This window comes from Hylobates moloch, unplaced genomic scaffold, assembly GCF_009828535.3.
Source record: "Hylobates moloch isolate HMO894 unplaced genomic scaffold, HMol_V3 SCAFFOLD_24, whole genome shotgun sequence".
Lineage (NCBI taxonomy): Eukaryota > Metazoa > Chordata > Mammalia > Primates > Hylobatidae > Hylobates > Hylobates moloch.
In genome coordinates this window covers 1,178,454-1,239,330 of record NW_026652299.1, presented here as the reverse complement: position 1 = coordinate 1,239,330, position 60,877 = coordinate 1,178,454, and the positions used below count along the sequence as shown (strand labels likewise).

Genomic DNA, 60,877 nt, shown 5'->3' with positions numbered 1-60,877 from the left:
GTGACAGAGTGAGACTCTGTCTCAAAAAAAAAGAAAAGAAAAGAAATGAAAAGAAAAGAGAAAAGAAACTCCCTGAGCCCTGAGCCCTGTGGTTCTGAGTTCAGTATCCAGGTCTCATGACATACGCATGCTTGGTTAAACCACTGGCGGTTGTGATTTAACTCTATCTCCAGCGCCCCCTCCCCGGAGTTCAGGAGTGGGTAGGTGGAATGGAGTGAAGGTCCAACTCAGTAATCACATGGCGACCGGGTACAGTGGCTCTCACCTGCAATCCCAGCACTTTAGGAGGCCCAGGAGGGAGGATTGCTTCAGCCCAGGAGTTCGAGACCAGCCAAGGCGACCTAGCAAGACTCCATCTCTACAAAAAACAAAACAAAACAAAAAAACATTAGGGGCTGGGCACGGTGGCTCACACCTGTAATCCAAGCACTTTGGGGGGCCGAGGCAGGTGGATCTCCTGAGGTCAGGAGTTCGAGACCAGCCTGGCCAACATGGCGAAACCCTGTCTCTACTAAAAATACAAAAATTAGCCGGGTGTGGTGGCATGTGCCTGTAATCCCAGCTACTCGGGAGGCTGAGGCAGGAGAATCTCTTGAACCTGGGTGGTGGAGGTTGCAGTGAGCTGAGATCACGCCATTGCACTCCAGCCTGGGCAACAAGAGCGAGACTCCATCTCAAAAACAAAACAAAACAAAACCAGGGCAGTGTGGTGGTGCGTACCTGTGGTCCCAGCTGCTTGGGAGGCTGAGGCGGGAATGTGCTGTACTTGAGCTGAGGAGTTCGAGGCTGCAGTGAGCCACGATTACGCAGCCTGGGCGACAAATCCAGACCCTGTCTCTATTTAAAATAAGAACAGGCCGGGCACGGTGGCTCAAGCCTGTAATCCCAGCACTTTGGGAGGCCGAGGTGGGCGGATCACGAGGTCAGGAGATCGAGACCATCCTGGCTAACACGGTGAAACCCCGTCTTTACTAAAAATACAAAAAATTAGCCAGGCGTGGTGGCGGGCACCTGTAGTCCCAGCTACTCGGGAGGCTGAGGCAGGAGAATGGCGTGAACCCGGGAGGCAGAGCTTGCAGTGAGCCTAGATTGTGCCACTGCACTCCAGCCTGGGTGACAGAGCAAGACCCCATCTCAAAAAATAAATAAATAAATAAATAAAATAAAATAAAATAAGAACAATAATCATACGATTGGTTCCTCTGGGGACCAGCCCCTGTCCTGGAGCTATTTGGGACTTCACCCTAAGCCACCTCATTAGCAGAAACTCAGATAGGTGGCTTGTTATAACAAAAGACACTCCTGCCACTCAGAAAATTCCTGGTGCCAGGAACCCAGAACAAAAACCTTATCTATCTATAAAGATACACATTTTTTAATAGAGATGGGGTCTTGCTATGCTGCCAGGCTGGTCTCAAATTCCTGGGCTCAAGTGATTCCCCCGCCTCAGCCTCCCAAAATGCTGGGGTTACAGGTGCGACCCACTGCACCTGGCTCTTTTTTTTTTTTTTTTTTTCAGACAGCGTCTCACTGTCACCCAGGCTAGAGTGCAATGGCATTATCTCGGCTCACTGCAACCTCTGACTCCGGGGTTCAAACGATTCTCCTGCCTCAGCCTCCCGAGTAGCTGGGACTATAGATGCATGCCACCACACCCGGCTAATTTTTGTATTTTTAGTAGAGATGGGGTTTCACTATGTTGACCAGCCTGGTCTTGAACTCCTGACCTCGTGATCCGCCCGCCTAGTCCTCCCAAAGTGCTGGGATTACAGACGTGAGCCACCACGCCCGGCCCCCTGGTGCTGGGATTACAGGTGTGAGCCACCGCACCCAGCCTGTATTTTTTATTATGCTGTGTTATATGGAAATATGGCTCACTGTCCCCAGGGCCTCTTCCCTTGGAAGCAAGAGCACCACGTGGTAAGGACATCCATGCCATCTGTAGACCCTCCTTGTCAGGTCCCAGCCTGTAGCCGGCATTAAGCAGGAATGCCGAGGCGGGAAGCCGGTGAGATGCACCAGCCCCAGCCGTGTCGTCTGCACCTGCAGGACAGAAGTCCCTGGGGTAAGAACCCCCCTCTCACCCAGTCAAGCCAGAACCATGAGAGGTCGTGGCGAATGGCCATTGTAAATAACCCTTACGATGACGAACGCTGATTTGCACTTGGAGTCAGAACTCCTGGAGAGCTTGCCCTCTTCTCCCTATGCTGGTGGTTCCCCAGCCTGGGAATGTCACACTGCACCAAACCAACCTGGAAAGCTGTCTCTGACTGCAACGTCTGAGCCAAAAGTCAGGACACATGATCTGGTGTGAGTTTGTTGTGGCACGACTCAGTGAAAAAAAAGCCATCTGGGAACTGCGATAGGACATGGGTTGGAATTTCTGGGACATGTATTGGCTTATTGGCTTTTTTTTTTTTTTTTTAAAGGATAGTTCGGCCGGGCACGGTGGCTCACGCCTGTAATCCCAGCACTTTGGGAGGCCAAGGCAGGTGTATCACAAGGTCAGGAGATCAAGACCATCCTGGCTAACACGGTGAAACCCCGTCTCTACTAAAAATACAAAAATTAGCCAGGCGTGGTGGCGGGCGCCTGTAATCCCAGCTACTCAAGAGACTGAGGCCGGAGAATGGCGTGAACCCGGGAGGCGGAGCCTGCAGTGAGTGGAGATTGCGCCACTGCACTCCAGCCTGGGTGACAGAGCGAGATTCCGTCTCAAAATAAATAAATAAATAAATAAATAAATAAATAAATAAATAAATAATAAATAAAAATAAAGGAAAGTTCATGAGGTTATTTTTCCCCTTTCCAACATAATGTCTTGGCTCATTGCAGAAAATCTGAACAATGCCCGGTACAATCCCCAGCAGTGTTGGGGAGATTTTGATGCTTTATGGGGACAGTGGGACACAAGATAAAAAATCAGGACTGCCCTGGACAGGGCCAGCAAGATAAGGTCCTGGCTCAGGTGCCTGCCCACCTCGCTCCTCCCAGCCTAGGAAGGGAGAGGGGAGGAGGCAGGGGCAGAGGGGCTGGAGCTCAGGTTCTCGGTCTCTGCCCTCCAGGAGAAGCGCTCTGCATGGCAGAAGGGAGCCTCCCCACACAGCCCCACTGTATGCTGGCTGTGACCTTCAGCTCTCCCAGCCCACGCCCTTGACCTCTGCCCTCCTCTCTCCATTGCTCACCAGTCACAAGGTGCCCCCGGAAGCTTCCATCACCACAAAAACAAACAAACAAACAAAGAGCCTAGGCCAGCCTGTAATCCCCACACTTTGGGAGGCTGAGGAGAGCAGATCACTTGAGATCAGGAGTTCAAGACCAGCCTGGCCATCATGGTGAAACCCCCGTCTCTACTAAAAATACAAAAATTAGCTAGGTGTGGTGGTGTGTGCCTGTAATACCAGCCATTTGGGAGGCTGAGGCAGGAGAAACACTTGAACCTGGGAGGCAGAGTTTGCAGTGAGCTGAGCATTACCGCACTCCAGCCTGGGCGATAAGAGCAAGACTCCACCTCAAAAAAAAATTATATTTAAAAAAACAACAAAAACAAAACAAAAAAACCCGTCAATGCCCCTCCAGGGTCTCAGCCTCTCCAGGGAGACAGTTGGAATGTGGGTGAGAAGCTGGCTGGGCCTGTGTGAGTCCCTGCTCCTCAGTTCCTTCCCACCATTGCACTGGTTCTCAAACTGCATTCCCCAGAACCCAGGGGGTTCCGTGTCGCTGAGCCCAGCAGGGGTTCCAGGCCCCTCCCCGCACTCCAAGGGCACCCAGCTTCAATCTGCCCTGCACTTCGTGATTGACAAGAATATTCTGCATCGTCGTGATTTTTCTTTCTTTTCCTTCTCTTTTGGAGATAGGATCTCACTCTGTTGCCCAGGCTGGAGTGCAGTGGTGCAACTTCAACTCACTGCAGCCTCGACCTTCCAGGCTCAAGCAATCTGCCCACCTCAGCTCCCCTAGTAGCGGGGACTAGAGGTGCACACCACCACACCCAGCTAATTTTTGTATTATTATTATTATTATTTGTGGTTTTTTTTTTTTTTTTTTTTTTTTGGCAGAGATGGGGTTTTGCCATGTTGCCCAGGCTGGTCTCAAACTCCTGGGCTCAAGGGATCCTCCTGCCTCGGCCTCCCAAAGTGCCGGGATGACAGACATGAGCCACTGCGCCTGGCGTTCATGACTTTTCGAAGATGGGGAAACCACAGCCAGAAAACTTTTCTAAACCACAGTTAGAAAAAGGCTGAGTGCGTTTATTTCCGCCCCCGGAGCCCACAGGTCGGCAGCCCGAACTCAGCCACGGGCCTGGCCAAACGCAGCGGCAAGCTTGGATCCTGGAGGGGTGGGAGCTCCGCGTGGGGGTCTTCAGAGTGAGGGCTGCGGAATCCCGGGACATCAGAGCAGCTTGCCTCTCACTGAACAGAAAGGGAAACTGAGGCTTAGAGAAGGGGTGCCCTGCTGAGAAGAGTGAGGGTTCCAGATGGGACCACAGTGTCTCCTAGCCCGGCCCGTCCTTTGCCCAGCACATCCAAGCCTGGGAGGCTGTCCTGTCACCAGCACCCACCTTTCCTCCTGGCAGTGAATTTGAGAGCTGGCACCTGCAGCCCAGGGCAGCCTTTTTTCTTTTTTTTTTTTTGAGACGGAGTCTCGCTCTGTCGCCCAGGCTGGAGTACAATGGAGCGATCTCAGCTCACTGCAACCTCCGCCTCCGGGGTTCAAGCAATTCCCCTGCCTCAGCCTCCGGCCTCTGCAGTAGCTGGGACTACAGGTGCATGCTACCACGCCCAGCTAATTTTTTTATTTTATTTTTTATTTTAGTAGTAGAGACGAGGTTTCACCATGTTGGCTAGGATGGTCTTGATCTCCTGACCTCGTGATCCCAGGGCGGCTTTCTACGCCGCGTTTTCCTGGATGCCTGGGATGTCAGGGGTGAGGAACGGAAGGACTCAGGTCTCTCGGGGTCAGAGGCCACGGACCCCCTCCCTGCGCCGCAGTCTTCCTGCTCCCGCCTCCTGCTCCCCATGACGGGGACTCATTTCCTCGTGAGCCGGCCGTTCTATTTTCAGACAATTGTTGGAAAGCACTTCCTAGTCCCCAGCCAGAAGCTGCCCCCCCACTCCACTCCCCCAGAGCTTCTGCTTGCTGGCGGGGTCTACATAGGTTAGGAGGCTCACTGCCCAGTGGGTGCTGGAATATCAGCCCCAAAAGGGCTGCCTCAGGCCCAGGCCACCGGGGCGCCAGCCCGGCTGGGCACTAGCCCGCGAGGGGCCGCCTGCGACCTGCTGAGCTGCCAGTGGGTCCTGCTGCAGGGCACCTTCTTGGCGGAATCCAGCTCGAAACCTCCATATAAGAATGTCGTTTAGCAGAGAACAAAACCTCCACTGGTGCGTTGATGGGTTCCGAGCTGCCCCACGGGCATCGACGCCCTCATAACTGCTGACTCACGGCTTTGACGCTCGTCACCGCGCTGAGGAGCTTCCAGTGTGGATGAGGCAGTTTCTAAATTTAGTGGGCAGGGTGGTTGGGAGGTGGCCAGCCCCCTAGGCACCCTGTGGCCACTTGTCAATCAGAGGAACGCAGAATCTCTCAATCCCTGGCCCTGAGTGCCCACTCCCAGTGACCGTGGCAGCCGCCTGCCCGCCGTGTGCCCGGGTCCCCGACCAGGGTCAGGGCCGCTTCTCACCGAGGCCCCTCAGCAGCCCCAGGAGAGCGGGACTTCTGCCGCGTCCATTTTCTGGGTGGGTGAACTGAGGCCCAGAGAGGAAACCTGCCCGACAGCCAGTGAGCCAGCCGCCAGAACTCAGCTCCAGATCAATCTCCCTGGGCCAGACCCCATCCTGGGTGTGGGGCAGAGCCGTTCCCCATAGTTCTCTAAATTTCCTTACTTGCAAAATGTAAAAAAAAAAAAAGGTGCCTACAGCGGATACTGTGGGCGTGCGGCTTCCCCATGCAGGTGGCGCACGGGCCCGGCAGCGGCAGCCCGCGACGGTGAACAGCCCCTGGCTGCCTCTTCTCCAGAGAACGGCCTGGGCTGGGGGGCACCACCCTGCCAGAGCCTGACACACGCTCCCAGGGCAGCCCACAGCCTCGGGCAGGAGAGAGTTCCTGGTCAGGTGGAGGCTTCAACAGAAGCACCCCTTAGCCTGGCTTCTTCCTGCCCCATCCCTCCCTCCTTGCCAGTTTCCCTGTAAAGAATGAGGCCCAGGCGTGGTGGCTCACGCCTGTAATCCCAGCACTTTGGGAGGCCGAGGCCGGTGAATCACTTGGGGCCAGGAGTTTGAGACCAGCCTGGCCAATATGGTGAAACCCCACCTCTACTAAAATTACAAAAATTAGCCGGGCGTGGTGGTGCGCGCCTGTAGTCCCAGCTACTTGGGAGGTTGAGGTGGGAGAATCGTTTAAACCCAGGAGGCAGAGGTTGCGTGAGCCGAGATTGCACCGCTGCACTCCAGCCTGGGCCACAGGATGAGACCTTGTCTCAAAAAAACAGGAATGGCACCTGGGCTGGGTGTGGTGGCTCACTCCTGTAATCCCAGCACTTTGGGAGGCCAAGGCAGGTGGATCACTTAAGCCCAGGAGTTCAAGACCAGCCTGAGCGACATAGTGAGACGTTGACTCTACCAAAAAATACAAAGATTAGCCAGGCATGGTGGCACATGCCTGTAGTCCTAGTGGCTCAGGAGGCGGGGGTGGGAGGATCACGTGAGCCCAGGAGGTCAAGGCTGCAGTGAGCTGTGATCATCCCACTGCACTCCAGCCTGGGCAACAGAGCCAGGGCCTGTCTCTAAATTTAAAAAAAGAGAACCAGGACCGCCATGTCACAGAGACCAAAGGCACAAAGCACTGGTGCTCTGTGTGGCCACAGGACCGGGCACTCCGCGGGGAGCCACTGGGGTCCTCAGAGTGGCGCCCGTTTCAGGGAAGTGCCTGGGGCTGGAGCAAGTGGAGAGGCGTGTGGACGGCGGGGAAGTGGAGTTGCAGAGACAAAACTTGGGGCTCTGGGACTCAAAGTGGGGAGGCTGGGGGCTTGGACCCGGGAGGGAAACTGAGGCAGAGAGGGGCATGTTTGTGTTACAGGAGACCCTGGAGCTGGCCTGAGGGGCCCTGGGAGGGAGCCGACAAAGAAGGGGCTGGGAGTGCACATTCTGGGGAAGGGGCAATGGAAGCCGGAGGTTTGAGGTGTGGGCCCAGAGGACGGGGCGGGCAGACCCAGCAGGGGTGGTTTCCACCGCAGGAGGAGAGAAGAGGGGAGGGCCTGAGATCCGAAGCAGGTCACAGGAGACATTTTGGGGGTCTGGGCCTCCCAGAGTCCTTCCCCTTCCTCACGGCTCCCGAATCTCTTTGTCGGTTCACCTCTCTCCTGTGCAGCCTGGGGCTGGAACCGGGATTGGCCCTGCTCTTTGAAGCCAAAGGGTCTGAGCTCTTCCCCAGTAGACCAGGCTCCTAGCAGGGGCTAGCCTGGGGGTGGATGGGGAAGGAAGGCTTCAGGGAGGTTCAGGGAGGGGCCGAGGCTGCGCCCCCAGGATGGGGGTCACTTGAGAACAAGAGCCACAGGTTCCCCGCAAGGGCCCCTGTGTGTAACGAGAAGGCCAGGCCTGGTCTGCGCTGGGGACGCTTGGTCCAGGAAGGGAGGCTGGAGTCCCCAGTCTAGGCCCAGGCTGCACAGAGAGCAGCAGCTGCTTCCTGGCACGGGGCAGTTAAACCACACGCAGCTGCAGGCTGCCCACCGTGCCCGTCTCCCCTTGGGCCCGACCCGGGCCTCTGCTCCCCCTGCCCCCACCCTGCCAGCCGCCCCCAGCCTCTGGCGCTGGTGGGTCTTGGGGGGGCCGCAGTGGTGCCCTGGAGCCCAAACCTGCCACACCGATCAGGTCACGAGGTCGGGTCCTGCTGGGACAGGGTCACCTTTGGCACTCACTGCACTCTGGGGTCACAGCAAAGGGGACCGCGGGATGGTGGCAGTCAGAGGCTTGGGCTTGCCTGTCTGATGGCGTCCCTCCAGGCTGAGGCCCAGCTCTCCCAACAGCCGAGGCTTTTAGCACCGGCTTCCTCCCCGCGGGGAATTCAGAGATCACGTACCTGTCCACGGGCCCTCACTGAACATGGCAAGCCACCTGGACCCAGCAGGGAACTGGGCAGACCAGGCTCTGCTGCTGGCTCTGTCAGGCAGGAAGGCAGGGAAAAGACCAGCCAGGGGCGGGTGTGCACCTGTGGTCCCAGCTACTCAGGAGGCTGAGGTGGGAGGATCGCTTGAGCCCAGGAATTGGAGGCTGCAGTAAACCATGATCACACCACTGCATTCCAGCTGGATAACAGAGCAAGACCCTGTTTCTAAAACATTTTTTTAAAAGACGTGAAGGAAGGGCCAGGCGTGGTGGCTCATGCTTGTAATCCCAGCACTTTTGGAGGTCGAGGTGGGTGGATCACCCGAGGTCAAGAGTTCAAGACTAGCCTGGCCAACATGGCAAAATCCCATCTCTACTAAAAATATAAAAATTAGCTGGGTGTGGCTGAACACGGTGGCTCACGCCTGTAACCCCAGCACTTTGGGAGGCCGAGGCAGGCAGATCACCTGAGGTCAGGGGTTTGAGACCAGCCTGGCCAACGTGGCGAAACCCCATCTCTACTAAAAGTACAAAAATTAGCCAGGCATGGTGGCGGGTGCCTGTAATCCCAGCTCCTGGCGGGGTCTGAGGCAGAACTGCTTGAACCCAGGAGGTGGAGGTTGCAATGGGCAGAGATCACGCCACTGCACTCCAGCCTGGGCAACAGAGCAAGACTCTCAAAAAAGAAAATAGCCAGGCGTGGTGGCAGGTGCCTGTAATCCCAGCTACTCAGGAGGCTGAGGCAGGAGAATCGCTTGAACCCCAGAGGCGGAGGTTGCAGTGACCTGAGATTGAACCACTGCACTCCAGCCTGGGTGACAGAACGAGACTCCATCTCAAAAAAAAAAAAAGACATGAAGGTGACATCCAGGTGCAGGGGGCTGGGGCATCAGTGACTGACCAGAGAAGGAGGCCACTTGAGCAAAGACCAGAATGGGGTGGACAGGGAGTCCCAGGACCAGCTGGGGGATTTCTGGGCACAGGAAACAGCGCATGGAAAGGCAGGCACCTTCCGGAAACAGTGAGAAGGCTGAGGTGTGGGGTGGGTGGCATCGGGGGAGGTGAGCGGGAGATGCAGACCCTGCAGGACCCGGCAGTCCTCAGCGTGGGGCTGGGATGGGGCGAACAGTGGCCTCATAGCCCACGTCCACCGGAGCCACAGGATGGGAGCTTATTTGCAAACAAGGTCTTTGCAGATATAATTTTTTTTTATTTTATTTTTTTTGCGATGGAGTCTTGCTCTGTCGCCCAGGCTGGAGTGCAATGGTGTGATCTTGGCTCACTGCAGCCTCTACCTCCCAGGTTTAAGCGATTCTTGTGCCTCAGCCTCCTGAGTAGCTGGGATTACAGGTGCGTGCCACCAGGCCTGGATAGTTTATTTTATTTATTTTTTTTTTGAGACGGAGTCTCGCTCTGTTGCCCAGGCTGGAGTGCAGTGGCGTGATCTCGGCTCACTGCAAACTCCGCCTCCCGGGTTCACGCCATTCTCCTGCCTTAGCCTCCCGAGTAGCTGGGACTACAGGTGCCTGCCACCACGCCCAGCTATTTTTTTGTATTTTTAGTACAGACAGGGTTTCACCGTGTTATCCAGGATGGTCTCGATCTCCTGACCTCATGATCTGCCCGCCTCGGCCTCCCAAAGTGCTGGGATTTCAGGCGTGAGCCACCGCGCCCGGCCCTGGATAATTTTTTTCTATTTTTAGTAGAGGCAGGGTTTCGCCATGTTGGCCAGGCTCGAACTCCTGACCTCAGGCAATCTGCCTGCCTCAACCTCCCCAAGTGCTGGGTTGACAGGCGTGAGCCACCACACAGGCCTAATGAAGGTAAAGATCTTGAGATGAGATCATCCTGGATCTGGGTGGGCCCTAAGTCCCTTGACAGGTGTCCTCACGAGGCACAGAGGCACAGAGACACAGAGAGAAGACGGCCACATGGAGACAGAGGCAGAGGCTGGAGGGATGTGGCCACGAGCCGAGGACCCCTGGAGTCCCCAGGAGCTGGTCAAGGTAGGCAGGGTCCTCCCCTAGAGCCCTCGGAGGGAGGCAGCCCTGCCCACACTTTGACTTCAGACTTCTGGGCTCCAGAACTGCAAGAGAGGACATTTCTGTGGTTTTAAGCCACCAAGTCTGTGGTGTTTTGTAAGAGCTGCTGTGGGAAACAACCACAGGTGTTTGTTTTACTGTTTGGGCAATAAGCAGAGTCTTTGCAGAATTCTGAGCAGGGGAGGAACATTAGATTATATCTTTTTTTTTTTTTTTGAGACGGACTCTCGCTCTGTTGGCCAGACTGGAGTGCAGTGGCACGATCTTGGCTCACTGCCACCTCCACCTGCTGGGTTCAAGTGATTCTCCTGCCTCAGCCTCCCAAGTAGCTGGGACTAAAGGCGCCCGCCACCACGCCCAGCTAATTTTTGCATTTTTAGTAGACATGGGGTTTACCATGTTGGCCAAGTTGGTCTCAAACTCTTGACCTCAGGTGATCCGCCTGCCTCAGCCTCCCAAAGTGCTGGGATTAAAAGCCATGGCGCCTGGCCTAAAAATTAAATTTCTAATAATTTTTTTTTTTTTTGAGATGCAGTCTCACTCTTGTCGCCCAGGCTGGAGGGCAATGGCACGATCTTGGTTCACTGCAACCTCCGCCTCCCAGGTTCAAGTGATTCTGCTAACTCGGCCTCCCAAGTAGCTGGGATTACAGGCGTCTGCTACCACGCCTGGCTAATTTTTGTATTTTTGTAGAGACTGGGTTTCACCATGTTGGCCAGGCTGGTCTTGAACTCCTGACCTCAGGTGATCTGCCCGCCTTGGCCTCCCGAAGTGCTGGGATTACAGGCGTGAGCCATCGCGCCCGGCCGTAAAAAATATTTTTGAAAAGTGAGCAAACAATTTGAACAGACACCAATAATGCAGATACACAGCTGACAAAAAGATGAGAAAACGCTCATCATTACTCATCGGGGAGACGCCGATGAAGAGCACAGGGCAGACGCTGCACACCCCCCAGGATGACGGAACGCCCGCGGTCCTGCCTGGGCCATCAGCGGAGAAGCCATCATTGGAATCTGGAATCCATCCGGCGGGTGCCACTCAGCAGCCGACAGAAGCCACCGGTGCACGCAGCGCCAGGGTGAGTCTCAGAATAATGACGCCAGGCTGGACGCGGTGGCTCACGCCTGTAATCCCAGCACTTTGGGAGGCTGAGGCAGGTGGATCACGAGGTCAGGAGATCAAGACCATCGTGGCTAACACGGTGAAACTCCGTCTCTACTAAAAATACAAAAAAAAAAAAAAATTAGGCTGGGCGCTGTGACTCACGCCTGTAATCCCAGCACTTTGGGAGGCCGAGACGGGCCAATCACAAGGTCAGGAGATCGAGACCATCCTGGCTAACAAGGTGAAACCCCATCTCCACTACAAAATACAAAAAAAATTAGCCGGGCGTGGTGGCAGGTGCCTGTAGTCCCAGCTACTCCGGAGGCTGAGGGAGGAGAATGGTGTGAACCCGGAGGCGGAGCTTGCAGTGAGCTGATATCGCACCACTGCACTCCAGCCTGAGCGACAGAACGAGTGCAGCCGGCCAGGGAGCACGCCCCGTGTGCTTTCATTCACACAGACTCCAGGAGAGCAAACAGCACCTCTCCAGGGACAGAAAGTGGCGCCCTGGCGGCCTGGGGACAAGGCAGGGGTGGTTTAGGAATGTTCGTTATAGGGTTGAAAGGGATGGCGGATGGGACCACAGGTGCGTGGGAATGTCAACACGCATCAGCGTGCACCCTTTACACACCTGCAGTTTATCAGACGTCAATCATAACTCAAAAAAGCCGTTTTCAAAAAGAGGCAGGGAGAGGGAGGAGGAAGGCAAAGAGGTAGAGGAGTGGGAGGAAGAGGAAAAGGGGAAGGAGGAGGAGGAAAAAGAGAAGAGGGAGGAGGAGGTGGTCAAGGTTGACTCCTGAGTTTTTGCAGGACGAGGAGGAAGAGGAGAAAGAGAAGAGTGAGGAAGTGGTCAAGGTTGACTCCTGAGTTTTTAGAGAAGGAGGAGGAGGAGGAGGAGGAGGAGAAGGAGGAGAAGGAGGAGGAGGAGGAGGAGAAGGAGGAGGAGGAGAAGGAGAAGGAGAAGGAGGAGGAGGAGAAGGAGGAGGAGGAGAAAGGGAGAAGGGAGAGAGAAGGGAGGAAAGAGGAGGAGAGAGAGAGGGAGAGGGGGAGAAGAGAGAGAGGAGGAGGGAGGAGGGAGAAGGAGAGGAGAGAGGGGGGGGAGAGAATGAGATTGAGTGAAGGAGAAAGAGGAGGAGGGAGAGAGGGGAGAGAGAGAGGGGGAGGGAGAGGGGAGGGGGGAGAAAGGGGAAGAGAAGAGGAGGGAGGAGGGAGGGGGGGGAGAGGGAGGGGAGAGAGAGGGGGAGGGAGAGGGGGAGAGAGGGGGGAGAGAGGGGAAGGGGAGAGGGGAGGGGAGAGGTCAAAGTTGACCCTGAGGTTCTGGCCTGGGCCAGGGTGAGGGCATTTGCCGAAGGCACAGGCCTCGCATGCAGGGGCGGCGATACTGGTCAGAGGATGAGGAGAGGCAGGTGGCGGGGCAGGGGAAGCTCCGTGCAGGCTGCTCCTATTCAGGTGACAGGAGGAGGAAGCATTACCCCATCGATCTCCCCTTAGAGAGTTACCCTGAGGGACAGATTGAGAAACGGTGGAGGGACGAAGCTGCACAGCCCTCGCCTGACCGGCCTCTGCTCCCATGGGCCCCACCGATGTCTCCTTCCGGACTCGCTGCCCACACAGCACAGGGTGCAGGGCCCTGGAGCCCTTGGGGTCATGCGGGGACCCGGCTGATACCCACAGCAGTGGGACGAGACCGCAGCGCGTCACACAGCAGTTCTCAGGCTGCAGCCTGGGGCCATGAGCCTCACTGAGGCCGTGGTCGAACAGCCACACCCAACTTCAGGGACACAGGAGGACCATCTCTCTGCCTTGCCGTCCCTGGATGGGGAGATGGGACACACTGGGCAGGCGGCGCTCAGGACTCCCTCGGTGGCGGGGCAGGGTTGAGTCAGTGCCCTGCTAGGAACAGATCTCCAAGATGTGGTTAAGTGGCAAAAGCCAGGTGCAGAAAAGAGGAGCCGTGCGCTACCTGCAGGGTGACGAGGCAGAGGGAGGCACATGGGTGGCTGCCTGAATGCACACGGACAAGCCGGGAAGATGGACACGAATCAGAACACAGGCTGACTCCAGGGGAGGGGCCAGCTGCTCAGGGGTCGCGGGAGACCTTCCACCCTTTGACTAGATGATTCCCCCGCCTTTTTTTTTTTTTTTTTTTTTTGACAGGGTTTCGCTCTGTCGCCCAGGCTGGAGTGTAGTGGCACCATCATAGCTCACTGCAGCCTTGACCTCCCAGGCTGAAGAGATCCTCTTACCTCAGCCTCCTGAGTAGCTGGGACGGTAGGCATGCACCACCATGCCTGGCTAATTTAGTTTTGATTTTTTTTTAGAGATAGGGTCTCACTATGTTGCCCAGGCTGGTCTCAGACTCCTTAGGTTCAAGTGGTCCTCCCACTTTGGCCTCCCAAAGGGCTGGGATTAGAGGTTCATGCCACCATGCCCAGCTGATTTTTATTTTTTTGTAGAGATAGGGGTCTTGCTATGTTGCCCAGGCTGGTCTCGAACTCAACCAATCCCCCAAAGTGCTGAGATTACAGGCATGAGCATCACACCTGGCAACTGTATGATCTTTTGTGTCTTTTGATTTTTGTTCCCATCAGTGTTTCTATTAAAAAAAAAAAAAGAAAAAAAGGTAGGAGGGTGGGGCGGGCGCAGTAATCCCAGCACTTTGGGAGGCCAAGGCGGGCGGACCACCTGAAGTCAGGAGTTCGAGACCAGCCTAGCCAACATGGTGAAACCCCGTCTCTACTAAAAACACAAAAAAATTAGCCAGACGTGGTGCTGGGCGCCTGTAATCCAAGCTACTCAGGCGACTGAGGCAGGAGCCGAGATCGCGCCACTGCACTCCAGCCTGGGCGACAGAGCGAGACTCCGTGTCAAAAAAAGAAAAAAAGAAAAAAGAAAAGGGTGAACTTTGTGGAACACGAGTGCTAGCTCAATAAAGCTATTATTATTATTGTTATTATTTGAGACAGTGTCTCTCGCCGGGGCCCCCCGTGCTGCGCCCCCTCGCCAGTGCCTGCGCCCTGGCCGCCCCCGCCCTCCGGAACGTGCAGAACCTGCCACTTGACGCATCCGCGGATCCCTGACTCCACCCCTCCCCGCCGTGCGTCCTGGAGTATGTCCCTTCGCAACGCCAGCACCACCTGTGCATGGAGAGGCCGGCGCCAGCCCCGCGCCGCGGACCCACCTGGACCGGACCACGTGCACGCAGCGCCGGCCTGCCCGCCTCCCGCCGCCAGGGGGCGCTGCAGGCATCAGGCCGGCGCCGAGGGCCTCTCGCGCCTCCCCGTGGGCCCGCTTCCCGCCGCACTGTTTTCCTTCCGGTTGTTCCGGAAGTCGGGTCCTCGAGTGCGAAGAAATCGGTTTCCGATTCCGGGGTGGCGGGGTGGCGGCGGCGGGGCTCTGGTCGCGATGGGCCAGAGGTAAGTGAGCCGCGGCCTTGGCGCTTCCTCATTGCCGGGCGAGTGCCTGGTTCTCCCGGCTACCCCGCCCGGCCTCGGGGCCGTCCCTCCTGGTTCTGCCGCCTCCAGCCCGGCGTCCGTGCCTCCTGCTGCCGCCCGACAGAGCCGCTCCCGGGCGGCTGGGAGGCGGGGTCCCTGCAGCTCCTGCAGCATCGCCCCGCCGGGCGGGCGCGGGACCACTGTCCCCGGGTCCCAGGCCCAAGCCACATGCGGTAAGGGAGCGAATGAGCGAGCGAACGAGCGAATGAATGAATGAATGACCGCACGCTGGCTCCTCCGCAGGTGACGCCGCAGCCGCCTGGAGCCGCGAGGGACGGGGCAGGATGAACCGGGCCAAGCCCACCACGGTGCGCAGGCCCAGCGCCGCGGCCAAACCCTCAGGTGCGTCTCCCTCCCCGCTCTGCAGCCCGGGGGTCTTTGGGGATCTCAGCTGCTTCGGATCCTGCGTTGGGCTTGGTCGTTCCGCAGCCGCGGCTGTTCCCAGGAATTAGGTCTGGAAACACTGCTCTCGGTCCTCAGCGGCTCTGAGAGTCCCTGGGAGGCTTGGAACAGTGGCGGCTTCCTTCGGGACCACGGTGATCTCTTTTCAGGCTGAGCTGCAAGGCGGCCGACAGTAGTGGAAGGGTCTCCCCAGCTAGGAGGCAGGAGGCAGCACAATGTAGCGTAGCACGGGGTCTGCAGCCAGACTGTCGGCTCAGATCCTCCGGACTTTGCCACTTGCCTGCTGTGTGACGCTGGGCACATCGCTTAACCTGTCTGTGTTTTTGTCTCCCCTGTAAAGTTAGAGTAATAGCACTTCTTGCGGAAACTCGGGGCGGGAATAGGGTACTAACCACACTGATTTGGATAGACCAGAGATGGCCTGGTTTGTGGTTAGCGCTATGTGACTGTCCACCATCACCTGTGCATATCCTGCTGGTCCCAGCTCTGCTGTTGGCTGCTGAGTGAGCTCTGGCTTCTTCCCTGCCTCTTCTGACCCTTGTTTAATCCCCTCTGACATAACAGGAGGTTGGAGTCAGTCTTTTTCCACCTTGGGTATTGCCAATGTGCCCGGCTTTCTCTCTCCTTTCTCTGCAGGGCATCCTCCCCCGGGAGACTTCATTGCTCTGGGCTCAAAGGGTCAGGCCAATGAATCGAAAACGGCGTCCACCCTGCTGAAGCCAGCCCCTTCCGGCCTGCCTTCTGAGCGCAAGCGGGATGCGGCGGCTGCGTTGTCCAGTGCCTCGGCCCTCACCGGTCTCACCAAACGCCCCAAACTCTCCTCCACACCCCCGCTGAGTGCCCTGGGGCGCCTGGCTGAGGCTGCAGTGGCAGAAAAACGAGCCATTTCTCCGTCGATTAAAGAGCCATCTGTGGTGCCAATTGAAGGTAATGAGCCTGTGGATGTCCCCCGAGAACACCCCTCAGTGCATGCCGTCCATCAGGTGTTCAGGGAAGGCCCCCTCCAGGCCTTGCGCTGCCCTTATGGCCGAGGTCCTCTGGGAGAGCGGATGTTTGTGGCTTCTTGTTGGAAGTGTTTCTCACGTAGGTGCCCTTACCCCGTGTGTGCGTCTGCGTCCTGGACTGCCGGTGGCTGTCCTTTGAGAACTGGGTCACTACCCCGTTGAGTTGTTCGTCTCATGTGTCTGTTGGACGCCCCCTTTGTGATGGGCACTGTCTGAGCCCTGGGGGTAATCGGGGCATGGTGACACCCCAGGTGTGTGTCCTCAAGGTTGCCCATCCTGGTGCGTTCCTCTCAACCTGAGCGGAGGCGATGTGTACTTGGTTCCTCCTTCCCTCCTAGTTACCAACAGGGAAGAGTTGATCCCCTCCCTGTTTTCAGTTGAAAAGCAGCAGAACAGTAAAGACATCAACGGGGAATGTAAACTTCACCACCGTCCCGTTCTCGCAGAAATGCCTTTAACTGTATGCCTAGAATCGCCCCTGCCTTTCTGCGCCATTTTCCCAACGACCATTTTTCAAGGCTCCGTGACTGCCCGGGAGTGGCTCTTGCAGCTGTCACAGCAGCCCCAGCAGGCCTCATGGTCTGCAGTGTTTTGTTTCTGTGGGAGCATCTCTTTTGGGTAATTTCTTTGTAGGAATCAAAAAGAACAAGCGTCCTGATGACTTTGGTAGTGAGGTGTCTGTTCAAGCCACGCCACCTCTAGTTACCGAGTTTTGTGCCAGACAGGACCCAGGGGACTTGTGGGCTGTGGCCTTGCCCTCAGGGAGGGACCAGGCTGCTGCAGTGCAAGCCTGTGAGTGAGTCCCCGACGGCCCTGGAAGGGATGAGGCCTGGCAGGGAGTTGCAGTATGGGCTTGGGCCTGGAAGCACAGGCGATGAAACCGGGGCAGGCAGGAAAGGGAGATGCCAAGCAGAGAATGGACCGTGCCCAGGGAATGGAGGCCTGGCCTGGCCTGGGCAGCACACACTAGTGAGAGCCGAGGCTGGGCGCTGTGTGCTGGACTCAGTTGGCATCAGGGAGCCCTGGGGGCCAATGGCACAGGATGGCACAGCTGGGGGACTGCTTTAGGAGGTCCAGCCTCCTACCTCCCACGAGGCCTGTCCCTGGGCAGCTGGTGCCGGTCAGGATCGAAGACGGAGACCACAGGCCCCACCCTGGCCCAGGTTCTCGGCTGCCGGCTGCTCGGTGCTTTATTAATTTTTAGCACCACCTCCTGTAGCAAGGAGATTTTGAAGATGAAAGGAGATGTGGCTATGAAAAGCATATTCTGAGTGGTAGATCACTTTACAGTATTATTCTCAGCAAAACAGAGAGATGGCTGCATCCAGCCATTTGTGGTAAATGTCCCAGGGTGTCCCTCCGTGCCAGCAGCCCACTTGTCCCCCAGCTTGTCTCAGGGCATCGGGAAATTTCTTCCAAGTCTCTGTCCCGGGTGCAGTTAAGGTGGATCACAACGCCTCTGTCCACGTGTGTGCGTGGATATTTATTTATTATTATTTTTATTTTTATTATTATTTTTTTGAGACGGAGTCTTGCTCTGTTCCCCAGGCTGGAGTGTGGTGGCACGATCTCGACTCACTTCAGCCTCCGCCTCCTGGGTTCAAATGATTCTCTTGCCTTAGCCTCCCAAGTAGCTGTGATTATAGGCATGCACCACCCCGCCTGGCTAATTTGTATATTTTTAGTAGAGACAGGGTTTCACTATATTGGCCAGGCTGGTCTTGATTTCCTGACCTCAGGTGATCACCCGCCTCAGCCTCCCACAGTGGTGGGATTACAAGTGCTAGCCACTGCACCTGGCCGTGTGTGGCTATTTAAAAACAGTCCTAAAAAACTCTTGGGACGAGAAGAATCAGAATGAAAATGAGAAAACCTCCGATCCAACAGTGGCAAACAGGGCGATAGCAAAGGTGTGTGCTGGCCCTGGTGCTCCTCGGAGGATGTGGAAGGGTCAGGCACTCGTCTGGAGGAAGGCTGTGAGCCGAGCACCCATGGAAAGAGGGAGGAAAAGTGGGGAGAAGGGTATGCTGGAGACTGGAGCTGGGATGGGTGCGGAGAGAGGGCCACTGTGCCACCGTGCCACGGTCCACAGTGAGAAAGAAGCCGCCACACGGAGCCACGATTCAGTGGAAAGTAAAGCTGCAGGCGGCCTGGCTTGCTGGAAAATGTCTGTAGCCTTCGGGGTAGCCGTGTGGGACACAGCGGAGCCAGGACTGGAGTGGCTGGCGGGCCAGTGCTGAGGCCTGTGGGGCAGCCTGTTGTGTTGAGGGGACCATCTGGTGGGGTGCTTGTCCCCTGTGGGAACTCTCCTGAGGGTGGATCGCTGGTCCCTGGCAGGGCCGACCCTGAGAGCTCCGGGTTCGTCGTGGTCTTCCCGGTGTCCCAAGGCTTTGGGGCGACCCTGCCTTGGCCCCACTCTGACCGTACTGCCTGCCCCGGCCAGTGCTGCCCACGGTGCTGCTGGACGAGATCGAGGCGGCCGAGCTGGAGGGCAACGACGACAGGATCGAGGGCGTGCTGTGCGGGGCCGTGAAGCAGCTGAAGGTCACCCGCGCCAAGCCCGACAGCACCCTCTACCTGAGCCTCATGTACCTGGCCAAGATCAAGCCCAACATCTTCGCCACCGAGGGTGTCATCGAGGTTCGAGCCGGGCCCCTGGCGGGAGGCGAGCAGGACTGGGGCCGTCGGCTCCCCTCCTCATCTCCCCCTTAGGTGTCCCTCCCTGCCCACCCCAGCTTTACCTCTGGGGCCAGCAAGGCTCCCACGTGACATGCACCCTCCCTGGCAGGCTCTGTGTAGCCTCCTGCGGCGGGACGCCTCCATCAACTTCAAGGCCAAGGGGAACAGCCTGGTGTCCGTGCTGGCCTGTAACCTCCTCATGGCCGCCTACGAGGAGGACGAGAACTGGCCCGAGATCTTTGTCAAGGTGAGTGGCCTCTCCCGGGACGGTGAAGACGGCAGAGCGCCACGGGGTGGGGCAGGGGCGAGAGAACAGCAGAAGTGTGTTCTCTCCAGAGGGCTGTGTCTGACAGCCCTGGTGGTCATGGCACGGTCCCCGCTGCAGCCAGAAGCTGGAGAGGGCCACCTGGGCGCCCAGTCCCCGGGCAGCAGGTGGGCGTTCCCCAACCTGGCTGCTGCCTGGCTGGGCTCGGGGCTGAGGGTGTGGCTGCCACACAGGTGTACATTGAGGACTCCCTGGGGGAGCGGATCTGGGTGGACAGCCCTCACTGTAAGACGTTTGTGGACAACATCCAGACGGCCTTCAACACCAGAATGCCCCCCAGGAGCGTGCTGCTGCAGGGGGAGGCGGGCCGCGGCACGGGCGACCTGGGTGCGGGTGAGACACACAGCCGGTCGGAGAGGGCGGGTGTCCAGCCCCAGGGCAGGGGAGGAGTGGGAGGTCGGGCGGGTGGGAGGTGCTGCATGGAGTCCTCTCCTTGGTCTGCAGGGAGCAGCCCACACCCCTCCCTCACGGAGGAGGAGGACAGCCAGACGGAGTTGCTGATCGCGGAGGAGAAGCTGAGCCCTGAGCAGGAGGGCCAGCTCATGCCCAGGTAGCTGCGTGCCTGCCTGGTCCCAGTTGGGGAAGGTGGGGGCAGGCGCCTCGGGGCCACCTTCCTCCCTCTTCGCTCCCTCCTTTGGCCTAGGTACGAAGAGCTCGCAGAGAGTGTGGAGGAGTATGTCCTGGACATGCTGCGGGACCAGCTGAACCGGCGCCAGCCCATTGACAACGTCTCCAGGAACCTCCTGCGGCTCCTCACCTCCACCTGCGGCTACAAGGAGGTGCGGCTGCTGGCGGTGCAGAAGCTGGAGATGTGGCTGCAGAACCCCAAGGTGCGGGGTGCCCGGGGGAGGGGGTGTGGGCAGGGCAGGGGCGCCCGGGTGGGGTAGGGTTGGGGGCAGGCTCTGTGTGGCCCCACAGCATGGCCTTCCTGCCGGGGTGGCCATGAGCCCACTGCTCCCTCCTTGGCCCTGCAGCTGACCCGGCCGGCCCAGGACCTGCTGATGTCCGTCTGCATGAACTGCAACACGCACGGTTCCGAAGACATGGACGTCATCTCGCACCTGATCAAGATCCGCCTCAAGCCCAAGGTCCTCCTCAACCACTTCATGCTGTGCATCAGGTGCGCGGCGAGCGGGGGCGGAGCCGGGGTGCGGGCGGAGGGGGGGCGCAGGCAGAGCGGGGACAGAGTGGGGGTGCGGGTGGAGCGGGGTGGAGCGGGGGCGGGGGGGGGGGGGCGGAGCGGGGGTGCGGGCAGGCGGAGCGGGGGCACAGGCGGAGCGGGGACAGGGCCTGTACCCACCCCTCCCCTGGCTCCCACACCCAGGGAGCTGCTGAGCGCACACAAGGACAACCTGGGCACCACTATCAAGCTGGTGATCTTCAATGAGCTCTCCAGTGCCCGGAACCCCAACAACATGCAAGTCCTCTATACCGCGCTGCAGCACAGCTCGGAGCTGGCGCCCAAGGTAGGCCCAGGGTCCCTGGCCTTGCCCTCCACGCCGGAACGTGGGGCTCCGAGCTGGAGGGCACGTGGCGTCTGGGGAAGCCGCTGGGTTGGCAGTGCGTTGTCGGGGAATGCCCCTGGGTCTCGGGAAGGAGTTTTTGAAACCCACTTGGGCGTGAGGTTGAGCCATTTCTAGGACGGGTGCAGCCACAGCACCCAGAGTGTTTCTCAGGAGCTGACACTCTGTCCGTTTAGGAGGGAGCCACATTGAGTCTTAAAAGCCACCCAGGTTTCTGAGCTAAGACCCAGACCTGCTGCCTTCTGTTTTTATTTTTCAAGCTCATTCCTGCTTTTGGATAATAAGATTGTTTTTAAAATTTTTTGTAGAGACCGGGTCTTATTATGTGGCCCAGGCTGGCCTCAATCTCCTGGGCTCAAGCGATTCTCCTGCCTCAGCCTCCCAAAGTGCTGGGATGACGGGCACGAGCCCCTGTGCCTGGCCCAGACCCGCCTCCTGTGCAGTGGGTCCCTTGGTTAAGCAGGGATCCCTGTAGCCCTGGCTGTAGGACCCTTGGATTTCCGTGTCTCCTTTGAAGCGGGCTGGGGAGATGCTCCCGTCGCCACCAGCACGTCACGCCTCCCAGTGGGCTCTGCGGCGTGTGAAACACGAGGGAGGCACGGGCGCTCGCAGCTCCGCGCTTGGTCGTCTTCGCGGCCTGGCATTTTGAGACAGGAGCGCATCTTTTCAGATCCTTTCAGACCTTAGGTGGTGGCCTTTGGTTTCCGTTCAGCCTGTGGCGCGCGGGTGGGCTGAGATGGCGCATGCGCTTCTACGGCTTTGCCGCCTGGTGTCCCACACCCCCAGCGTCCATTAATTAATCCTTCTCCTCATTTCACGAGGACTGACTCCCCACGTGCCGGTTCTCAGAGAGGGGAATCAGATGTGGTCCCTGCTCGCCAAGGGCTGGCAGCCAGTAGAGCAAGGAGCCTGCCACCCCGCGCCCCGCACTGTCTGAGACCCGCTGCAGCGCCCTCGGGCACCATATCATTGGTGCTCCTGGAAGGGGCCTGTGACGGGGACAGCACCGTCGGGCAGCCTCCCACGTGGCCTGTCTCTGCCCCAGTTCCTGGCCATGGTGTTCCAGGACCTGCTGACCAACAAGGACGACTACCTGCGGGCCTCACGGGCCCTGCTGCGGGAGATCATCAAGCAGACCAAGCACGAGATCAACTTCCAGGCCTTCTGTCTGGGGCTCATGCAGGAGCGCAAAGAGCCGCAGTACCTGGAGATGGAGTTCAAGGTGCCAGCCCCCGCCCTGGGGCATCTTTCCCTCACTGCGGGTCCCACGCGCCGCCGTCCCCCTCGTCCTGGGTCCCATGCACGTTCCGTCCCGCGGGTGCTCTGGCTGAGCGTGGGGACAGGGATGAGTGAGGCTATCTGCGGTGACGCGTCCCAGAGGGTAGCATGGGCTCTGTCCTGTGTGAGGACCCACGAGGAGCTGACCAAGCGCACGGCAACTGGCAACCCCTGGGATGGATGGGATGGATTGCTGCCGGGAGCAAGGGGAGCGTGTGAGCAGGGAGGCAGGGTGGGGCCTCGGGCTGCCTGGCTGGGTCGGAGACTGCGAGGGGTGTGGAGGGAGCTGGCGCTGGAAGGCACAGTGAGGGTGGATCACAGAGATGCCAGGTCCCTGCAGCCAACTCGCAGCCAGCCTGCCGGGGTGGCCTGTTTTGCGGATGGGACTTTGTGGATCTCTGTTGACTGAACCTCCCTGCTGTGGCCAGACTAGGACCTTGTGGGCCACTGGCCCTGGTGCCCCTTCTTTCAGGCCCCTCTCCCAACTGGTCCTGGGCTCTCTGGATCCCTGCTTGTGTGTGTGTATGTGTGCATGTGTGCAAGTCTGTGCGTGCTGTGCCCACGTGTTGTGGAGTGGGGCTCCCAGTGTCCCTTCTGGATGCAGACCCTGTGTGTGCCCACGTGTTGTGGAGTGGGGCTCCCGGTGCCCCTTCTGGATGCTATCAGACCCTGTGCTGCGCCCGTGTGGGTGTGGAGTGGGGCTCCCGGTGTCCCTTCTGGATGCTATCAGACCCTGTGCTGCGCCCGTGTGGGTGTGGAGTGGGGCTCCCGGTGTCCCTTCTGGATGCTATCAGACCCTGTGCTGTACCTGCAGGAGCGCTTCGTGGTGCACATCACCGACGTCCTGGCCGTGTCCATGATGCTGGGCATCACAGCGCAGGTGAAGGAGGCCGGCATCGCCTGGGACAAAGGAGAAAAGAGGAGTAAGGACGCGGGGGTGGCCTGACCCTGCTTGGTGGGGGTCTCAGGTCCAGGCTGGTGGCTGGCGGCTCTCCGAGGCTGCACTGTCCCCTGAGCGCCCGGCAGGAGCGGTCACACAGCACGGCCACTCGGGGACACGGAGCCTGGAAGCTGTCGTCCCTGTTCCTGTCCATCCGGACCTCACCCTAGCTGCAGGCTCAGACCCTGTTCCCTGAGCATCCTTTGCGTGTTCCAGTTCTGGCCCAGCATGGGGGCATTGCAGGCATGGTGGCCCCAGCCGTGTGCCGGAGTGGGGAGAGGAGGTGGTGTTTGGGGCAGTCCGGGTGTTTGATCGTGGGTTCACAAGAAGGCTGGGCCGCAGAAGCCCTCTAAGCCATTGACCGGAGCGAGTCACTCACAACAGGAGGATTCCAGTCACCCACGCACGCGTCAGGCTCTCTCCATGCCTCCTGGGGTGTTATTCTAGCTGGGAATGATTCTAGCTGTGGTTGCCCCAAGTTGTCCCCTCCCAAGTGCCAGCCTTGAGCTGGACCCCCAGGGGTGCCTTAGCTTCTCACAGCCCACGGCTCGGATGGGCCAGTAAGCTGCGTGTCTGTTTCAGACCTGGAAGTGCTCCGCTCATTCCAGAACCAGATTGCCGCCATCCAGCGGGATGCCGTGTGGTGGCTCCACACTGTGGTCCCCTCCATCAGCAAGCTCGCCCCCAAGGACTACGTGCACTGGTGCGGCCCGGGCCCTGCACAGCCCCTGCCCCACACCCCACTGAGCCGGGACAAGCCAGGCCCCGGCACAGCCCTTGCCCCACACCCCACTGAGCCGGGACACACCAGGCCCCCGCACAGCCCCTGCCCCACACTCCACTGAGCCGGGACAAGCCAGGCCCCCGCACAGGAGTCTGTCCCCTCTCTGCGGACAGCAGCAGCCGTTAGGCTCCAGGCAGTTCACCCTGTGCATCAGAGCGTCCCGTGGGGCCTCTGTCTTGGTTGGGGCGGGGCTGTCAGGCTGGGGCTGTGTTTCTCTGCAGCAATTTTGTAAAGGTCGCTCGGCCACTGTCCAGCCCGGCAGCCCCGTGAGTGGTCCCTGGGTTCTTTGGTGGTGCCGTGAGGAGGTGCTAAGCTTGGGCACCAGGCAGCCCGGCCTCTGAGCGCTGGGGCCTGTGGGAGCGGGGTCCCTTCCCTGGAGCTAACGGGGCTGGTCTCTGAGCACCCACGTCGTGACTGAGGGCTCTCCTCTGCCCGCCCAGCCTGCACAAGGTGCTGTTCACAGAGCAGCCGGAGACCTACTACAAGTGGGACAACTGGCCACCCGAGAGTGACCGCAAGTGAGTGCGCTGCTGCCTGGGGCTCCTGTGCCCCAGGTCGGGCAGGCCTGGGGGGTGCCGGGCCGGCTGTGGCAGGAAGGGCCAGTGGGAGTTGGGCCGCTGTCCTCATGGTCACATGACCATCCTGTTCCTCCTCCACAATCCTGGGTGCCACCCTTCTCCTACTCCCATGCTGGCGTCCCAGCGCCACTGTAGGGATTCAGCTGCCGCCTGTGTCCACATGACTCCAAGCCCCAGCCGCGGCCTCCCCCAAACTCCCGCCTTCCAGTTGCTTCCAGGGCATCCACGGGCACGCTGCCCTCCACGCACTCCCAGACGCGCTGTCTGCCCCTGCTTCTGTCCCGACAGCCGCACACTGTCCTTCCCCAGCCGGCTGGCCTCATAGCTCTGTCCCCCTTCAAGTCCCGTGGGTGACCCCATGGGTTCTTGGCCCACACTCCCCTCCACCCCCGTCTGGGGCTCCTGTTGGTTCACCCTACCCCCACCTTGTGCCCTGGGCACTCTGCTCACCTTCACTGCAGCCTTCCCTGTTAGGCTTTGGAGGTGTAGGGGTTATCTCTGCCACCTGGCTCTCAGCTCCTTGAGGGCAAGAACCATCTCGAGGCCTCTGTGGGGTGGCAGAGCCTCCCTGTGGTGATTGTAGGAACCAGTGACTGTGTGTGTAGCCCCAAAGGCCTTGGGGTGAGGGTAGCCTCCCCTTCTCCCCCTGCCCAGGCGAGACTTAGAGCCAGGGCTCCTGTCCTGCAAAGGGAGGCTCAGGTTGGAGGGGACAGGCTCGTGGGAGGCAGCAGCAGCCCTCTGCCGCCAGCCTATGGGCTGTGAGGGAGAGGCTGGCCTGTCCTCGGCCCCTCAGGTCTGGCAGGTGTGGGCAGCCCACACCAAGTCACGCCTCCCCCGCCGCCGTAGCTTCTTCCTGCGCTTGTGCTCGGAGGTGCCCATCCTGGAGGACACGCTGATGCGCATCCTGGTCATCGGGCTGTCCCGGGAGCTCCCGCTGGGGCCCGCGGACGCCATGGAGCTCGCCGACCACCTGGTGAAGCGTGCGGCTGCTGTGCAGGCGGATGGTATGGCTTCTGTAGGGGATGGTGCCTGTGCTGGGCTCTGCTCCCCTCGTCCCTGCAGAAACCCCGGCTCTGGCACGCACCTCTGGGGCGCTCCACAAAGCTGCGCTTCAGCTGGGTCCTGGGTCCCCGGGAGGCTCGGGGACCTGCCTTCTCCACATCTGCCCGTTGGGAATTCAGAAGCGTACGTGTGTTTGGCAGTGATGCAGTCACTGCCCCGTTTTTTGGAATTTGCACATTTTTTGGAATTGGCACATTCTCAGTGTGATTTGGCCACGGTCGGATTTCCTGTCTGTCACCTCCTTTAGGAGACAGGTAGAATGATTGTAAATCCAGCTCACGCCTCGTCCATGGCTCTGCCCCGAGGGCTTGCGGGTCCCCACCCTGCTGGCCATGCCCCCGTCCTCACCTCGCTACCCTCTCTTGGCAGCCCTGCCTGCTCTCTAGACCCAGCCCAGGTGTCCCCGAGAGCAAAGCGCCCCGTTTCCCAGTGAGAAGCCAAGCTTCCCCCAGCTCTCCTGCTCAGGCCTGCGCCCCACCCTGCGGCATCCCCCACCCCACCCCGACTCGGCCCCAGCAGGGTCGGTCCCCTTGCTGCCTGTGCCTGATCGTCTGTGAGCAGCCCCAGAACCCATGTGTGGCTCTTTGTCTTAGATGTGGAGGTGCTGAAGGTGGGGAGGACGCAGCTGATCGACGCCGTTCTGAACCTGTGCACCTACCATCACCCCGAAAACATCCAGCTCCCGCCGGGGTAAGCCCACGCCCCGCTCCCCATTCCCGCCGGGGTAAGCCCATACCCTGCTCCCCACTCCCACCGGGGTAAGCCCGTGCCCCGCTCCCCACTCCCGCCGGGGTAAACCGGCTCCCAGCTCCTCACTCCCACCAGGGTAAGCCCGCGCCCCGCTCCCCACTCCCGCCGGGGTAAGCCCGCGCCCCGCTCCCCACTCCCGCCGGGGTAAGCCGGCTCCCAGCTCCTCACTCCCGCCGGGGTAAGCGTGCGCCCCGCTCCCCACTCCCGCCCGGGTAAGCCCGCGCCCCGCTCCCCACGGGTCTGCTCGTGGCCTGTTCCCAGAGACCAGTGAGGCCACTACGGGCCTTGACCTGCTCAGCCCGAGTCCAGCCGTTACCCGGGTTCGAGTGGGCTGTTTCCCCGTCGTCTTGCCCTGTGTCTCCAGCTCAGTCATGCTTTTTTCTCCTATGTTTAACGTGTGTGCGTTATTTCTTACACAACAAGGAGTTTATGCTCTATATTTCACGGCTTTATCGAGAGACAATTCATGGACGTGTCATCTAAAGTGTGCAATTCCATGTTTTCAGGATGTTCACAGGTTGTACAACCTTCATTATAATTTAATTGTAGAATCTTCTTTGGTTCCCCCAAGAGAACCCCATTCCCACCAGCTGTCACTCCTCATTCCTCCCAGCTCAGCCCACAGCAGCTGCTCACCTGCCATCACCTCTGTAGAGTGGCCCTTTTGGGTGTTTTCTGTAAATGGCATCCTACAGTGCATGATCTTGTGACCAGCTTCCTTCCCCGGGCATGCTGTTTCCGGGGTCGCCTGTGCTGTAGCATGAGGCAGTGTCAAAGCCCTCCTCGTGGCTGAGGGCACCCCACTGTGTGGACAGACCATGTCTGCTGCTTCCACTCCCTTGCTGACGGACAGTGCTGCTGTGAGCGTGTGTGGACAAGTCTGTGTGGACGTGTCTTCAGTTCTCTTGAGCAGGTGGCTAGGAGTGGGGTTGCTGGGCCATGTGTTTAACTGAGGCTCTGTCAGACCCTCCCCAGCGGCTGCCCCACCTTGAGTTCCCGCTCGCGTCCCCGCCAGCGCTGCCTGAGGGTTCCCGGTCTCCATCCTCACCCGCACTCATGGCCCATGTTTCTCAGCACAGCCATCCTGCCCGGGTGAGACGGTATCTCACGTTGGTTTCGGTTTGCATTTTCTGTTTTTTGTGGGGAACAGAGTCTTGCTCTGTCTGTCACCCAGGCTGGAGTGCAGTGGCACAATCAACGGTTCACTGCAGCCTTAACCTCCCTGGCTCAAGCGGTCCTCCCGCCTTGGCCTCCTGTGTAGCTAGGACTATAGGCACGTGCCACCATGCCCAGCTAATTTTAGCGTTTGCAGAGATGGGGCCTCACTTTATTGCCCGGGCTGTTTTCAAACCCCTGGGCTCAAGCAGTCCTCCTGCCTTGACCACCTAAAGTGTTGGGGTTACAGGTGTGATGAGCCACACTGTGCCTGGCCAGAAGTTTTCAATTTTGAGCAAATCCAATTTTATCTATTTTTCTTTGGTTTCTGTGCTTTTGTGTCATGTCTAAGAAACTATCGCCTAGTCCAGGGTCATGGAGATTTAATTCTGTATTTTCTGTCAAGGGTTTTATAGTCCCAGCTGTTACATTCAGGTCTTTGAGCCGCTGTGACACAGTTGTTATGGTGTGAGGCAGGGGTCCGGCTTCATTCCTCTGTGTGTGGCCATCCAGCTGTCCCGGCACCACTGTTGAAAGCCTGTCTTTCCCTGATGAGGTTCTCTTGGCTCCGTGTCGGAAGTCGCACCCATGTGGGTTGTTCCTGGACTTCACTTCCGTCCTGTGGACCCACACGGGCAGCACAGAGCTCACCTTTGGGGAGGCCCGATCATCTTCATGCTGCTGCTGGTGTGTGTGCTTTGACGTTGTACCTAGGACGCTGGGGCTGCCCCACGCTCCCGAAGCCTTCCTCCCGTTTTCTCCCAGGAATGTTATAGTTTGGCGCTCAGTCTCCGGAGTCTGTCATCCATGTGGTGTGGTGTTTGGTGGGGCCCCGCTTCATTCTGTTGGTTGGTTCTGGTTGTCGCAGCACTGTTGAGAGGGCTGTTCCTGCGCCTTGGGCTGTCTTGGTGCCCTGTCGGTGGTCTGTTGTGCCTAAGTATGAGGGTTGACCTCTGGACTCTTGTTGCATGTAGGTGAGAGGGTTGACCTCTCGAGTCAGCTCCATTCTGTCCGTCTGCACGTCTGTTCTCTGTCTATGTGTCCATCCTCTATAAGGGCTGAGTTTTACAATTGGGAAGTGCGTTTTCCAACTTTGTTCTTTCCCAGGATTGTTTTGGCTGTTCTAGGTCCGTTCATTTCCATGTGAATTTCAGGGTGAGCTTGTCAATTTCTGCAAAACAGATGACTGGGATTTCGAGGGAGACAGTGTGGAATCCGTGGGTCAGTCTGGGGAGTGCCACCATGTCAGCGAGGCCATGCCCTGTGATTCCCGTGTATCCGGAGCCGACACCCTTTCAGGGGTTCCCGTGTATCTGGAGCCGACACCCTTTCAGGGGTGTCCCTTTATGCAGAGCTGACACCCTTTCAGTAGAGTTTGGAGTTTTGGTCGGACCCACTTCGGAATCCCGCGCTGCACCTGAGCCTCACGTGCTCTCTGATGCTGCGGTCGAGGTTCTCCTCCCTCTCTCTGCTTTGGCAGCTGCTGCCCACTCTGCTTTCTGGTGTGGTCTTTCCCACTCGGCAGCCTCTGCATGTGGCTCCAGGCAGTGTCTCGATTCACATCTGTCTCGTAGCTAGGATCCGTTTCCTCACCTGAGGGGCCCGTGCTTTGATTTAATTGTATCGTTACAATTTCATCTCAATGGTTCCTGGGGTAGTGTCTTTTATCTCATGTAGAGGACAAAAATTATTGACACTTAATGAACATTTATTATGTATCCACCACCGCTCCCGTTTTGTAGATGAGAAACAAGAGACTTAGAAAGCTAAGGACAGAGCTGGAGTCGGGCCTGGACAGGGAGCCCAGAGTCAGGCTCATGCACATGCTTGGACAGGTGTCACTGGAGGGCAGTCCCGGGAGGAGCTCGGAGCCAGTACCGTCCCTGCCCCAGCTTTGCCACCTGGCCCGGCCGATCCTTGGCACTGAGCTTGGTGTGCTGGGCCTGAGTCAGGGCGCCCCTGCCTTCCAGGTACCAGCCTCCGAACCTTGCCATCTCTACCCTCTACTGGAAGGCCTGGCCCCTCCTGCTGGTCGTCGCTGCATTCAACCCGGAGAACATCGGTGAGCCTCTGCTGGCCGCCCCACGCGCGCACGTGGCCCTGCTGGTCCTTATTCCTTTGGGGCAGTTTGTCTGTTGGGACTTTGGATGAGCCCAGCTGGGGATGAGAGGAGGAGCTGGGAGAGGGTGCGGTCACACGCCTGGTGCTCAGGGGAGCCTGGCTAGCTCCGCACCCTCCGGTTCCCTAGGCCTGGCCGCGTGGGAGGAGTACCCGACCCTGAAGATGCTCATGGAGATGGTGATGACCAAGTGAGTCTGCGTGTCCCCTCGGCGGGCCCAGGGCGGGGAGCAGGGCCTGGTCTCGTTCCACTGGGGCTGTGTTCCCTGCTGTCTCCTGGGCTGTGCTGCATCTGCATCTTCTGTTGACTCATGGACCTGAGCTTCTGGATCTAAGCCGGTGCACTTTGTTCTTTTCTCTTTCCCTTGCGGGGAGAGGGGGTGTGGATTGAGGTGGCATCACGGAGGCCAGCGGGGAGGTCCGCAGGCCCCCCCCCAGCTCCTCCTGGGCAGCGCTTATGCTGCCGACAGGAGTGGGGACCGGGCAGGCTGGGGGTGGTGCGACGCTGGAGGGCATGGCAAGAGAATCCGGCCAGAGATGGGTTAGACAGGATGGAGCCAGGCCCAGTGGGCCAGGTGTGACCCTGTGTGGGCTCAGCCGTGGGTGAGCCTCAAGGACAGTTCAGTGCGGGTGGAATGAGAGTCGGCGCAGCCTGCCTAGGAGACGCCCAGGGCTGACCACCAGCTGTGCCTGGCAGCATTGGTGCCCACATAGGGCGAGGGCCGATGAGCTCTGGGGCCAGCATCCTATCTCACCAGTGAGGGCACCACACCAAGGGCAGTGGCCAAGGTGAAGGGGCGCCTGAGGCTGTGGCATCATAGGGACGGGGAGTGTGTGTGGCCCTGCTATTGTGGGGACCAGGTGTGTGTGTCTGTGGCGTTGGGATCGGGTACGTGTGGGGCTGTTGCACTGTGAGGACTGGGCATGTGTCTGCCCGTGGTTTTGTGGGGACTGGGTGTGTGTCTGCCTGTGTGTTGTGGGGAGTGGGCGCGTGTGTGTCCTGAGGTGGGAGACACAGCTGCTTCCCCCCACCTGTGAAGGAGCAGACTGACTTTGGGGCCTTGGGGACAGAGCTCAGATTAGAGCAGCCACGGGGAGTTGGGTTTTGGAACACACCGAAGCCACGTGTGCCTCTGTAGGCAGAGAGTCCCTGCCCTGCAGGTCTGTCGCTGGATGGGGCGGGCGGAGCCTGCGTGGCTGTCAAACTAGGCTGTGCTCCCAGCATAGGTGGCGTGGAAGGGAGGTGGCCCGGGAGGAGGCCAGGTTCTGATGCTGCCGGCGTTGGCTCTGGTGAGGGCAGGCGTGCTGCCTGTGGAGGACGAGGCAGTGGCTGGACCGCGCCTCTGGGCAGCACCGTGGCTTCTCGCCGTGGTCTCAGCTCTGACAGCCCTGTGGATGCTCCTGGGCTCCCTGTGCTCCTGACTGCTGTGCAGCAGGCAGCAGCAGCCATAGGGGTTTTACCCTCCTTGACCCTGAGCGTGGTCCACTGGGAGTGAGCCCACTTCATGAGGGGCAGGGTGACATGCTCCCCCGTCTGGCCCTAGCAACTACTCCTACCCGCCGTGCACCCTGACGGATGAGGAGACCCGGACGGAGATGATGAACCGTGAGCTGCAGACCGCCCAGCGGGAGAAGCAGGAGATTCTGGCCTTCGAGGGGCACCTGGCGGCCGCGTCCACCAAGCAGACCATCACTGAGAGCAGCAGCCTCCTCCTGTCGCAGCTCACTAGCCTGGACCCCCAGTACGCAGCCCGCACAGCCCTGCTCCGCGCCTGCCGTCAGGACCTGTGGGTGGTTGGTGTGGGTGGGACAGAGGCTGAAGGAGCAGGCGGAGCCGACTACTGCGGCAGACCCTGAAAGGCCCGTTGAGCCCCGTCCCCACATCCCTGGCTTACTGCTGTGGGGCCAGGCCTTGGGGACATCCCAGGTCAGGACGGGTTGCCCTTCTCGGGCTGTCAGCTGCCCCTTGAAGCAGGGATGGGAGGAGGAGGGGTTCTGGGGGTGATCCGCTCAGGGCGTGCTGATGCACCATGTCCCCTGTGACCCTCAGAGGGCCCCCTCGGAGGCCTCCCCCTCACATCCTGGATCAAGTGAAAAGCCTCAACCAGTCCCTCCGCCTTGGGCACCTCTTGTGCCGCAGCCGAAACCCCGACTTCCTCCTCCACATCATCCAGCGGCAGGTGAGTGCCGAGGCTCCAGGAGGTAGAGATGGTGGTCTCGGGAGGCCCGGAACCTTCCGGAGGCTTTGGTGGCCAGAAGCGGGCACAACACACCTGGATGCGGGGCCCGTGAGCTGGCTGCTGCATGTCGCCCTTTCCGGCTCCGCGGTCACCCAGGGGGCTGGCGGCAGGTGTTGGGCCCGGAAGGCGCTGAGCGGGGCCGCTGTCGCCTGCCCAGGCCTCCTCGCAGTCCATGCCCTGGCTGGCGGACCTGGTGCAGTCCAGCGAGGGCTCCCTGGACGTGCTGCCCGTGCAGTGTCTGTGCGAGTTCCTGCTGCACGATGCTGTGGACGATGCTGCCTCCGGGGAGGAGGACGACGAGGGCGAGAGCAAGGAGCAGAAGGCGAAGAAGCGGCAGGTCAGGGCCGCCCGTCCCTGAGTCCACCCACCGTGCAGCCCACGTCCTACCCGCCTGGCCCGTCACCTGCACCCCTGAGAGCCCCCTCTTCCCCGCAGAGGCAGCAGAAGCAGCGGCAGCTGCTAGGCCGCCTGCAGGACCTGCTCCTGGGCCCGAAGGCAGATGAGCAGACCACGTGTGAGGTGCTGGACTACTTCCTGCGGCGCCTCGGCTCCTCCCAGGTGGCCTCCCGCGTGCTGGCCATGAAGGTGAGGTGGTGGGCGGGTCTTCCTGCGCACGCTCTTTGTGTTTAAAATGAGTAGGCTGGGGACCCGGCACAGTGGCTCACGCCTGTAATCCCAGCACTTTGGGAGGCCAAGGCAGGTGGATTACCTGAGGTCAGGAGTTGGAGACCAGCCTGGCCAACATGGTGAAACCCCATCTCTACTAAAAATACAAAAAATTCGCTGGGTGTGGTGGCAGGGGCCTGTAATCCCAGGTACTCTGGAGGCTGAGGCAGGAGACTCGCTTGTTCCTGGGAGGAGGAGGTTGAGGTGAGCCAAGATTGTGCCATTGTACTCCAGCCTGGGCAACAAGAGTGAAACTCCATCTCAAAAAAAATAAATAAATAAATGAAAAATAAAGAAGTAAAATGAGTAGGCCTGGCGCGGTGGCTTGCTCTTGTCATCCCAGCACTTTGGGAGGCCAAGGTGGGAGCATCACTTGAGTCCAGGAGTTTGAGACCAGCCTGGGCAACACAAGGAGATCCCATCTCTACAAAAACTGAAAACATTGGCCGGGTGTGGTAGTGTGTGCCTGTGTTCCTGGCTGCTCGGGAAGCTGAGGCAGGAGGATCACTTGAGCCCAGGAGTTTGAGACCAGCCTGGGCAACATAGTGAGACCCATCTCTACAAAAAATAAAAGATGAGAAACATGAGCTGGGTGTGGCGGCGTGCAGCCTGGTCCCAGCCGCTTGGGAGGCTGAGATGGGAGAATCACTTGAGGCTGCAGTGAGCTGTGATCACACTGGCACTCCAGCCTGGGCAACAGAATGAGACCCTGTCTTAAAAAGGAAAAGTAAAAATAAAATGAGTGTTCAGTTTACCCCGACTGTATTTTAAGTTCATTCCCCACGTAGGAGGGATGCGCTAGTGAAACGTGAAGGTGGACCCTGCTGCCTGCCCGGTGTTCCTTTCCTGCTGGTGATGGGAGGGTCCAGAGTGGCTTCAGGAACTTGAACAGAAGCATTTAACAGAAAGAGCTCAGTCTCGTTTTTCCCTTTAACCTGCGGCATCTGCCCTGGGAAGCAAGCGCCACATTCTCCTCGGGGCTCTGAGAGCACCATGCGTGTGCTCCTGGGGCCAGGGTGAGACCCTGCCCGCACTGCTGAAAGCTGGCCCAGCTCACCGGTATCCACCACAGGGTTTGTCGCTGGTGCTTTCGGAGGGCAGCCTGCGGGACGGGGAGGAGAAGGAGCCCCCCATGGAGGAGGACGCAGGGGACACAGATGTGCTGCAGGGCTATCAGTGGCTGCTGCGGGACCTGCCCCGCCTGCCTCTGTTCGACAGCGTCAGGAGCACCACAGCCCTGGCCCTGCAGCAGGTGAGGGCGCTGACCGGGGCCGCGGCAGGGAGGGATGAGAGGGGCCACACCCCTGCCCTGGTGCCACTCAGACCACCCTCCCCTCCAGGCAATCCACATGGAGACTGACCCCCAGACCATCAGCGCCTACCTGATCTACCTGTCCCAGCACACGCCTGTGGAGGAGCAGGCCCAGCACAGCGACCTGGCCCTGGTGAGGCAGCGGGGCCAGCCAGCAGTGTGGCCCTGGGGAGGCAGCAGGGCCAGCCAGCAGTGTGGCCCTGGGGAGGGGACGGGGCCAGCCAGCTGTGTCGCCCTGGGGAGGGGACGGGGTCAGCACAAAGACCCCACCTTGGGGAGGGTATGGGGCAGTGGTGCAGTGCCCTGGGCTGGCGGCTTCTTGGGCTGCAGGGAGGAATTGAGGGTGGGAGGGCCGTCACGGCTGCTGTGCTGGGGCCTCTATGACCCCGTGGCCACCTGTGTCCCTTAGTCACCACTCACTCCCTGGAGCCTTTCTCCCCAGACCCTGAGGATGCGAAGCCACGAGGGTGAGGGTGCCTTGTTCACAGCAGGGTGGAATCTGAACCATTAGCCTTCTCCCCGATGCCAGGAGGGTTTGGGCTGTGGGCCCAGGTCACTGGGCACCTGCCTGCTGTTCTCAGCATCTCTAGCTCACACGTGTGGCGCTGACTCCCAACTTCTCTCCTGGGTGCTATCCTTCTCCACTGGGCTTCTTCTGACTCTGCACTGCTGTCCTCTTGTCCACAACCTGCACTGTGACCTAGTGAAAGTTCGTGGCCCGAGTCCTTAGGGAATGAGCGATAGGTGAACAGATGGTGGCTGCCGGGCAGAGGGCAGGAGCATCCGCTTTCAGGGCCTGGTCATTGTCCCTGGCCGTGAGAGTCGTGTCCTCCCTCCCCCCTGGAGAGTCCGACCCAGCTCTGGTTGTCTCCCCTGGCGGCCTGCGGCTGAGTGAGGGTCTGCGGTGCCGCGGGCCCTGCTAAAGATCCCAGTGAGGGTGTGCCTGCGACGAGGCCGCCCCAGCTGGCCGGAGAGCAGAGCTGCCTCGGAGCCTCTGACGCCCCCCTGTCCACATGCCAGGACGTGGCCCGGCTGGTCGTGGAGCGCTCCACCATCATGTCCCACCTCTTCTCGAAGCTCTCCCCGAGTGCCGCGTCGGACGCCGTGCTGAGTGCTCTGCTGTCCATCTTCTCACGCTACGTGAGGCGCATGCGGCAGAGCAAGGAGGGCGAGGAGGTCTACAGCTGGGTGAGGCCGCGCGGCGCGCTTGGTGCCGGCTTGGTGCCCTCGGCGCTGGCCCAGGGTCCCCGAACCTTACGGCCCTGACCCCACCTCCTTTCGTGCAGTCGGAGTCTCAGGACCAGGTCTTCTTACGCTGGAGCAGTGGGGAGACAGCCACCATGCACATCCTCGTGGTCCATGCCATGGTGATCCTGCTGACGCTGGGCCCGCCGCGAGGTGAGCCGCCACAGGCGCCGGAGGGGTAGCTTCGTGCCAGGCGGGCCACGGCCCTGACCACACCCAGCGGCTTCCGCGTCCTTGCCTTGCTTCTGGGCGGGAAGCCCCCTGGCCCTTGCACCCTATGTCCTGGCTTCTCTCCTGAAGAGGAGGCTGCAGTCCGCCCCGCGTGTCTCTGAGCACTTGGTGGACGCGTGGGAGATCCCCGCGCGGTGGGACCTCCCAGCCTGTAGAGTCCTGAGCTGGAGGGCCTGGTACAGCCTGGGGTCAGAGCCCTCGCTGCCCCAGCCTAACTGTGCAGGCCTGCGGTGCCTGGGAGGCGGCAAACTCGGGATTTCACTGTGTGGAGGTGCGACATGAGGCTGCCAGGCAAGCGGGTCCTCTCCCCGGGGCCCAGGCGTGTGACCCTGAGGACGCTCCGGCCAGCGCAATGTTTGGAACCTGGCGCCTACCCAGCCACCCCCTCTGCGGCCACAGCCTTCCCCTTTACTCCTGGCTGACCCCAGGAGCTGCTCGCACATTCACCCCATTGTGTCTGTCAGTGAGGGAAGGGGGCAGAACCCTCTTGCTGGGGTTCGGGTGGACATGGGTGGGCTGTGCCAGGGTGGTGACCCCTGTTGGGAGGCAGATACAGTCACAGGCGTCGCCCTTGGGAAGGGCAGCAGGGGAAGCTGGCCCCATGTGGGCCTGGGCCTGTGGGGTTTCCCATTGGCTTTGTGGAGCCAGAGAGCTGAATGGGACCTGGTTCAGCCAAGCAAAGCCCCAAGGGCAAGGGCTGGACAGGGACACGCACACGTCCCCTTGGCCAAGACAAAATGGCAGTGATGCTGCTTGCCTTCCTGCAGCGTCTGTGAGGATCAAATGCGTGCACCTACGCAAAGCATCCGCACATAGCAAGTGCTCACCTAGCACGGGAGCCCTGTGCTCCTCCCAAGCCTCAGTTTCCCCCTTGGGAGAGGAGGTGCCTCTAGCCTTGGCAGCAGCTGTGCTTGGGGCTGGGCTCCCGGTGGGTCTGAAGGCTGCTCACCTGTTGTCCCTCCTGAAGCCGACGACAGCGAGTTCCAGGCACTGCTGGACATCTGGTTTCCGGAGGAGAAGCCACTGCCCACCGCCTTCCTGGTGGACACGTCGGAGGAGGCGCTGCTGCTTCCTGACTGGCTGAAGCTGCGCATGATCCGTTCTGAGGTGCTCCGCCTGGTGGACGCCGGTACGGCCCAGGCTGGGCTCGGGCGGGGGCTGCCAGCGCGGGGGTCCCGGGCCCCTCGCCTGCTCCTCGTGGGCCTGGGCGGCCTCTGGCTGTGGCAGAGGAGAAGACTGGCCGGGCAGCCTCGGAGGATCCTGCATATCCTATGTCCTGGCCACAACAGGCTGTGCTGGACCCTAGGAGACCTAGAGTAGCCTGTGCTGGCCCCGTCCGAGAGGGTCTTACTGTCAGGCTTAAGGGTCTAGAGTGAGAGACAGGTCCTGGAGGGAAAGAAGACAAAGTGGTCTGGGGTTGGAGAGGAGGAGGGGAAGTGGTAGGGCCTCTGGGTGAGTCCCTGAAGGATTTGGAGGTTGGAGCTGCAGCCGGGGACCCCAGCAAGGGCTGAGCCAAGGGGCCTGGGCCCACGTAAGTCAGTAGGGCTGGTGCCTGCTCACAGTGAGGAGACATGGGGGGCAGCTTGGTGAGTGAGTGGGGCTGGCTCTGGAAACCCATGACTGCCGAGGGGTCTAGGCTGTTGTGTGCCCCTGGGAGCCACCGATGGCTTCAGGGCAAGAGCGCTGCCCTGAGCGCTGAGAGGAGATAGTCACAGCGGCCTGCGTGCAGCTTGGGAAGTGTACCGTGCCGTGCCACCATAGGCCCTCTGGAGCGCCCACCCACCCCCGGAGACGGGGCCCACATAGCTGCCATCCAGGGCGCAAGGCAGTCCCGGGCTGCTGCCCCTTTGTGCGGCCCCAGGTCTCGGGTGGGGCTGCCGAGTGTGCACTGCCCCAGGTCTTGGGTGGGGTCACCGAGCCCACATGGCCCAGGGTCTCAGGTGGGTGGAGTCACTGCGCACAGGCAGCCCCAGGTCTCGGGTGGGATCCCGAGTGCGTATTGCCCAGGTTTGCGGGTGGCGTTACGGAGCGCGTGCACCCTCAGCCCTGCAGGACCTGGAGCCGCAGCAGCTGCTGCTGTTCGTGCAGTCGTTTGGCATCCCCGTGTCCAGCATGAGCAAACTCCTACAGTTCCTGGACCAGGCAGTGGCCCACGACCCGCAGACGCTGGAGCAGAACATCATGGACAAGAGTAAGATGCTGGGGACCTGCGGAGTGGGTTCACACACGCCGACCAAACCCCAGCCCGGCCAGGCTTTTGGGGCCTGGGTGCGAGCGGGTGGGTGATCCGAGGTCGGGTGGGTGTGGGTGGCACTCGAGGGCAGGCTTAGAGCTGTGGGTTGGTGAGGCTGGCACAGTCAGGAGGGAGCCTGGGCCTGCCCCAACCCTGGGGCCAGGCACGCGCTCGGGCCGTGTTTTGAGCTTGGAGGGAGCTGTTGGGGCCTCAGTGCTGACTGAGCCCACCCAGCTTCTGAAGTCCTTGGGAAGCATTGGTGACCGTGGGGGCATTCCCAATTCTGGTTTCTGTGGAGAGGGAAGGACCTGCTCCCTGGCCCCTGGCCGCGCCCAGGCGTGACCCTACTACTGTTTGCAGATTACATGGCCCACCTGGTGGAGGTCCAGCATGAGCGAGGCGCCTGCGGAGGCCAGACTTTCCACTCCCTGCTCACAGCCTCCCTGCCACCCCGCCGAGGTACTGGGGAGGGGATGGGCCCGCACGCAGACCCAGCCTGTGGGGGGCTGGGGCCAACACAGAGACCCAGCCTGGGGAGGGGTGGGGCCAGCACAGAGACTCAGCCTGCGGAGGGGGATGGGGCCAGCACAGACCCAGCCTGGGGAGGGGGACGGGGCCAGCACAGACCCAGCCTGGGGAGGGGTGGGGCCAGCACAGACCCAGCCTGGGGAGGGGTGGGGCCAGCACAGACCCAGCCTGGGGAGGGGACGGGGCCTGCACAGCCACACGGGGCGGTGCACACTTGCTGATGCCACCTGAGAGGGGCCCCCACAGAGGCTCTTGGCCGGTCTTTGGGCGGCGTTTGCCTCCGGCCAGCATGCAGGTTCCTGTTCAGAATCTTGAGATCCCTGTGGTCCTGAGCGAGACCTGGGGTCCTTGGGGAGCACAGAGCCCAGGTCTGAGCTCTTCCTCCTGGGTGACAGTCCCCGGGCAGGACTCGCCACGGCTTGCACAGTTCCCACCGCTGGCAGCACGTCAGAAAGTGTCCAGCCACTGACGGTTCTCCTGTCTCTGCAGACAGCACAGAGGCACCCAAACCGAAGAGCAGCCCGGAGCAGCCCGCAGGCCAGGGCCGGATGCGGGCAGGGACCCAGCTCCGGGTGCTGGGCCCTGAGGACGACCTGGCTGGCATGTTCCTCCAGGTAGCCATGCCGCTGCATGTGGGGCTCCACCTGCTGCCCGTCTTCCTGTGTGCAGCCTCCCCTGCCGCCTCGCATACACAGCGGCCTTTACACGCGTGACCGCCTGACCCTGGCACGCTGCTTTCACGTCACATCCCCATGCTCTCAGATGGAGGCTCAGGCCAACATTGGGGAAGGGGTCGCCCTGCACCCTCCCTGCCATCCTTGCACACCCCTCTGCACGGGGCACCCGGTTTGATGTGTACAGAAGCTGAGGTTACAGGTCTCGCCTAAGGTCTGGCTGTTGGAGCTGGGGATCCAGCAGGCCTCACTGCCTCCTGATGGAGAGCCTGGTGGTCCCTGGGCAGGCTCTGGACACCTTCGTCCTCTGGGGCAGCTCCTGGGTGTTGGGGTCCCTCACCGCTCCCCATCACAGGTCTCAAGGGCCCTGGGCCCCTCAGGCCACAAGGTGGGGGCTACAAATGAACAGGGACATGATGGGACGCGGTTCTGGCACGGAGCTGCACCAGGCGCTTAGCCTCTCCACTGCGCTCCTCCTCCTCCTCCTCCGCTTCCTCCTGACACTGGCCTTCCCTGTTCCAGATCTTCCCGCTCAGCCCGGACCCTCGGTGGCAGAGTTCCAGTCCCCGACCCGTGGCCCTTGCCCTGCAGCAGGCCCTGGGCCAGGAGCTGGCCCGCGTCGTCCAGGGCAACCCCGAGGTGCCAGGCATCACGGTGCGTGTCCTACAGGCGCTCGCCACCCTGCTCAGCTCCCCACACGGCGGCGCCCTGGTGATGTCCATGCACCGCAGCCACTTCCTGGCCTGTCCGCTGCTGCGCCAGCTCTGCCAGTACCAGGTGCCCGGGCGTGGGCCTCTCGGGTGGGAGGAGGGAGGAGGGCATTGAGGGCTCTGCCTCCCGCAGGATGGCCCGGGTGTCCTGTGACTGCTCCTCTGTGGGTCTTGGGTCTCAGTTTCTAAGTGAGAAAGGACAGTGCCCCAGGGAGCGGTGGCAGGGTCCCCTTTTCTCAGTGAACATTCCCCCGGGACGGGAGGTGGGGGCGGTGCGGCGTCCGCCTGTTCGCACCACCCAGGCTCGGCGCTCCTGCCTTGCTTTCCCCACCTGCTGGTGCCTGGGACTGTGTTTTACTTGTGTGTTTGTGTATATTTTTTGCTTTGAACCGCGTGGGAACCCTCACCAGCTGGGGGGGGTTTTGAAAGGGTGTCTGTGAGGTCGTCTGGGCCCGTGCAGAGGAGGCACCATTTCAGGCAAGAGGTGGGATGAGGTTGGCCCAGGCCCCAAGTGCCGGTCGCGGCAGGTCTCAGCAGCCTCATGGCCCCTGCTCTGGGCCTCGGGTGCCGGGTCCCCGTGTGTCGTCTGCCAGGGTAGCCACGTGCCACTTTGTCCCCGCAGCGCTGTGTGCCGCAGGACACCGGCTTCTCCTCGCTCTTCCTGAAGGTGCTCCTGCAGATGCTGCAGTGGCTGGACAGCCCCGGCGTGGAGGGTGGGCCCCTGCGGTCACAGCTCAGGATGCTTGCCAGCCAGGCCTCGGCCGGGCGCAGGCTCAGCGACGGTGAGGACTGCGCCAGGCTGGCAGATGGCTGGGGGGCACTGGATGGGGGCTCACACGGAGCGGCCAAGCTGCCTGGCACCCCGAGGCCCGGGGCGTGGCTTGGGGGGTGGGTACCCACGTGGACCCAGGGGAGCCCTTCTACCGTGGGGCCTCCCTGGATGGGGTACACCGATAGGGGTGAGGGCTGCAGCCACAGGGCACTCACACAGACCTCCCGCAGTGCGAGGGGGGCTCCTGCGCCTGGCCGAGGCCCTGGCCTTCCGTCAGGACCTGGAGGCGGTCAGCTCCACCGTCCGTGCCGTCATCGCCACCCTAAGGTCTGGGGAGCAGTGCAGCGTGGAGCCGGAGCTGATCAGCAAAGGTACCGTCCTGGCCCCGTCCCCTTGGGCCACTGGGGCCCTGGGAAGACCCAAACCTGAGGCTCCTTCTTGCTGACCAGTGGGGGGCGGACAGTGGCCGCTCAGCACTGTCCCCGGGAAGTGCCCACAGAGGTCCCCTCCCAGATGGTCCAGGGCGGGGCCTCTTGAGAATGAGTTGGAGCTTCCTCCTTGGGGGGCCCCCAATCACTGCTGCACCCAGCAAAGTGAGCCCTGGCCCCGGCCGCACTCTCCTGCCCCTGCTGCACTCTCCAACCCCGGCCGCACTCTCCGTTCCCGGCCGCACTCTCTGGCCCCAGGTGGGCTCTGCTCTTGTGTCCCACACACGCTCACCCCACACTCCACCATGGCTAGCCCATATCCACTCAGCAGCCCCCCCCGACCTGGGAGTGACCCACATGTCTCTCTGTCCCTTGCGCAGTCCTCCAGGGGCTGATCGAGGTGAGGTCCCCCCACCTGGAGGAGCTGCTGACTGCGCTCTTCTCTGCCACTGCGGACGCCGCCTCCCCGTTTCCAGCCTGTAAGCCCGTTGTGGTGGTGAGCTCCCTGCTGCTGCAGGAGGAGGAGCCCCTGGCTGGGGGGAAGCCGGGTGCGGACGGCGGCAGGTGAGCTGGGGTGCTGCACACGGCCGGGGCGGGTGGGTGGGCGGCACTGCCCCTCCCTGAGCCACCTTCTCCCTGCAGCCTGGAGGCCGTGCGGCTGGGGCCCTCGTCAGGCCTCCTGGTGGACTGGCTGGAGATGCTGGACCCCGAGGTGGTCAGCAGCTGCCCCGACCTGCAGCACAGGCTGCTCTTCTCCCGGAGGAAGGTGGGTGGCACCCAGCTTCAGCACGGGGACCCACCCCGGGGTAAAGGCTCTTCCTGACCTGAAGTGCAGCGGCCTTGGCCTAGGCGAGCCTTGCAGGGGCCCCAGCAGCCCCCCTGTTCTCAGGCCATGTGTCCCTGTAGCAACCCAGAGGAAGGGCAGGTCCCCCATTGGCCCTAGCAGAACCCAGGCCAGGGTCACAGTCACCTGTGGACCAGCACTGTGACCAGCCAGATGTGGGGACGGGGTGGGTGGATGGGGTGGGGTCGGCCCTGCCAAATCCTGTAGATCATGTAGGGGCCTCCATCTTCCTGAAGGGAATGGGGCTGTGGCCAGGAGAAGGGAGGGCAGGTGCTGGGCTCCCCAGGTCCCCCGCAGGGGAGGGATGGCCTCACCAGAGAGGCTGCATGGAGCCCCGGGCACCTCCGCTCTGCGGCATGGCTCCCATGGGAAGAGGTGGGGAGATGCTGCACGGCCACCAGGAGGGGCCCTCCAGCACCACATGACGGGGCCGGTGTCACCGGCAGCACCCCAAGTCTCGGCTCTCTGAGTGGCTCATTGGGAAAGCTGTCAGCTGACCTCAGCAGAGCCTGCCATTGGCCCAGGTGAGGCCATCCGGGCTTCTTCCTCCCTCCCCAGGACAAAGGTCAGGCCCAGGTGCCCTCGTTCCGCCCCTACCTTCTGACCCTCTTCACGCATCAGTCCAGCTGGCCCACACTGCACCAGTGCATCCGAGTCCTGCTGGGCAAGAGCCGGGAGCAGAGGTGGGCGCCTCCCTGTCCCCAACCTGGACCGCGGCACGCTGGCCTTCACCAGAACTCTCCCAGCGCCGGCTCTGACTGGTATCTCCCATGTGGAGACGAGACACCTCATACTCAGTGGAACCCGTGCCTCCCCACAGGTTCGACCCCTCCGCCTCTCTGGACTTCCTCTGGGCCTGCATCCACGTTCCTAGAATCTGGCAGGGGCGGGACCAGCGCACCCCACAGGCAGGTCTTGGGAGGGTGGCCCATCCGGGAGAGGGGATGGCCCATCGGGGAGAGGGGGTGGTGCGCCGGGGCTGATGCAGGCAGCTGTTACAGAAGCGGCGGGAGGAGCTGGTGCTGCGGGTCCAGGGCCCAGAGCTCATCAGCCTGGTGGAGCTGATCCTGGCCGAGGCGGAGACACGGAGCCAGGACGGGGACGCAGCCGCCTGCAGCCTCATCCAGGCCCGGCTGCCCCTGCTGCTCAGCTGCTGCCGTGGGGACGATGAGAGTGTCAGGAAGGTGACGGAGCACCTGTCAGGCTGCATCCAGCAGTGGGGAGACAGGTGCTCAGGCCCCCCGGCCCCAGATGCTGCCTGGGAGTGAGCCATGGAGGGGGTCGAGGCCCAGCCCTGGGTGGGTTCCCATCACGCCTGGTCCCGTCCGCCCACCCCTGTCACTGGGGCCCCGTCTGCCTGGTGAGCCCTGCTCCATCTCTTTCAGTGTGCTGGGCAGGCGCTGCCGAGACCTCCTCCTGCAGCTCTACCTACAGCGGCCGGAGCTGCGGGTGCCCGTGCCTGAGGTCCTACTGCACAGCGAAGGGGCCGCCAGCAGCAGCGTCTGCAAGGTGAGGGCACAACTCTGCTGCTCCCCGCCACCATCCCAGGTGCCCTGGCCAGGCAGGGAGGGAGGGCGGAGGCCACAGTGTGCATGGCCATCGCCGGCTTCCCCTCTTGCCCCTTCCTGGTCCGCGCCGCCCTGTGGCCCTGTGGGTTTGTCTGCATTGAGTTTTATACCGAGGGAGCCTGCGGGTGCTCTGTTCACAGTCTGGAGAGTCGTGGTGGTGTGGGCACGGAGTGTCCTGCCATTGTGTGGATCGGCCGTTAGTTTATCTGTTCACCTGCTGGTGGACATGGGGTCATGTTCAGTTTGGGGCAGTGACAGCTGCTGGGGACTCGTGCATGGGGTCTTGGTGGACGGCTGCGTCTGCTCCTCTCCAGTGACCCTGGTGGGGAGGGCTGGGCCTCCCATACCCGCTTCCCCACCGCTGGCCGGAACCTGCAGCCTGTCTTCTGCTGGTACCACAGAGGGCAGCTGACTTTTTCTAATCATTTTTGCTTGCGGCTTTTTTCACTTATATGTCATTTTATTCATTGAAATCACACTTGATGTGCAGTTTTGCGGGGGGGTTTTTTGAGGCAGGGTGTCTGTTGCCAAGGCTGGAGTGCAGCGGCACCATCATAGCTCACTGCAGCCTCAACCTCCTGTGCTCAAGTGATCCTCCCACCTCAGCCTCCTGAGTAGCTGGGACCACAGGCACGTGCCACCACACCCAGTTAACCTTTTTGTATTTTTAAAAATAGAGATGGGGTCTTGCCATGTTGCCCGGGCTAGTCTTGAACTCCTGGGCTCTGGTGATCTTCCTGCTTCGGCCTCACAGAGTGCTGGGATGACAGGCGTGAGCCACCACGCCCGCCTGGCCGATGTGTAGTTTTGGCTTGTTTCCTGCTCATCGTATCATTTTTGAGCTTTGCTTTTATTCTGTGTGGGGTTTTCCCAGAGGCTGGCTGTGGCCTGCCTGCCCTCCCGAGGTGCTCGTGGGAGCCATAAGGAGCCAGTTCCTCTGCTCATGGCGTGCCACGTGGTGGATCGCGGCCACAGCTGGCGGCCACAGGCTGAGTGTGGGCGGGCAAGTGAGGGGAGCCAGCAGCCCCAGCCTCAGAGCGCCCCTCCCTGCAGCTGGACGGACTCATCCACCGCTTCATCACGCTCCTTGCGGACACGAGCGACTCCCGGGCATCGGAGAACCGAGGGGCGGATGCCAGCATGGCCTGCCGGAAGCTGGCGGTGGCGCACCCGCTGCTGCTGCTCAGGTGCTGTCCCAGAAGCCCCGTCTTCGCCAGACGCTGGTTTAACCAGGGGTGTCTGCAGCTCTCCAGCCTGGGCAACAAGAGCGAAACTCCGTTTCAAACAAAAAACAACAAAAAAAAGCATGTTCCCATGGGCTGAGGTTGACAGAGGGAAGTCAGAGGCCTGAACTGGGCCTCAGGTGGGAGGAGCTGGGTGGGCCTCAGAAAGGGGCGATCTCATCCCCACCTCCTAGGGCAGGGGGTAGTGTTGGGGGGCAGCACGGGGTCTGGCTCTCGGGGCAGGCAGTGGGGCCTTCCTGGGGACGTGCGCCAGGTGAGCCGGCTGGCCAGGGCTGACTGGGCCCTCACTGCGCCCACAGGCATCTGCCCATGATCGCGGCGCTCCTGCACGGCCGCACCCACCTCAACTTCCAGGAGTTCCGGCAGCAGAACCACCTGAGCTGCTTCCTGCACGTGCTGGGCCTGCTGGAGCTGCTGCAGCCGCACGTGTTCCGCAGCGAGCACCAGGGGGCGCTGTGGGACTGCCTGCTGTCCTTCATCCGCCTGCTGCTGGTGTGTGCTCCCGCCGCCCGCCCTCGCGCTCCCTTCCACTCCCTCCGCCCTGGCCCGGGCCTGCCTCATCCACCCGGGGAGGGACTGGGAGGACCTCTGCAGCCAGGGCCCAGGCCAGGCCACCTGGCCTGGGGACCAGCTCCCCGCCTGGGAAGTCCCTGCCTGCTGCCCCTCATGTGCCTGAGGGGCCTATATGTCCTTCAGAATCCTAGCCCAGACCCTCTGTGCTACTCTCTGCGTGTTGCTTGTGCCACCTCGAGCCCCTCATCCATCTGGGCACGTGCCCCAGACGGCTGTGTCCACACCCTGACAGGCCATGCCGGCCACCCTCGGGCCCGTGACGCCCCAGTGGTTGGCAGAGGGGGCTCGTTAGCGGTGGGGTCTGTGCCCTGAGGCTCTGGGAGCAGATGGGAGCACAGGGTCTGTTTTGGCCCCACGGGGCAGAGTAGCTCGAGGGTGCCGCTTCTGCTTTGCAGAATTACAGGAAGTCCTCCCGCCACCTGGCTACCTTCATCAACAAGTTTGTGCAGTTCATCCATAAGTACATTACCTACAATGCCCCAGCAGCCATCTCCTTCCTGCAGAAGCACGCCGACCCACTCCAGTGAGTGCCCACGGGCTGCAGGGAAGCCTCGGGCCTCCGGCGACGGTCCAGCGGGGTCTGGAGGGTGTTCCTGGGAAGGCGGGGGAGGGCTGCTGAACGTGGTGCTCATCCCAGGGCGCAGAGGCCGCCCCACCCTGTGCGGGAGCTGTCTGAACCCACCCCTGCAGCTCTCTGTCCCGTTCCATGCACACGTGGCCTCCCCGCCCGGCCCTCCCCCTGAGCGTCCTGGCCTCTCCTGCGTGCCTGTGTCCATGCCCTCCCATGCTGCCCTAGTTTGACCCCTGACCCAGCCTTTTGCCTGCCAGTGTCTTCCTCCCAGGTGAAAGCATCTTCTCTCCCCAGCGACCTGTCCTTCGACAACAGTGACCTGGTGATGCTGAAATCCCTCCTTGCAGGGCTCAGCCTGCCCAGCAGGGATGACAGGACTGACCGAGGCCTGGACGAAGAGGGCGAGGGTGAGTGGGGCTGGCGGGGGCTGCAGGAAGCAGTCCTACAGGGCCTGGTTTTCCCGGCTGCACAACCAGCCCTGGGCCGTCTGAGGCGTCCCGATGGGGGCTTTGTGAGCCTGGGACCTTGCTGGCTGGCCCCTGGCCCACCTCACGGGGACGAAGCGCTGACTGGTGCCTGACAGAGCATCAGCACACCCGCCCCCGGCACATCGCCCCGCCCCGGCACATGGCCGTCCCCACCCCCCCGCCCCGGCACATGGCCGTCCCCACCCCCCCACCCCGGCACATGGCTCTCCCCACCCCCCCACCCCCAGCGCATCCACCATCCACCAGCGCTTGTCCCAGATGTCCCTCCCCAGGAAGCCTCCCCTGGTCCTACTGGGCTGGGCTTGTCCTTGGTTTTTCCCTGCCTGAGGTGACACGGCACCGCAGCACGCCTCTCCTGTGCCGTCGGAAGAGTGCTAGGCCCGGGTCCCAAGGGTCCATCCTGTCTTGTGCCCAGTGGGTCCTGGCCCACATTGCGAGAAACCCAGCAGGGAGAGACTCGCAGAGGTGCATGGCCGGATCCAAAGGCAGCTCCCGGCTCCTGGCTCCACCCCATTTGTGGAGCGTTGCTGTGTGCGGGCACCTTGGGAGCCTGGACGGTGGCCGCTGTGCTCTCGGGAGGGAGGGCAGGCCCTGGTGCCTCTGTGTGGCGCGTCCTGCCCCTCCTGCCCTCCTGCAGCACTGCCGCTGTCTTCCAGAGGAGAGCTCAGCCGGCTCCCTACCCCTGGTCAGCGTCTCCCTGTTCACCCCTCTGACCGCGGCCGAGATGGCACCCTACATGAAGCGGCTTTCCCGGGGCCAAACGGTGGAGGGTGAGTCAGGCCCTGCTTCACCCATTGAGTTCAGCGCCAGGTTGGCGCCCTGGGTCCCATGGGGCTGCGGGCAGCAGCCATCTGGGCACTGACTTTGGCGTGAGCCCAGCCCATGCTGGGCTGTGGGTGGGTGGGCCGTTCCTCACAGTGGGGAGCACCCCCAGAGAGGGCCTTAGAAACTCAGGGGCGCAGGGGAGCTGGAGGTGGTTGCTCTGCTTCAGACACAGCAAAAAGCAGGGCAGCCCCCTAAGGTGGTGGGGGGGGCGGCAGGAAGAGGTCAGGTGGGTGGGCAGGACCAGAGGGTGGGCAGGACCAGAGGGTGGGCAGGGCCAGAGGGTGGGCAGGGCCAGTGGCCATCGTCAGAGGACAGCTAAGGCTGGGCGGCCTGGATGGAGTCGGGCCATGGGGACACTTGCTGCTGAGAGCACCCTGGATTTGGGGCTGCCATGAGGGGTCAACCCCTCTCTCTACTTGGAGGCCACTGGTAGGGGCAGGGCCGGGCATTTGCGGAGCTTGGGGCAGGTGACTGCCCGGGGCATCCCTGGGCTCATGCTTTCCAGTGCTTTCTGTCCTGTGGTGCTCGGGCCTTGCCCCCTCTGGGTGGCTGGGGTGGGGTGGGCAGAGATCTGCCTGGCCCTTCAGCTCTGGCCTGGTCGTCTCTGTGTCAGATCTGCTGGAGGCTCTGAATGACATAGACGAGATGTCCCGGCGGAGACCCGAGGTCCTGGGCTGCTTCTCGGTGAGCTGGATGCGGCTGAGGGAGAGCTGGGAGGAGCCGCTCCCGTGGAGAACCCCGCAGGGCCACCGCCTCAACATGAGGTGCCCGCGCTGAGCCCCAGGGAGCCCTCCGAGGCCGCCCCAACACGGGGTGCCCGCGCTGAGCCCCAGGGAGTCCTCTGAGGCCGGGCTTTGGGTGGGGCCCCAGCCCAGGTATTCACAGTCGAGCCGCCGCCAGGGCAGGCCCACCTTCAGCCCTGGGCTGGGACTGGCCAATGGCACATGCGTCCTGCCTTCTGGATAGGAGCCTAGGGTCCCTGCCATTGCCACCAACCATCACAAGACCAAGAGGTGAAGGGGCCTAGATGGGGGCTGGACTCCCTGGTCACACAACTCCCACCATTCCCCCCATCAGACCAACCTGCAGCGGCTGATGTGCTCGGCCGAGGAGTGTTGCCGCAACCTCGCCTTCAGCCTGGCCCTGCGCTCCATCCAGAACAGCCCCAGGTGAGGCCACCGCCGGCCTCTGTCCCGCCGCCACCGCCGGGCCCTGCTAACCCAGGTCACCGCTTGACCCGCCTGGTGGCCAAACCAGGCTTCCAGGCGGCTCAGCGCCCCTGTCGGCGGGGAGGGGTCTGGCGTGGGCACGGGGCGGAGGTTCCCACTGAAGCGCGTGGCTCTTTCAGCATCGCAGCGGATTTCCTGCCCACGTTCATGTACTGCCTGGGCAGCCAGGACTTTGAGGTGGTGCAGACGGCCCTCAGGAACCTGCCCGAGTACACTCTCCTGTGCCAAGGTGAGGACTGGTTCCCCGCCCGGGGCCCTGGCAGCCCTCGGGGAGTCCGGAGGCGCGTCCCCCGAGAGCTGGCTCTTGGGAGTCCCGAGGTCTGGTCACTGCGACCAGGATGTTGTGGCCAGCGTGATATGCAGGGCCCCGTCTCCCCCACAGAGCACGCGGCTGTGCTGCTGCACCGGGCCTTCCTGGTGGGCATGTACGGCCAGATGGACCCCAGCGCACAGATCTCCGAGGCCCTAAGGACCCTGCATATGGAGGCCGTGATGTGAGGTGTGGCAGCCGACCTCCCTCCAAGCCCCGGCCCGGCCCGGCCCCGGGGATCCTCGAGGCGAAGCCCAGGAAGCGTGGGCGTTGCTGGTGTGTCCCAGGAGGTGAGGGCGCCGAGCCCTGAGGCCAGGCAGGCCCAGGAGCGATACTCGGAGCCCTGGGGTGGCTCCAGGCCGGCTGCTGGCATCGGGGGCCGTCTCCGAAGCCCTCATTCACCTTCTGGGCCACAGCCCTGCTGCAGAGCGGTGGGCGACGTGGCCCAGCGTGTGCAGGATCCCACCGGGCATGGCCTGGGCTGGTTTTCAATGAAACGATCTGAACTCTCAGTGTACTCTCTGGTGTCCCGTGTCGCGCTCTGGCCAGTGAGAGCCTCGAGGACCCTGGCCTTGGCTCCCCAGCCCCACAGCACAGGGAGTTGGGCAGGGTCCTGGGAGGCGGAGACCAAGGCCAGGCCGGGCTCTCCCTTGGGCCAGCAGTTCCCGCAGGTGTCGAGGGTCGGGGGACGCTGCCCGCTTGGCCGCCCCCCACCCTGTCACGGTCTCCCCGTCAAGTGCCGGCCCTGGGCCCTGCCTGGCCTTGAGTCCTCTGCTCACGGGGTCGGCCTCTGTTGAGTGAGTCCAGCCTTGTCAGGCTGCGTGGTGGCCTGGCCCAGCTGACTGGTCTCTCCTGCACTAAAAGGATCAACAAGGCCCTGAGAGCCTCAACTGTGGGCGTCCCCCTGTGGGAGCTGCGTGGGGGTCTCATTCCAGAAGAGTCCGAGTAGCTGGTGGTGCTGCTCGTCCTGCGTTTGCCAGCACCCGCTCACAGGGGAGGGTCTGGGAGGGTCCTAGTGCATGCAGGGCAGAGCTTAGCGTGGGGCCCTGTTTGCTGGCCCGCAGTGCACTCTCCTGCCTCCCAGCCAGGTTGGGGCTAGGGCTGCCCACCCCTCTGTCCTCCTCGCACCGGGGCCTTTCCAGCACACAGATGGGACCTGTGCTCTCCCGGTTCCCCATGAGTGCTCCCAGGTCAGCCAGGCCCCGGCTGCCCTCCACCCAGGCCACTGTGGCTAAGAAGCCGACCCAGGCCCTCCTGCAAGCCCAGGTGGCACGAGGCCTCAAGGTTCTAGTGATGCTGTGGCCTTGGAGGACGCCCTGTGACAGCACCCAGCAAGGGGGCAGCCAGGCTCCAGGCCCACAGCCTCCCAGCCTAGCCCCTGGCCTGCGCACCTGCACCACCTGCCTGGGCCCCTGGGCACTCCTGTGCCCACCTGCCCACCCTCTTCGGATTCTTCCAGGCTGCACAGGTCCGGGGACCAGGTCCCAGGTGGGGTGAGCCACCGCCAGCTCTGTCACCAGATGTGCCTGTCCACAGCTGGCTCCTGTGGCTCCAGGGGACTGGGAGGCTGCCCTGGGAGTGACTTGGAGGCCCATGGGCCGCCGAGCGGTCTCCATCCCAGCTGTGCGGGGCCGTCCTCCCTCACCCGTACCCTTAGTGCCTTGCCTTCAGGCCCCTGGTGCCAGCACCTCTGCCCTGGGTCTGAGTATGTGTTAGGGTTAGGGACAGGGACAGCAGTGAGGAGCGCCTAGCACAGGCCTGGGTGTGGGGTGAGGCCCGTCCTGCTCTGCTGTTGGCTCTCCTACCTTTGCGCGGATAAGGGGCAGGGCTGAGATTTGAGCCCTGGGGCCCTGGAGCCATGGGCTGCCCCAGAGTGGGGCTGGGCTGAGTGGAAGCAGGGCCCAAGGTTTGTGCAGTGGGAAGGGGCCCTGGAGGCTCAGCAGATGCAGGGCAGAGATGTGGATGCCTCCCCAGCCCCGGGGGTGGGGTGTGGATGCAGGGAGGCATCCTCATAGGGGGTGGGTGTGTGCAGGCTGTGTGGGCTCAGGGATCAAGGTCAGGGCCCGTGTCCATCCGAGTCTTAGAGGACAGAAGCGTGCTGAGGCTTGGCGGGGACATGACCCGATCTCATCTGAGACCGAGTGAGCACGGGCCCACCAAGCCCTTCAGCCCCCAGTGCCTGCTGTGTATGCCCCACACCCAAACCCCAGCCTCCTGAGGGCCAGGCTGCCTCTCCCAGGCCTGGATGTGGGGCCTTTGCTAGTCCACACCTTCGGGGTCCTGACCCTTCTCCCCAGGTGCAGCACCCCAGCTGTGTCGCCGTGTCCCCTCCAGCCAGGAGCCACCCTTACCCGACGCTACACCCTCTATGGGCTCCCGGGGCACCTCCAGGCTGCCTTTCCACACCCCACAGTCCAGCACCTCCTGTAGCCCCGCCAGCCTCTGGTCGTCTGCTCTCCTGACGTCACTGCAGCCAGGCTGTGGGGTGGGGGTCCTGCCTGCCTCAGGGTCTGATCAGGGAGGGAGGGAGGGAGGTCCAAGCTCTGTGGGCCCAGAACCCAGTGCCTGGGTTGAGGACAGGGAAAGGGAAGGACACTGCTGCCAGGCCCAGAGGCCAGTCTGTGTGTCCCAGCTGGGTGCAAGCCTGGGCCCTTCACGGGGGTGCGTGTATCTGGCTCAGAGCAGCCTATAGCAGGTAGAGCCCCGGGACGTTGGCTGGGGTCGTGGACCAGGCACGGGGAAGGAGGATGGGGAGGGCGCTGAGGGCAGGGCCCTGATGCTGGGGCCCGGGACCCTCTGGGCCTCTTGCTGCCTGGGCCTGTGTTCACTCCTGCCCAGGAGGCAGCGGAGGTTAAGCTAAGCAGAGGCATCCGGGGGAAGTACCTGGCCTGGCGGGTGGCAAGGGCTCAGGTGAGGGGTATCAGCTGTGGTGTGTGTGCCGATTGGGGCCAGGATGTGCCAGACGTGCCTGAGACCCCACCCACCCACCCCAGGGTGATGACCCCCCACCCACCCACCCCAGGGTGATGACCCCAGGGCCATGACCCCAGGGCCCAGGGCCTTGGTGGCTCACAATTGTGGCACCCATGGGGCAAACTTAGCCTCTGCCTGGCCCAGGGCTTCCATAACCTCTGGAGGGTATCCCAGGCCTGTCCCCACCATAAAGGGAGCCCCAGGGGGCATGTCTGGCCTTGGCTGCCAGGGTGGACCCCAGGTTCTGTGTCCCAGAGGTGAGAGGCCTCTGCGGTCTGTGCTGGGGAAGATGGAAAAGACGCCTGGGAGGGAAACTTGACCGCGCCTGGACAAAGAAATGGGTAGATTGGAATCTGTGCCTGCAGCGGGCACCTGGCAGGGGCCGGTGTGAGCAGAAGTGTGGGTGTTGGAATGATGGTGCCGACCCCAGGGTGGACGGGGCTGTGAGATGGACCAGGGAGCCCTGGGTCAGGCCATGATCCATGCCTGGCCTCTCCCTCCCTCTGGCTCCCCAAGTTCCTCACCACGGCCACTGGGCCCAGGGACCCCGGGAACCAGCCTTTTGGGGCACCCAGCAGGACCCCTGTGCCACTGGGTGGCTGCGGGCAGGTCCCGGGCCGTCTGTTCTGGAACAGTGGAGGATCTGGGATCAGCACCTTCCTGTGTGGCTGTGAGCCCCTCGCCCAGGGTGACCACTGGAGCCCAGATGGCCCCGGGACTCAGAGGGTCCGGCCCAGACTCCACAGTTCCCTTCCTTCCAGGAGCGGAGGGAGGCCCAGGAGCTTGTCTGAGCCAGGCCAGGCAGGGTCCCAGCCCCTCCCAGTGGTTCCCAGCAGTCCCGGGCTGCCTTCTCCAGGTGGAGCCGGGGCGGGGCCGGGGCGGGGCCGGGGGATGCCATAGTGACAAGCTCACCTGCTGCTTCAGTCTCAAAACAAGTGCTTCCGGGTTTCATTTTCAGCTCTGGCTGGGGATGGACCCTGACCTTCAAACAGGCCAGACAGTGGCAGCCACAGGCTGAGTGTGGGCACCTGGGGCCTGAGCGCCCTCGGCAGCAGGAGTGCAGGTCTCCCCATCAGGCGTCTCCCCCATTCACCCTGGGAGGCCCAGACAGTGGCCCGAGGTCACGTGGCAGGTAGGGTGCAGGGCAGGAGCTGCTTGGGGGGCCTGAGCCTCCCCCAGCTCCCTTCCTCAGAGCACCCCAGACCCCTGACCCAGTTAGGCCCAGGCCTAGCCGGCAGTTGGGGTCATTCCAGGTGCTTCCAAAGAGGAGGGTATGGCTGAAGCCTCCTCTGGGGACAGCAGCCCCTTTGTCCTGGGAGGTGGCCTGTAGGAAGCTGAGCATGGGCAGGCAGAACTGGACATCCCAGTTCTTTCCAAACCCTCACTGGGCCAGGCCCAAAAGGACACCCCAAGCCAGGCCCTGCTGGGCTCACCGGGGACCCAGGGTTGGACCCCAGTAGGCCTGTGCCAGGGTGTGGTGGGCACCCTCTCTGTGGAAGTTAGGAAGGGCTGTTGGGGGAAGGTGGCATGGCGGGGTGGGTCTTGAGCAGTAGGGAGGAGTTGGGCCCATCCACTTGTAGTGGGGCACAGGGCTCTGGCTGACTACCAGCAGGGCAGGCGGAGGGAAGGGTCCAGCGCCCACAGCCCTCTTTTCCCACTGGTGTCCTCCTGCTGTGGAGCCAGGCCTGGAGGAGCCTGCAAGCCTCGGGGGGCACAGGGGGCAGGCCTGGCACACAGAGGGCTCCTCAGGCACTCATTCCCTAGTAGGGAGATGGGCCCTGGGAGGGGAGGGAGCCGGGAGGCAGCCATGTGCCCTCCCTAAGATGGAAAACGCAGGAGCCTGGTGAGGGTGTCACTGACCACAGTGCTCTGCATACCAGGCCACTGCTGGTGCCCCGGCTCTGGGGAACACAGGGTCTTTAGGGACACAGGGCCCGGAGGCCTCTGGAGCTGGGGTACGGTGGAGGGGCTGCTGGATCCCAAACACCCTTTAGGCGTCCTCCACCCCCAGTAAGCATTCCAGCCAGGACGCCGGGAGCCCCATCCAGAGTCCTGTCGGCGGGGGCCATAGCCTGTGGCTGCAGGCCTGGGCAGGTGGGTGACACGAGGCAGGACCGACCTCAGGGTTCTAACGCCTGCTCCCCACTGGCCTTGCACAAATCGCTGCCCCTTTCTGAGCTTGATTCCTCACTGTGAAGTGGGCATCAAGGTGGCCTGAGGCCAGGCACGGTGACTCACACCTGTAATCCCAGCACTTTGGGAGAACGAGGTGGGCAGATCAGCTGAAGTCAGGAGTTCAAGACCAGCCTGGCCAACATGGCAAAACCCTGTCTTTACTAAAAACACACTGGGCATGGTGGTGCGCACCTGTAATCCCAGCTACTTGGATGCTGAGGTGGGAGAATGGCTTGAACCCGAGAGGCGGAGGCTGCAGTGAGCCAAGATCACCAAGGTAGCGCCACTGCACTCCAGCCTGGGTGAAAGAGCAAGACTTTGTCTCAGAAAATAAAAACAAGGCTGAGCATGGTGGCTCACGCCTGTAATCCCAGCACTTTGGGAGACCGAGGCGGGTGGATCACCTGAGGTCAGGAGTTTGAGACCAGCCTGGCCAACATAGTGAAACCCCGTCTCTACTAAAAATACAAAAATCAGCCGGGCGTGGTGGTGCACACCTGTAATACCAGCTACTTGGGAGGCTGAGGCAGGAGAATCCCTTGAAACCCGAGAGGCAGATCTCAGTGAGCCAAGATCACACCACTGCACTCCAGCCTCGGCAACAGAGTGAGACTCTGTCTCAAAAAAATAAAAACTGCCTGAGACTTAGGGGCAGTGAACAACCTGTGTGACACACAGCAGGTGCTGAGGGCCAGGCATCTGCGCTATTGTCGCTCTCCTCTGAACAGAGAGGTGCCATGACCCGGTCAAGGACACACAGCAATCAGAGGCAGGCTGGCTTCTCTGCCCCGGTCCCGCCACCCAGCGACATCTGTCAGCCCTGTGTGAGCTCTGTGCTCCTCGAAGTTGGGGGCGGGGTGGGCTGGGCCCCGTTACAAGGGATTCCTATAAATGGCGTGGAGAGGATTAATAATGTATTTATAACACATCGTGGTGGTAGTCGAAAATGATCTATAAATGTGCAGTAAATGTTTTATAATGTTTTGTAACCCGTTATAAATGATAAATGGCAGACCATAGATGCCGGATCAAATATTTATAACGCATTGTGCGCGGCGTTGGGCTGCTACAGTTCAGGAAAGCCATTAATAATAAAGTGGATGGAAATGCACGAGTTACCGACATGCCCAGCAAAGCCATTTATAATGAAATGTAAAATTTGGCTGTGGGAAGCAGCCCACCGGCCCCAGCCGCAGCACCGGCCAGGCTCTCCTGGAGGCTGGGGAGGGAGTGGTGGTCGTGAATTATTTGTGAGGTGTTCAGACGAGAATGTATACTCCGCATAGCACACCATATAAATATGCTATTAATATACCCAAGGTGGCATGCATTATTCATGGAACCTAATTAATTAATGGGTGGCCCCTTAAAATGGGGTGTCACAGCTTCCCGCTCCCTGTCCTGCCAGGGGCCGTAGGGATGGCACTGGTTGACGGCAGCCTCGGGGATGGGGAGGAGGGCGATGTCCCTTCCACGCTCTGTGGTGGGGCTGACGTGGTCCCCGACAACCGTCCGCAGGGGTCTTGTGGGCAACTCAGTTTGGGAACCATTGTGCAGTGTTGCCTCTCCCTGGAAGAGTGGAGGTGCGCATCAGGCGATGAAGGCTCTGAGAAGTCCCGCGGGAAATGCCGCTCGGCCAGGACACCTCCCTTGGTTCTCTCTCCCTCCCTCTGCATTCCCGAACCGCCTCCGCCTCCCAGCCTCAAGGAGCCGATTCTGTTCCAGCTTGGCCCAGCAGCCTTGGTCAGGTGACGTTCAGGGTTGAATCCACTGGTGGAAGGAGTCAACCCCTCATAAGCCCGCCCCACCCCTCCGGGTGTGGCACCTGGGTCCCCACCTCTGCAGCCCCTCTTGGGGGCCCAGCAGCCAGCATGTCCTCCAGGAGCTAAGCTAATGCAAGCCGAGGTGGACGTTTAGGACTGAAGTGAGCGATGCCTCGGGCCATGTTCTCCCTGGGTCCCCAGCACGGGCCCTGCCACCCTGATGGGCTGAGAGATCCCTTTCTCCCTGCCTCCGTCTTTGAGGGGTTCAGAACATGTGGAGGCTGGAAGTGGGGAAACTGAGGTCATCTGGCCTGGAAGTCCTGTCCTGGACCAGGGTGTACACTTGGGCAGGACACCAGCTGGGCCGACCTTCTCCCGGGCCCCACCTGGTGTCAGAGTCGGGGCCGCTGCTTGAGAGGGCAGGCTGATCGGGGGGCCTTCTCCCCTCCCTCTTCTCCCCTCCTGTGCCCTCCACTCTCCTCCTTTCCTCTCAGAACCTCAGTTTTTTGAGCTGCAGAATCAATAGAGCCATTTATTTTGTAGATCATAAACAGATAGGGTCTTGTTTTGTCACCCAGGCTGGCGTGCAGTGACATGATCACAGCTCACTGCAGGCTCGACCTGTCAGCCTCCATCAATCCTCCTGCCTCAGCCTCCCGGATAGCTGGGACTACAGGTGTACACCACCGCGCTCGACTAGTATTTTTGTATTTTTTGTAGAGGCGGGGTCTTGCTATGTTGCCCAGGCTGGTCTTGAACTGCTGGCCTCAAGCAAACCTCCCACTTCAGCCTCCCAAAGTGTTGGGATGACTGGCATGACCCTCTGCACCCAGCCAGTCGGGTTTTAAACCCACAGCCAACCCACAGGCAACCCACACCCATATATGTATGTGTACACACACACACACATTAATGTCCCTGTCACCCAGGCTGGAGTGCACTGGTGTGATCACAGCTCACTGCAGCCTCCTGTTCTCATGTGATCTCCCGCCTCAGCCTCCTGAGTAGCTGGGACTACAAGCGTGAGCCACAATACCTGGCCCAGAGCCACTTTTTTTTTGGGCGGCGAGTGAGGGGGTGGGGACAGAGTCTTGCTCTGTCACCCAGGCTGGAGTGTAGTGGTGTGATCTCAGCTCACTGCAACCTCCACCTCCCGGATTCAAGCGATTCTCCTGCCTCAGCCTTGCAGGTAGCTAGGACTACAGGCATGTGCCACCATGCCCGGCTAATTTTGCATTTTTAGTAGAGACGGGGTTTCACCATGTTGGCCAGGCCGGTCTCAAACCCCTGACTTTGGGTGATCGTCCCAACTCAGCCTCCCAAAATGCTGGGATTACAGGCATGAGCCACCACACCTGGCCCAGAGCCACTTTTAAAGGGTGACTGTAAGTATCAAATGACAACGTAGGCATGGAAATTGGTGGGAGAAGTTGGAGTAGGGGCCTAGCTGGGCCCTGCTGCCTGCACCCCTTCCTCCCGCAGCCCCTGCACCTCCTCCCAGTCCCCTGCACCAGCGACACCAGCCTATCTTCGAGTCTTCCTTCCTGCCGCAGGGCCTTTGCAACTCCTGTTCCCTTTGCCCTTTCCCCTTCCTCCAACAAAGTGATTCCTACTTAGCTTAGCCTCCCTAGGGAGGCTCTTGCTCTGTCTTCTCTCTCTCTCTCCTCTCCGCTTTCTTTCTCCCCTCTCTGTCTCTCTCTTTCTCCCCATTTTCTCTCTCTCTGTTGGTCTCAGGCTGAGGTCATCATCATTTCTAAAGGGCCTGAAGTCTGGGCCCCCATCTCAGAGCTTCCCCGTCCTGGGGCCTGTTGAGCTCACACCACTCTTACCTGTTCCCCACCCCTGGGTACATCATGCTGCATTTATTGCGTGCCTGGCCGTGGGGTAACCCTTGGTGGAAGGGGCTATGATGTCACTTTGCAGATGAGGAAACTGAGCCCAAGGGAAGGCAGTTCCCCAGTGAGGCCGGAAGGCAGCAGGTTCCCCGGGTAGAGGCTCCCTCCATGTTGGACGGGGGAGGCGTGTGCAAACAGAGTCCACATGGCAGCCCTGGGGAGCACAGATTGGTACCCCGGGAGCCTTCGGTAGCTCCAAGGGGCTTCAGGGTGGGGGTCCTGGAGGATGAGGAGGAGGGGCGGGTGCTGGGGGCCGGTGCAGGCGCGAAGCTCTGGGGTAAGCGTGGCAGGGTGCGGCCGGGGAGATGCGGCGTGATAAGCCTGCCGAACGTCTGATAAGCAACCTGGACTTTATTCGAAGGACAGCCTGGGAGGCTCCCGGCAGGGGAAGGGCTTGGTCAGGCCTTCTAGAAAGATCCCTCGGGCTGCTGGGGAGGGTGGACTGTGGTGGCCGGAGGGGTAGGAGGCAGCCCTGTGGGCAGAGGCGGGGGGACAGGTCGTCTGGATGGGAGGGTGGCAGCCATGGGCAGTGGGGAGAAGGGACCATTTGTCTGGGGGTGTCCTGGCTTCTGGCTCCGGGGACCCTGGAGGGACATGCTGTGTGAGGTGCTGGTGGGGAAGTGTCGCAAATGCTGCCTCCCAGCTCACTGGTGCCAGAGGGGGGCCGCGCAGGATGGTCCACGGGGTGACCAGTGAGATGGCTTTTTAAGTGTGCAGCGGTAAAAGTTCACGATAAAAGTGAAACCCAGGCCACCTCCCACACCACTCCTTCTAAGGGAGCTGGGCCCTAGCGCCTGTCCACCCCTGTGTCCCCCATCCCCCACTAATTCCCCCCGCCCACTGCCCCGCTGCTTCTGCTTCTTGATCTTTCCCTTCTTTTCCAGCTTTTCTGGTTCTCCTAACCGTTGCCCTGGGAATCAAGAAAACCCGGTGCCAGGACCGGCTCCGGCTGTGCTGGCACGATATCCCCTGACATCCGCAGGTCAGGGACTGTGGCGGAGCAGCGGTTAGGGCCAGCCACAGTCCCAGGCCACAAGGGCTCCCCTGCCTAGCAGCTGCTTGCACGCCCCTGGTGACGGGGAGCTCACCACCTACACACAGGCCTCACTGACACTTAGGCAGCCGGCCATGCACACTACGGTGTCTCACCAGGGACCAGCCTCAGAAAAGACCTGGAACAGCAACAGTGGCTGGGGTTGGGAGACCTCAGTTTCTGCTCCTCCCAAGGGGCACAGAGAAGCTGCCCTGACTCCCTGCCAGGGGCTACTGCGGGAAAACACCTTCCTTCCTGCAGGCCCTGCCCGGACAAGCCCTGGCCCCACAGCCAGCAGGGTAGGCCCCCCTCACATGGCTGGTGTCAGTGATTCCGCCCTCGTCCAATCCCCGTGGCCACAGACAAGGTTCCCCAAGGAGAACGGGGCCAGGGGCCAGCCCAGGATAATTTAGGGCCCCACCAGAGGGACTTTCCTTATTTCTTGTGCCACACCTCAAAGTGGAAAATTAGGAACTACCCTGCAAGTCAGCCTGAGGAATCTCCTGCCCAAGAACAGATCCTGCCCACAGGCCCCCAGAAGAAAAGCACAGGCCAGCTGTGCAACTCCGGCTCCACGGCCCTCTTCCTGGCCTCAGTTTCTCCTCTGGCAATGCCCAGGCCTCACCTCTTCCTTGCCTGGAACCCCCGCTGGCATGTAGCGGCCTGGAAAGAGAAACCAGATGCGGACGTCCTTTGACGCCCTGAAACACAAGGCGCCTCCTGCTCCCCGGGAGGCCAGGCTGCCCAGGGCTGAGGCCCCAGACAGGGCAGAGCTGTTCGAACCTCAGTGTCTCCATTTGTCAACGGCCTTTCCTGCCTCTTCTCCATGGCGGTGGGGTGAGATGGTGGTGGGAGGTGGGACGGCGAAAAGAAAGAAAATCCCAGGTCTCCGCAGGGGTCCAGAATGCCAGGAGCCCCAAGCAGCCCGCGCCCCTTCACCGGTTGGGGGTCTCGGCCAGCAGCGGTGGGGCGGGGCCTGGGGAGGGGCCAGGCGGCGTGGGGGGCGGGTCCTGTCGGGTGGGACCTGACAGCGTGGGGGCGGGACTTATCAGGAGGCGGGACCTGCCTAGGGCGGGAGCCCGTACCGGGGCCCGGCGGCGTGGGCACGGGGCCTATCAGGAGGCAAAACCTGGAGGCTGGGGGCGGGTGTCCGGAGTCGGGGCCTGCCTGGAGCGGGAGCCTGTGCCGGGGCCAGGAGGCGTGGAGACGGGGCCTATCAGGAGGCAGGACCCGGCGGCTGGGGGCGGGGCCTGTCGGGAGGCGGGACCTGGCGGCTGTGGGCGGGGCCTGTCGGGAGGCGGGGCCTGCCTGGGCGGGAGCCTATGCCGGGGCCGGGAGGTGTGAGGACGGGGCCTATCCGGAGGCAGGACTTGGCGGCTGGGGGCGGGGCCTACAAGGAGGCGGGGCCGGCGGGGGCGGGGCCGGTCTCGGCTTCTCTTAGGGACCCGGCGCTCGTCGCCCTCAGTCCGACTCAGCTCGGGCTGGGCGCCGTGGGTCGGGCGGTGCGGTAGCGGTCCCAGCGTCTGTCCCGCCGGCCGGAAGGTCGCGGCACAGCCGCGGGAAGGTGTCGGAGGGCGGTTCCGCCGCGCGGCGGGCGCGCCGCCCACATGGCGGCCATCAGGGCGCTGCAGCAGTGGTGCCGGCAGCAGTGCGAGGGCTACCGCGACGTGAACATCTGCAACATGACCACGTCGTTCCGCGACGGCCTGGCCTTCTGTGCCATCCTGCACCGCCACCGGCCCGACCTCATGTAAGTCCTGCCTGGCGCCCTTTGACCCCTCTGCTGTTCCGCTGGGCGCCGACACGGGCAGGGAAACTGAGGCCCGGGCGGCTCGGGGATGGGGAGCCGAGGCGTGGGACTGGGCAGGCACAGCCCACCGTGCAGCCCCCCCGAGGCTGTCCCCAGTGGCCTCAGTGTGCCCGGACACCGAATGCAGCCGGGCCAGAGCCGTGGCATCCCCCGCCCGCCGGCTGAGTCAGACGTGACTCAGGGCGGTTCCTGGGCCCTGGCTTCAGTCCAGTCCCCCTCTGTGTCCCTGGGAAAGGCCAGCAGAGCTGCCTCTTTGGGCCCTCCGAGGCTCTCACTGCCCAGGGGCCTGGCCACCAGATGGGGTCCCTGGATACCCCTCGTGTGGGCACTGACCCTCCCCCAGCCTGTTCAAGCCCCTGGGGGGATGCGGCTATGGCCACTGTGGGGGAGCGGCCAGTGCAGGGCAGGAAGCCCCCAGACCCCATGTGCTGCTGCCAGCCGGGCCTCTGATGCCCCGGGTGATAGGGCCCGAGATGGAGAACAGCCCCCATCTCTGGGAACAGCAGGAAGTTGCAGGGGATGAGGACTAGGCTGTCTCCCCCCAGGAGGGTCTTGGCGTGTGTAGCTGGGCAGCTGGCCCTGCCCATTGCTGAATCTTGGCCCGAGCCTGGATCTGCTCCGTCGTTTATTTACTCAGCAAACACTCTTTGGCTAAATGACTGGGACCAGGCTTGCTGGGAGAGATCTGTGTGTCGGGGCTGGGGGCCAGAGGCTCAGGAAGGGGGGGGCCCTCAAAGGCCACCTGCAGCCCAGGCACCTTCTGGGCAAAGCATTCTCCTGAGTGTGTTTTTGGTGGGAAGGTTTCGGGGTTGGGAGGAGCCACAGGCAGCACCTGGGGCCTCTGTCAGGCCACAGCTGTGCAGACCAGAGAACCGAGGCTAAGAGGAGGGGTCCTTGCTCAGGTCACACAGCCCCAGCCCGTTGTGCAGATCCGGGGCTCCTCCCCTGTGCCCCTGGACGCTGTCCCGCCAGTCCCACTCTCTGCAGGAAGCTGGGGTCTTGAGCAACAGCCTCAGCCCCTGCCCTGAGGTTGTGACATGCATTCGTGGAGCCGCCAGGGGCCTCTGTGTGGCCTTTGGGCAGCAGCCGCTCTCCCTCGCCAGGAACGTGCCTCTGTTGCCCTTGCAGGCAGAAGATGCTGGGCACAGGGTGCGTGCTTCCATATAGAAAGCCTGATGCTGAGCTTTGACGGAGAGG

The 60,877-nt window shown here is 61.7% G+C and overlaps 1 protein-coding gene and 1 long non-coding RNA gene across 3 annotated transcripts; one reads left to right on the top strand and one right to left on the bottom strand.

The window, feature by feature from the left end:
* The first annotated feature begins 14,597 nt into the window (after positions 1-14,597).
* Positions 14,598-48,543, top strand: INTS1 (integrator complex subunit 1). 2 transcript variants are annotated; one of them, XM_032145621.2, is made up of 48 exons: positions 14,598-14,664; positions 14,986-15,084; positions 15,781-16,071; positions 18,592-18,788; positions 18,937-19,074; positions 19,326-19,485; positions 19,597-19,702; positions 19,796-19,982; positions 20,127-20,272; positions 20,477-20,618; positions 21,721-21,897; positions 22,768-22,876; positions 23,476-23,596; positions 24,118-24,195; positions 25,102-25,259; positions 25,911-26,007; positions 29,193-29,284; positions 29,471-29,531; positions 30,885-31,082; positions 31,391-31,520; positions 31,738-31,917; positions 32,016-32,165; positions 33,319-33,498; positions 33,587-33,691; positions 34,579-34,746; positions 34,845-34,956; positions 36,002-36,163; positions 37,079-37,225; positions 37,628-37,726; positions 38,285-38,409; positions 38,992-39,246; positions 39,802-39,961; positions 40,182-40,322; positions 40,760-40,943; positions 41,022-41,145; positions 41,782-41,906; positions 42,044-42,131; positions 42,225-42,451; positions 42,609-42,732; positions 43,845-43,978; positions 44,335-44,527; positions 45,004-45,131; positions 45,474-45,586; positions 46,324-46,437; positions 47,106-47,176; positions 47,570-47,661; positions 47,841-47,950; positions 48,104-48,543. In XM_032145621.2, exons 2-48 carry the CDS (start codon positions 15,027-15,029, stop codon positions 48,217-48,219), a joined length of 6,573 nt encoding a protein of 2,190 aa, XP_032001512.1. In that variant the 5' UTR covers positions 14,598-14,664; positions 14,986-15,026; the 3' UTR covers positions 48,220-48,543. The 2 variants fall into 2 exon arrangements, with proteins under 2 accessions (XP_032001512.1, XP_058290357.1); XM_058434374.1 differs by lacking the exon at positions 14,598-14,664 and adding an exon at positions 14,697-14,915.
* Positions 48,544-55,327: 6,784 nt separating this feature from the next.
* Positions 55,328-58,845, bottom strand: LOC131382461 (uncharacterized). Its single transcript, XR_009211963.1, has 3 exons — positions 58,654-58,845; positions 58,496-58,533; positions 55,328-55,453 (listed from the first exon to the last, which is right to left on the bottom strand). It is a non-coding gene; the product is annotated as an uncharacterized LOC131382461 (long non-coding RNA).
* Positions 58,846-60,877: the final 2,032 nt, after the last annotated feature.

What these genes read in the sequence shown, in the direction of transcription:
- INTS1 (XM_032145621.2), top strand. Translation starts at nt 15,027, where the DNA reads ATGAACCGGGCCAAGCCCACCACGGTGCGCAGGCCCAGCGCCGCGGCC. An exon ending in ATCTGTGGTGCCAATTGAAG is followed by an intron (nt 16,072 to 18,591) that starts GTAATGAGCCTG and finishes TGCCCCGGCCAG; the next exon opens with TGCTGCCCACGGTGCTGCTG. An exon ending in GCCAGCTCTGCCAGTACCAG is followed by an intron (nt 39,247 to 39,801) that starts GTGCCCGGGCGT and finishes TTGTCCCCGCAG; the next exon opens with CGCTGTGTGCCGCAGGACAC.